The 72,089-nt window shown below is 42.7% G+C and overlaps 4 protein-coding genes across 4 annotated transcripts; all 4 read left to right on the top strand.

Moving 5' to 3' along the window:
* Positions 1-21,120: 21,120 nt before the first annotated feature.
* LOC120056052 (zinc finger protein 572-like) lies at positions 21,121-25,344 on the top strand. Its single transcript, XM_039004198.1, has 4 exons — positions 21,121-21,518; positions 21,618-21,736; positions 22,849-22,963; positions 23,171-25,344. The coding sequence occupies exons 1-4, from the start codon at positions 21,305-21,307 to the stop codon at positions 24,286-24,288; spliced, it is 1,566 nt and encodes a 521-aa protein (XP_038860126.1). The 5' UTR covers positions 21,121-21,304; the 3' UTR covers positions 24,289-25,344.
* A 19,409-nt stretch (positions 25,345-44,753) lies between these two features.
* On the top strand, positions 44,754-50,113 carry LOC120056055 (zinc finger protein 263-like). The gene is made up of 4 exons (XM_039004201.1): positions 44,754-45,040; positions 47,954-48,075; positions 48,219-48,333; positions 48,540-50,113. The coding sequence occupies exons 1-4, from the start codon at positions 44,836-44,838 to the stop codon at positions 49,646-49,648; spliced, it is 1,551 nt and encodes a 516-aa protein (XP_038860129.1). The 5' UTR covers positions 44,754-44,835; the 3' UTR covers positions 49,649-50,113.
* A 5,682-nt stretch (positions 50,114-55,795) lies between these two features.
* On the top strand, positions 55,796-58,838 carry LOC120056053 (zinc finger protein 333-like). Its single transcript, XM_039004199.1, has 4 exons — positions 55,796-56,196; positions 56,279-56,400; positions 56,561-56,675; positions 56,891-58,838. The coding sequence occupies exons 1-4, from the start codon at positions 55,983-55,985 to the stop codon at positions 57,991-57,993; spliced, it is 1,554 nt and encodes a 517-aa protein (XP_038860127.1). The 5' UTR covers positions 55,796-55,982; the 3' UTR covers positions 57,994-58,838.
* A 4,919-nt stretch (positions 58,839-63,757) lies between these two features.
* LOC120056056 (zinc finger protein 7-like) lies at positions 63,758-69,855 on the top strand. Its single transcript, XM_039004202.1, has 4 exons — positions 63,758-64,127; positions 66,831-66,952; positions 67,112-67,226; positions 67,428-69,855. The coding sequence occupies exons 1-4, from the start codon at positions 63,923-63,925 to the stop codon at positions 68,528-68,530; spliced, it is 1,545 nt and encodes a 514-aa protein (XP_038860130.1). The 5' UTR covers positions 63,758-63,922; the 3' UTR covers positions 68,531-69,855.
* Positions 69,856-72,089: the final 2,234 nt, after the last annotated feature.

The following is a 72,089-nucleotide window of genomic DNA, read 5'->3' as shown; positions in this document are numbered from 1 at the left end:
TTTGATGCCACCTGAGTCAGCTCTCCATACTCGTCCTGAGGTGCGTGCTAGCAGTCTGGTGAAGACTGTGCCTACACCACGCACCAAGCCTCCTGTACGTCTCCAGAGCCCTGTACGCACTGTTCCTTCTCCACGCACTCTCCCTGTGGTGCGTGTCTCCAGCCCAGTACCTCCAGTTCCGGCACCACGCACCAAGCCTCCTGTGCGTCTCCAGAGTCCTGTGCGCCCTGTTGCTGCTCCCCGCACTAGCCTTAAGGTGCGTGTCCTTAGCCCAGTACCTCCAGTTCCGGCACCACGCACCAGGCCTACTGTGCGCCTCAGCCGGCCAGAGTCTGCCGTCTGCCCAGTTCCGCCTGCACTGCCCGTCTGCCCAGTTCCGCCTGCACTGCCCGTCTGCCCAGAGCCGCCTGCACTGCCCGTCTGCCCAGAGCCGCCTGCACTGCCCGTCTGCCCAGAACCGCCTGCACTGCCCGTCTGCCCAGAGCTGCCTGCACTGCCCGTCTGCCCAGAACCGCCTGAACTGCCCGTCTGTCCTGAGCCTTCAAAGCCGCCCGTCTGTCCTGAGCCTTCAAAGCCGCCCGTCTGTCCTGAGCCGCTAGAGCCGTCCGTCAGACAGGAGCCGCTAGAGCCGTCCGCCAGACAGGAGCAGCCAGAGCCGCCCGCCAGACAGGAGCAGCCAGAGCCGCCCGCCAGACAGGAGCAGCCAGAGCCGCCCGCCAGACAGGAGCAGCCAGAGCCGCCCGCCAGACAGGAGCAGCCAGAGCCGCCCGCCAGACAGGAGCAGCCAGAGCCGTCAGCCAGCCATGACCAGTCAGAGCCGTCAGCCAGCCATGACCAGCCAGAGCCGTCAGCCAGCCATGACCAGCCAGAGCCGTCAGCCAGCCATGACCAGCCAGAGCCGTCAGCCAGCCATGACCAGCCAGAGCCGTCAGCCAGCCATGACCTGCCAGAGCCGTCAACCAGTCCGAGCTGCCCCTCAGTCCGGTGCTGCCCCTCAGTCCAGTGCTGCCCCTCAGTCCGGTGTTGCCCCTTAGTCCGGTGCCGCCCCTTAATCCAGTGGGTTAATATGGAGGGTGGCCGTTAGGAGGAGGCCACGGAAGCGGGGATTGACTATGGTGGGGTGGGGACAACGTCCAGAGCCAGAGCCGCCACCGTGGACAGATGCCCACCCAGACCCTCCCCTATAGGTTCAGGTTTTGCGGCCGGAGTCCGCACCTTGGGGGGGGGGTGGGGGTTCTGTCACGTTCCTGACCATATTTCCTTTATTTTGTCTTTGTTTAGTATGGTCAGGACGTGAGCTGGGTGGGCATTCTATGTTATGTGTTTCTATGTTGGGTTCTTTTCAATTAGCCTGATATGGTTCTCAATCAGGGGCAGGTGTTTTACGTTTCCTCTGATTGAGAACCATATTAAGGTAGGCTGTTCACACCGTTTGTTTGTGGGTGATTGTTCCTGTGTCAGTGTTTGTGCCACACGGGACTGTTTCGTTTGTTAGTTTGTTCCTGTTCGTGCGTTCTTCGTTGTCTAAGTTCTCATGTTCAGGTCTGTTTACGTCGTTTGTTATTTTTGTAATTTATCAAGTGTGCTTTGTGTTCGTCTTTCTTTAAATAAATCATTATGTCTTCAAACTACGCTGCATATTGGTCCGATCCATGCTCCTCCTCAGACGAGGAGGAGAACGAATGTTACAGGTAAGGGAAAATATCCTTCGATTTTATATTCCGGAAGTCCTCTCCACAGACAATGACACCCATTTCACAGGAGATGTGGTTGCACAGGTGGCTGCCTAATTGGGGATAGATCAGAAGTTTGTTTGTATCTACCACCCACAAAGTAATGGGATTAATGATAGGGCTAATCAAACCTTAAAAGGGGGGCTTGCCAAAGCATGATATTCCACAGGGAGTAGAGTGTCTAGAGTGTCTCCCCTTAGTCTTGATTAAAATGCGCAATAGCATAAACTGCGGAACAGGGCTTAGCCCACATGAGCTCTTAACTGGACATCCAATGAGCGTTCCTTGACACAGACCAATGACTCCAAAACTGACTGACCTGACTGCACTGGATGATGATTTGAGCAAATATATGAAGGAACTAACCCATGCTGTTAGGTCTTTGTATTCCCAATACAGGAAGTCCCAGGAAGTTCCAGAACAGGGTGACCCAGACAGCCTACCTGTTGACGTTGGAGAATGGATCAAGCTGAAGGTCCACAAAAGGAAGTGGAACCACCCCAGATGGATAGGTCCATACCAGGTCATCGCAGCAACACCCACAGCACTGAAGGTCCAGGAGCGTCAGGGGTGGCACCACCTATCGCACTGCCAGAAGATGTCACAACCATCATAACAGATAAGAGTACACACACACCCAGACCCTTATTTCTATCCTCAATCTCCTGAGGATTGCTTGCTTTCTTATAATCACTATGCTTGAGTTACTTTGCTTTTGTTGAGGCCTGGTGGCCTCAAAGGGGGGAATGAAGGGGTTAAACCAATGCCTCATACCTTTAAAGGGTTAATAAATTGTGTTATGATAAACTGTAAGGTCTCCTCTTTAGGAGACCTCTCTGTGTGTGTGTTAACACCTGTTTTGAGTGTTGTGCCCTTCAGACACCATCAGAAGGCGGAAACCGCCTACGTTCATACTCCTCCTGTCTGGGCCCCACCTGGCTACCTGACGTTCTGAGAATACGACTGGTTTTCTGAGAACACAAGGCTGCCGCAGGCCTGATGAAAACAGCCACCTGTCAGAAGATGCTTAGACTAATTCACCTTGTTATGACCCTATACTTGTGATGAAAGGTCAAGTTTCGGTCAAACCCACTTCTGAGCTTTTAATTGCTGACAAGATGGTTGCTGCTGTCCAGGGGGGTTAGATTTATTAAAATGTTGTTGCCAGGGAAACTCACGCAAGGAGGACTGGGAGAGGCTATATGAGTTACAGGATGTCTTAGACACCTTGCAGAACCTGGGGAGAGCTATCATATACTGTACTATGTACCAACTTCTACTGACAATTGTGTTACTATGTCACGATCGTCTATGGGTGAGAGAGAGGACCAAGGCGCAGCGTGTGCGAAATACATTCTCTTTTATTTAGAGAAGGGAAAAAACACGAAAACGAACACTGAATACAAACTAAACAAACGACCGTGAAGCTAATGACGTAAGTGCATAGACAAGCAACAAACGTTCAACATAGACAATTACCCACAAAACCCCAATGCCTATGACTGCTCGACGTCACCGGCCTTCTAGCCATCGCGGTCCACTTTTCATTTTCCATTTGTTTTGTCCTTGTCTTACACACCTGGTTTCATTCCCCCAATTATTTGTTCATTATTTAACCTTCTGTTACCCCATGTTTGTTTGTGTGTGATTGTTGGTTTGTAATACGGTCCGTTATTGTGGGCACGAATTATTGTGTTGTATTTGTGAATATTTGAGTAAATTACGTTTATTACTCAAATCTGCTGTCCTGCGCCTGACTCCTCTACACCAGCTACACACAGGCACTATTACAGCAATTAAGGTCACAGTTATGAAAACTTAGGACACTAAAGAGGCCTTTCTACTGACTCTGAAAAACACCAAAAGAAAGACGCCCAGGGTCCCTGCTCATCTGCGTGAACGTGGCCTTAGGCATGCTGCAAGGAGGCATGAGGACTGCACATGTTGCCAGGGAAATAAATTGCAATGTCCATAGTGTGAGACGCCTAAAACAGTGCAACAGGGAGACAGGACGGACAGCTGATCGTCCTTGCCGTGGCAGACCACGTGTAACAACATCCGCACAGGATCGGTTCATCCGAACATCACACCTGCGGGACAGGTACAGGATGGAAACAACAACTGCCCGAGTTACACCAGGAATGCACAATGCACAAAGACATCACCGGCAACAACGTCGCCTATAGGCATAAACCCACCGTCGCTGGAACAGACAGGACTGGCAAAAAGTGCTCTTCACTGACGAGTCGCGGTTTTGTCTCACAAGGGGTGATGGTCGTATTTGCGTTTATGGTCGAAGGAATGAGTGTTACACCAAGGCCTGTACTCTGGAGCGGGATCGATTTGGAGGTGGAGGGTCCGTCATGGTCTGGGGCGGTGTGTCACAGCATCATCAGACTGAGCTTGTTGTCATTGCAGGCAATCTCAATGCTGTGTGTTACAGGGAAGACATCCTCCTCCCTCATGTTGTACCCTTCCTGCAGGCTCATCCTGACATGACCCTCAAGCATGACAATGCCACCAGCCATACTGCTCTTTCTGTGCGTGATTTCCTGCAAGACAGGAATGCCAGTGTTCTGCCATGGCCAGCGAAGAGCCCGGATCTCAATCCCATTGAGCACGTCTGGGAACTGCTGGATCAGAGGGTGAGGGCCAGGGCCATTCCCCCCAGAAATGTCCGGGAACTTGCAGGTGCCTTGGTGGAAGAGTATGGTAACATCTGACAGCAAGGTCTGGCAAATCTGGTGCAATCCATGAGGAGGAGATGCACTGCAGTGCTTAATGCCGCTGGTGGCCACACCAGATACTGACTGTTACTTTAGATTTTGACCCCCCCTTTGTTCAGGGACACATTATTCAATTTCTGTTAGTCACATGTCTGTGTAACTTGTTCAGTTTATGTCTCAGTTGTTGAATCTTGTTATGTTCATACAAATATTTACACATGTTAAGTTTGCAGAAAATAAACGCAGTTGACAGTGAGGACGTTTCTTTTTTTGCTGAGTTTATGTTTGATAATTATATAGACCTGATCATCTGTTGAAGAAATTGACCAACATATTCAACGCATCATTTACATCCACCTTCCTATCCAGCACTCCAGAATGCTCCTCTCTCGTTCTCTCTCTCGCCTCAGTAGCTGCCCCCACTAAAGCTGCTCTCACCCAGTTATTCATACTATTCACTTCCCCTCTCAAATCCACCCGAGCCATCACCCACTCACTTAACTCCTGAAACTGTTCCCACTTTGCCCTTTCAAACACCCACCTGCCTACTCCATCCACTGACACCTCCTCCTCCCTTTGGGCTACTGTGCATATTATGGGGTAATGTTCACTCCCTACTGTTGACTCCTCCCATACCTCCCACTCACAGATTCCTGCCATCGCACTAGATACCAGAGTGAGGTCCAATGCAGACTCTTTCCCTGTAACTACATCAATCCTAGTCCCTCGGCCATCATTCAGGCACACCAGATCTTTAACTTCTATCAGATTGTCCATCACTTGGCCATTTCCATCCATCCGCATTAAAATCCCCACACCTTACTTCTATTCTGGCCCTTCACCCTCTCCAACTTTTCTAGGTCCAATACCTGGCACAGATTATAGTAGTTCACTACCACTATCATCCCTCCTCTCAACCATACCTCCACATATTCCTGTTCAATACCTTTGCCTAGCATCCTGTAGGGAAGTCCCCCCCACACACACACCTCTGTCCCTATGCACCACTACGTATCCCTGTATTATAAACTCCACATTCGGTTTGAGCCATGTTTCCTGCACAAAAATCACATCAGGTTTAGCTGGCATATCCACAATGAAGTTCTTGAACTCCTGCCCATTAGCCAATAGGCTTCGAGCATTCCATTGTAGTACTACCACCATAACTAAGATCCAGTAATACATGGCTCCACCCTCGGCTGATTGAGGTCATCTTGAACCTCTTCCCATGTCAACCCTGTCATACTCAGATGTCTCCCAGCAGCTTCCACTATTAGCTTAATCTTTTCAGTTTTAGACTTTACTTCAACAGTGCGATTGATAACTCCTGCTATGAATGTCACCAACTTTTTCTTATCTATGTATACCATATCGCCACCCACCTGCCCCGTAATCCCCGATCTAGATGCTCCTACCCCTCTCTTTCTTGAACCTGTATCTCTCTAGACCTGGACCACCCTCACTGCCTCAGCATAAGACACTCTTCTCTCCACTCTCACTTGTTGCACCTCCACTGCCAGCTTCATAGCCTCACACCCACTATATGCCACATTATGAGCACCCCCACAGCTGCAACACTTTGGTTTTACACCATCCCTACATTTCCCATACTCATGCTCCCCTCCACACCTGGCACATCTCTTTACATGCTGTTGCCACATGCCCAAACCTCTGGCATTTATAACATCTTAACACAGACCCCCCCTCCCGGATCCGGGATCATCCTCATCAGAAAAGCTGACTAGCATAGCCTAGCCTAGCGCCACAGGGATATCATATAATATAATTTCATGAAATCACAAGTCCAATACAGCAAATGAAAGATAAAAATCTTGTGAATCCAGCCAACATTTCCGATTTTTAAAATGTTTTACAGCGAAAACACAATATATATTTATGTTAGCTCACCACAATAGCCAAACACACAACGCCATTTTTTCACCGCAAAGATAGCTTTCACAAAACCCACAAATAGAGATAAAATGAATCACTAACCTTTGAACAACTTCATCAAATGACAGTCTTATGACATCATGTTATACAATACATTTATGTTTTGTTCGAAAATGTGCATATTTATAGGTATAAATCGTAGTTTTACATTGCAGCCATAGTCACAAATAGCACCAAAATTTCCGGAGAAATTTTGGAGAGTCACGTAATCTAACGTAATCTAAAAACTCTTCATAAACTTTGCTGAAAAATACATGTTGGACAAATAATTAAAGATACACTGGTTCTTAATGCAACCGCTGTGTTAGATTTAAAAAAATAACTTTAGTAAAAAGCACAGCATACAATAATCTGAGACAGCGCTCAGCCATTCTCCGCCATGTTGTCCACATATTCAACAAAAATACGAAATAACATCATAAATATTCTCTTACCTTTGATGAACTTTCATCAGAATGCAGTGCCAGGAGTCCTAGTTCCACAATAAATCGTTGTTTTGTTTTAGAATGTCCATTTCTTCTGTCGAATTAGCAACTTTGGCTAGCATAATGGTGCTTACGTGTCCATGAACGTTTGGCGCATGGAACGAAAAATTCCAAAAGTCATAATAAAAGTCAAATAAACTGGTCAAACTCAGTTGAAAATCCATCTTTATGATGTTTTTCTCATATGTATCCAATAACGTCCCAGACGGAGCATTTCTTCGTGTCTACCTAACGCATTGCAGAAAATGATATGGTGCTCCCAGGTGCGCAGCAAAATACTGCCAATATGGCTGACCTGTCACTCCAAAAGCTCTCATTCGGTCCCACATCAGGCCAGACACCTCATTCAACATTCTACTGCCTGTTGACATCTAGTGGAAGGCGTATGAAGTGCATACATATCCATAAATACAAGGCAATTGAATAGGCAAGGCCTGTCACAGAGACCCATTTCAGAATTTTCACTTCCTGTTTGGAACTTTGCCTGCCAAATGAGTTCTGTTTTACTCACAGATATAATTCAAACAGTTTTAGAAACTTCAGAGGGTTTTCTATCCAATAGTAATAATAATATGCATATCATATGATCTAGAACAGAGTACGAGGCCGTTTAATTTGGGCACTATTTTTTCCCAAAGTGGAAATGGCGCCCCCTATTAAGAAGAAGTTTTAAAGGCTTCGGTACATATGCCCTCACATAACTCATATACCCTATGGTTACTTTATTTGGCAGTACCTGGTCCTTGAAGTGTAACAGAATAGACGGGCTATCTGCCCTAACTCCAACCCTTGTTGCTTGCAATCTGTGAACATTCACTAGAACGCCTCCTCTCAAATTGTCCCTTACCTCCTGAATGCTAATACTCACAGGCACTCCTGTTATCACCCCTTTATTCCACTGCTTCCCTGCTTGATCATTCCATCTGCACGACACCACCTAACAGGCTGACCACACCGCTCGCGTCGCGTGCGCTGCAAAATACATTTTGAAATCTATGTTATTCAATTATTGCACCCACACTGCTCACGCGCGCCAACGAGCATCTGTGTTGCCAAGGGCTAAAATAGAAATCAATTATATTTCTGACGCAGATCGCGCTGCAAGTTCTGCCTCTCCCATCTCCACATTGGTTTATAGAAGCAGATACCCACGTGCCATCTCCTCATTGGTTATACCCACGTGCATGACTGAAAGATGATCGAGGTCAGTGGAGGTAATGCACCTAATTTATGAAAGTTGCCAGTTGCCAATCAAAGTCAAGAGAAGAAAAAGCCTGTAAGGAAGAGAGATGACTAGAAAAGATTCGGTTGACAGTTTTATGTGTGGATTAATTGGCAGAGTAGAGAACCTTGTGCATTTCAGGTAAAATAACAACTTAATGTTTATATCCCGGGACAAATTAGCAAGCAACAGCAAGCTAGCTAAATAGGACAAATTAGCTAGCAAGTGCAAGGTAACTAGCTAAAGTGCCATAAATGTTTAATGCTTTTCGACCTGTCCCCAAATTAATATAATTGGTTCAGAGTTTGTTTTGATATTTTAATCTGCGTGTTGTGATCGCGTTTGGTGTGGGGGGACAAAATAAATTAATGCACGATGGCGAACGCGGGCAGCCATCCGTGTTCACTTCCCTATTTGCTTTTTATTTATTTTTATTTATTAACAACAAATCAATACAGGAAGTACATGTGGGAACACAAGTATATATAAATTATATACAATGGACAATTGGGCTAGGGGGTACAATATCACACAGGACCTTAAGGGACATACATACACTCATTATTCTAACAGCTTTTTTGTTAGTAGCGTATTTGTCTTAAAATACTGTAATGAAACAGCAGGGAGCAGGGAGCAGGTCTCAAACCCTCGACCCCCTAGCCCGAGGTCCGGCGCGCTATCGACTGTGCTGCAAAAGCATGCTCGTGCGGCAGAGTCGATTTCCGCGCTTATAAACCCAGGGTCGTTACAATACTGTAACGTTCGTTCTCCTCCTCGTCTGAGTCGTTCTCCTCCTCGTCTGAGGAGGAGCAAGGATCGGACCAATATGCAGCGAGGTATGAAGACATAACGATTTATTTAAAGAAAAAACGAACACGAAGCACACTTGATAAATACAAAACAACAAAACGACGTTAACAGACCTGAACTTGAGAACATAAAACAATGAACGCACGAACAGGAAAGAACGAACGAAACGAAACAGTACCGTGTGGTGCAACAAACACAGACACAGCAACATACGTTTAGACATAGAGAATTACCCACAACCTGTCTAATGCCTATGGCTGCCTTAAATATGGCTCCCAATCAGAGACAACGATAGACAGCTGTCTCTGATTGAGAGCCACTCAGGCAACCATAGACATACCTAGACACCTACACAACCCCATAAACTCTACCAAAACCCCCTAGACATTACAAACACCCTCGACTAAACAAAGACACTACAAACATCCCCCATGTCACAGCCTGACCTAACTAAAATAATAAAGAAAACAAAGATAACTAAGGCCAGGGCGTGACAGTACCCCCCCCCCCCGGCCGCAAACCTGAGACAGAAGGGGAGGGTCCGGGTGGGCCTTCATATGGCGGTGGCTCGGGTGCGGGACGGGGCCCCCACTTCACCATAGTCACTACCCGCTTTGGTGGCGCCTCTGGAGCGGCGACCCTTTCAGCGAGTCCTGGACTGAATACCTTTCTAGAGGGCGCCACTGGACGGAGGGGCAGCTCCGGACTGAGGGGCAGCTCATGACTGGCGGACGGCTCTGGCAGATCCTGGCTGACTGACGGCTCTGGCAGATCCTGGCTGACTGACGGCTCTGGCAGATCCTGGCTGACTGACGGCTCTGGCAGATCCTGGCTGACTGACGGCTCTGGCAGATCCTGGCTGGCGGGCGGCTCTGGCAGATCCTGGCTGGCGGGCGGCTCTGGCAGATCCTGGCTGGCGGGCGGCTCTGGCTGCTCCTGACTGGCGGGCGGCTCTGGCGGCTCCTGACTGACGGGCGGCTCTGGCGGCTCCTGACTGACGGGAGGCTCTGAAGGCTCAGGACAGACGGGCGGCTCTGAAGGCTCAGGACAGACGGGCGGCTCTGAAGGCTCAGGACAGACGGGCGGCTCTGAAGGCTCAGGACAGACGGGCGGCTCTGAAGGCTCAGGGCAGACGGGCGGCTCTGACGGCTCAGGGCAGACGGGCGGCTCTGACGGCTCAGGGCAGACGGGCGGCTCTGACGGCTCAGGGCAGACGGGCGGCTCTGACGGCTCAGGGCAGACGGGCGGCTCAGACGGCGCTGGGCAGACGGGCGGCGCAGGCGGCGCTTGGCAGACGGACGGCTCATACGGCGTTGGGCAGACGGGCAGTGCAGGCGACGCTGGGCAGACGGACAGCGCAGACGGCTCTGGACAGGCAGGCAGCTCAGATAGCGCTGGGCAGACGGCAGACTCTGGCCGGCTGAGGCGCACAGTAGGCCTGGTGCGTGGTGCCGGAACTGGTGGTACCGGGCTGGAGACACGCACCATAGGGCGAGTGCGTGGAGGAGGAACAGGGCTCTGGAGACGCACTGGAAGCCTGGTGCGTGGTGTTGGCACTGGTGGTACTGGGCTGGGGCGGGGAGGTGGCGCCGGATATACCGGACCGTGCAGGCGTACTGGCTCCCTTGAGCACCGAGCCTGCCCAACCTTACCTGGTTGAATGCTCCCCGTAGCCCGACCAGTGCGGGGAGGTGGAATAACCCGCACTGGGCTGTGTTGGCGAACCGGGGACACCATGCGTAAGGCTGGTGCCATGTATGCCGGCCCGAGGAGACGCACTGGAGACCAGACGCGTTGAGCCGGCTTCATGGCACCTGGCTCAATGCCCAATCTAGCCCGGCCGATACGAGGAGCTGGAATGTACCGCACCTATGCACACGTACAGGAGACACCGTGCGCTCTACCGCATAACATGGTGTCTGCCCGTACTCTCGCTTCCCACGGTAAGTACGGGGAGTTGGCGCAGGTCTCCTACCTGACTTCGCCACACTCCCTTGTAGCCACCCCCCCAAGAAATGTTTGGGTTTGACTCTCAGGCTTCCAGCCTCGCTTCCGTGCTGCCTCCTCATATCGCCTCCTCTCGGCTTTAGCTGCCTCCAGCTCTTCACAAGGGAGGCGATATTCTCCCGGTTGTGCCCAAGGTCCCTTACCGTCCAGTATTTCCTCCCAAGTCCATGAATCCTGTGTATGTTGCTCCTGCTGCTGCTTAACACGCTGCTTGGTCCTTTTGTGGTGGGTAATTCTGTCACGATCGTCTTTATGTGGAAGAGAGGACCAAGGCGCAGCGTGATACGAATACATCTTCCTTTTTATTGACGAAGATGAACACGACACGAAACACTTTTACAAACTAACAAAAACAACAAACGACCGTGAAGCTACAAAACTTACGTGCACACATGCAACATACGTTTAGACATAGACAATTACCCACAACCTGTCTAATGCCTATGGCTGCCTTAAATATGGCTCCCAATCAGAGACAACGATAGACAGCTGTCTCTGATTGAGAACCACTCAGGCAACCATAGACATACCTAGACACCTACACTGAACACAACCCCATAAACTCTACCAAAACCCCCTAGACACTACAAACACCCTCGACTAGACAAAAACACACAAACATCCCCCATGTCACACCCTGACCTAACTAAAATAATAAAGAAAACAAAGATAACTAAGGCCAGGGCGTGACAAATACAGTTCAATTTATTTTTGTAAGGTAAGAAAATGTGGTCTTTTGTTTGTAAATTTACATTTCTGAATATGAAATTTGGCCAAAAGAATAATGAAATTAATTACATAAAAATGTTTCAGCTTACTTCTATCGTAGGTACAGAGTCCAAGCAGTACATCTCTCCACAATAGTGTAAGATCTTCATAAATGTGTTCAATTATAAATCTACTAATGTCTTGCCACAGTTTTCTTACATGAATACAATGCCAAAAAAGACGCAACACTGTTTTTGGGTGGTCATTACAAAAGGAGCAATTTGAGTTGGTGTTTTCCTTAAACTTCTTCATATAGTGGTTGGCAAGTTAATATTCATGAATAATTTTAAAGGAAACTTCCTTAATTTTGTTAACAAGTAGGTATGTGTGTGGCAACATCCAAACTTTTTTCCAACAGATATTATCAATAAATCCATTCTAATAAGGCATGAAACAAGGTTCGTATCGGTCTGTTGTTGAATGGACCAAAAGAGAAACAAATCTTTCCTACTGATGAGTCAACGGAAGGTAGGCTCTGAGGGTCAGGTCTTGACACGTTCCTGAATAGTAAAGCAACACCTGAGGGAATGGCATCTAAAACAATTGCAAAATCTTTAGGTGTTACGGGGACCTTGTAAAGTGATAAGAATTCCTTATAACTGAGTAAAAGACCCTCTGCATTTACCAGTTGGCTCACCAATAGGATATTATTTCGGAACCAATATTCTAAAAACAAAGAATTATTTTTATACAATATATCCCAATTATTTCATATACAATATCTGTGTGGAGAAAAATTATGCTTATAAATTAAGGACCATGACAAGAAAACCTGCCGAAGAAAAGCAGAAAGTTTCACTGGAACTTTTATAATTGCAAACCAACATGAAGTTAAGGTCACCAAAAGTAGAGAAGACATGATGAGGAATAAAATTCCACATAGAAGTGGGTCTTCTTATGAATTGTTTTATCCAATTGATCTTAAAAGTATTATTTAAGGTAGTAAAGTCCAGAAAATTCAGCCCACCATTCTCATAAGTGTTCATTACAACAGTTTTCCTAATGTAATAGGTACGGTTTCTCCACAGAAAGTTGAAAAGCATCTGGTCTATCTCCTTGCTTATTTTACTGTCAAGATATAAAGATAGAGCGCCATATGTTAGTCTAGAAATACCTTCAGCCTTGGTTATTAGGACTCTTCCTTTTAAAGATAAGTCCCTCTGTAGCCATTGATTTAGCTTCTTCTGGGTTTTTTTAATAAGAGGGTTCAACTTTAGTAAGCCTCTAGACTTCTGATCCTTTGTAATGGTTATGCCTAAATATGTAAGTTCTTCTTTTACTGGAATACTGTAATATGAAGGTGTCACACAAGTTGACAGCCATGAGTTCACATTTATTAATGTTAAGATATAGACCAGACGCTTTGGAAAAGGATTGTATCACATTGATCGATATGGGAATTTGGTTAGCATTTTTCAGAAAAAGTGTAGTATCGTCAGCCAGCTGGCTTATAATAATTTCTTTACCAGCTATGGAAATACCTTGTACAGGACTATTATTTAAAGAATTTAAAAGAAGTTGGGTGATTAATAAAAACAGGTATGGAGAGATAGGACAACCTTGCCTAATTCTTCTCTTTAACTCAAATCTAGGTGATGTGCCATTCAATTTGATAGAGCTGTTACCATTTGTATAGAGAGTCTTAACCTCTCTAGGGTATGTGAGACGGTAGCGTCCCACCTCTTCAACAGCCAGTGAAACTGCAGGGCGCCAAATTCAAAACAACAGAAATCCCCTTATTAAAATTCTTCAAAAATACATGTATTTTACACCATTTTAAAGATACACTTGTTGTAAATCCAGCCACAGTGTCCGATTTCAAAAAGGCTTTACGACGAAAGCAAACCAAACGATTATGTTAGGTGAGTGCCTATTCACAGAATAACACAGCCATTTTTCCAACCAAAGAGAGGATTCACAAAAAGCAGAAATATAGATAAAATGAATCACTAACCGTTGATGATCTTCATCAGATGACAATCATAGGACTTCATGGAGTTTTTCCTAGCCACCGTGCTTCTACACCTGCATTGCTTGCTGTTTGGGGTTTTAGGCTGGGTTTCTGTACAGCACTTTGAGATATCAGCTGATGTAAGAAGGGCTATATAAATACATTTGATTTGAAAATTTGATTTGATGTTACACAATACATGTATGTTTTATTCGGTAAAGTTCATATTTATATCCAAAAATCTGAGTTTATATTGGCGCCTTACGTTCAGAAGTTCCAAAACATCCTTTGATTTTGCAGAGAGCCACATCAATTTACAGGAATACTTATAATAAACATTGCTAAAAGATACAACTGTTATGCATGGAATTTTAGATGCACTTCTCCTTAATGCAACCGCTGTGTCAGATTTCAAAAAAAGCTTTACAGAAAAAGCAAACCATGCAATAATCTGAGGTCGGCGCTCAGAGCCCAAACAAGACACAAATATATCCGCCATATTATGCAGTCAACAAAAGTCATAAATAGCATTATAAATCTTCACTTACCTTTGCTGATCTTCGTCGGAATGCACTCCCAGGACTCCCACACGAAATGTTTGTTTTGTTCGGTAATTTCCATCATTTATGTCCAAATAGCTACTTTTGTTAGCGCGTTTGGTAAACAAATCCAAAGTCACGAAGCGCGTTCACTAAAAGCAGACAAAATGTCAAAAAGTTCCATAACAGTCAGTAGAAACATGTCAAACAATGTTTTGAATCAATCTTTAGGATGTTTTTAACATAAATCTTCAATAATGTTCCAACCGGAGAATTCCATTGTCTTCAGAAGTGCGATGGAACAGAGCTCGCTCTCACGTGAACGCGCATAACCAGCGCATGTTCAGGTCATGATAGACCTTACTCATTCCCCTCTCCTTCGGCCCCACTTCACAGTAGAAGCATCAGACAAGGTTCTAAAGACATTGACATCTAGTGGAAGCCTTAGGAAGTACAACATTACCAATATCCCACTGTATCTTCAATAGGAGCTGAGTTGAAAATCGACCAACCTCAGATTTCCCACTTCCTGGTTGGATTTTTTCTCAGGTTTTTGCCTGCCATATGAGTTCTGTTATACTCACAGACATCAGTCAAACCGTTTTAGAAACTTCAGAGTGTTTTCTATCCAAATCTACTAATAATATGCATATTCTAGCTTTTATGGATTTGTAGCAGGCCGTTTACTCTGAGCATGCTTTTCATCCGGACGTGAAAATACTGCCCCCTACCCCAAAGAAGTTAATAGCCTTACAGAAAAAATCCCCAAAGCCAAGTCTTTCAAGGGAGTGTAAGAGGAACTGATGCTCTACTGTGTCAAATGCTTTATAAAAATCTAAAAAATAATATGAAGCTATCCTCGGTTATTAGGTCTGAGTAGTCAAGCATGTCTAATACTAGTCTGACATTGTTAGAAATATGTCTGTTCCTCATAAAGCCAGACTGTGTTTCATCAATGATTGCATCCAGGACTTCTTTAACTATTTTTGCAAGTAGTAATTTATGGATAGTGTTATTTTAAGGCGGGCGGCTCTGGCGGCTCAAGTCTAAAGAAATAGGATGATTTCTGTTCTCCCTCCTCAATCCATTTTTTCCTTGATCTAATTAAGGCTCCTTCTGCTTTTAATCTATATATGTTATCCAGTTTATTTTGTAATTCAATTAGTTCCATCTTCTCCTCCCCCGAGAGGCTGGCTGGGGACCTCTGAGAAAGGGAAGTTATCTTAATGATCACCTTTTCCTCCTCAGCTCTTCTGGTCTTAGCAAGATTACTACCATATTTTCTAACGTATTTGGACACCTTATATTTAAAGAGCTCCCAGTTCTTGCAATAAGATTTTTCTTCACAAGCCCTTTCCCAAAAGTGTGAAAGCAGATCTTTAACCTCAAACTTAACTATATAATTATTTAATAATGAGCTATTTAGCTTCCAGTAGGATGCTCTACCACGGTTAGTATCAGGGGTAAATATTTAGATATCAATGTAAATGGCCCTATGGTCTGTGAGGGGAGTAGTACAAATATTTGTAGTAACACACTCACTATGAATACATTTGGATATAAGCCAAAAATCTATTCTGGATTGTCTGGAACCTGTTTTGTTACTCCAAGTGAATGATCTGTTGGCCGGAAACCTCTCTCTCCATATATCAGTAAGATCAAACTTTTCCATAAAAAGTATTAAACCCATATTCTGATTGGTTGGCCTACCTGGGGGCCAACTATCAGTTGAATTATCTATAGTAATGTTAAAGTCCCCTCCTATCAATAACTTCTTATGGCTGCATCCCGCTACCGGGATCGATATGACAACAGCCAGTGAAAGTGCAGGGCGCCAAATTCAAACAACAGAAATCTCATAATTAAAATTCCTCAAACATACATGTGTTTTATATAATTTTAAAGGTAATCTTGTTGTTAATCCCACCAAAGTGTCCGATTTCAAATATGCTTTTCAGCAAAAGCACTACAAACGATTATGTTAGGTCACCATCAAACCACAATAAGCACAGCCATTTTTCCAGCGAAAGATAGCAGTCAGAAAAAGCAGAAATAGAGATAAAATTCATCACTAACCTTTGATTATCTTCATCAGATGAGACTCATAGGACTTCATGTTACACAATACATGCATGTTTTGTTTGATAAAGTTCATATTTATAACAAAAAATCTGAGTTTACATTGGCACGTTACATTCACTAGTTCCAAAAACATCAAGTGATTTTGCATAGCCACATCGTTTCAACAGAAATACTCATCATAAATGTAGATGATAATACAAGTTATACACATGGAATTATAGATATACCTCTCCTTAATGCAACCGCTGTGTCAGATTTCAAAAAAACTTTACGGAAAAAGCAAATCATGCAATAATCTGAGACGGAGCTCAGAACAATAGCCAAATTAGCCGCCATGTTGGGGTCAACAGATTTTCTGGATTTTTTTTCTCATTATGTCTGTCATAGTTGAAGTGTACCTATGATGAAAATTACAGGCCTCTCTCATCTTTTTAAGTGGGAGAACTTGCACAATTGGTGGCTGACTAAATACTTTTTTCCCCCACTGTATTAGCAACTGGGACTGAGGAGCAGGCAGTTTACTATGGGCACCTCTGAGCACCTTTCATCCAAGCTACTCTATACTGCCCCTGCAGCCATAAGAAGATAATAACGAATTCGGAAATTTCGATAACCAATGAAGTTTGTTTCTCTATAGATTCAAGCAACTCATCATTCTCATGTTTGGTGTTGTACCCATAGAAGTTTACAGTAATGAGCATAATGTCAATTTAACTGATCACAAGACAAATAAAGTGACCAAAGGGGTCACATTGCAAGTGTAGAATATTACCACCAAAGGTATTTTTCATTGTAGTGACACCAGCGGAGTGTTCAGATCCATGGGAAAGCCAAATATCGTTCCCCCCCCGTGACGCCCTGACCATGGAGAACCATTGTTTATCTATGGTACAGTAGGTCAGGGCGTGACTAGGGGGTGATTTAGTATATGTATGTCTATGTTGTATTCTAGTTTATTATTTCTATGTGGGTATTCTAGTTTTCATATTTCTAGGTTGGTGTGCTTGATATGGTTCCCAATTAGAGGCAGCTGGTTATCGTTGTCTCTAATTGGGGATCATATTTAAGTAGCATTTTTTCCACCTGTGTTTTATGGGATATTGTTTTGAGTTAGTGCATGTAGCACCTCTGTAGTCACGGTTCGTTGTTTCTTTGTTTTGTTCTAAGTTTTCAACTTTAATAAATAATGTGGAACTCAACATCCGCTGCATCTTGGTCCGATATTTATTCCAGCGAACGTGACAGAATATCACATCAAACCAGGACCAAGCAGCGTGTTCACCAGGTGAAGGATTTCTGGACATCGGAAGGAGATAATGGAGGACAGCGACGACGACAGGGTTCGCGGCTACAGAAAGCCCAAGGACAACCCCAAGATTTTTTTTTGGGGGGGGGGGCACATGGAGCTGGCGACTGAGCAGAGGGAAGAGCCAGAGACTGTCAGGGAGGCAATGGTGAAGTTGGGAGAGAGTGAGATGAGAGAGATGTTGTGCAAGTGTGTTCTGCTCAACATCCGACCAGAGGATCCGGTTAGCAGTGTGGTGCAACCTGTGCCGGTTCCACGCTTCTGGCCTCAAGTGCGCCTCTCCAGTCTGGTACGTCATGTGTCTCCTCCTCGCACTCTCCCTGAAGTGCGTGTCCCCAGTCCAGTACGTCCTGTGCCTGCTCCTCGCACTCTCCCTGAAGTGCGTGTCCCCAGTCCGGTACGTCCTGTGCCTGCTCCTCGTACTCTGCCTGAAGTGCGTGTCCCCAGTCCGCTACGTCCTGTGCCTGCTCCTCCCACTCTCCCTGAGGTGCGTGTCCCCAGTCCAGGCACAGTGTTCAGCCCGGGTCCATGGCTGGATTCACGAGATGAGCAGGTTCTTCGGCCCGCACCAGAGCCGCCACCAAAGCTGGCGGATCCCCGAGCTGAGCAGGTTTTTCGTCCCGCACCAGAGCCGCCACCGACACTAATCATCCCCCCACCCTCCCCATTTGGTTTCAGGTTTTGCGGCCGGAGTCCGCACCTTTGGGGGGCGTACTGTCACGTCCTGACCATAGAGAACCATTGTTTCTCTATGATATAGTAGGTCAGGGCGTGACTAGGGGGTGATTTATATGTATATCTATGTTGTATTCTAGTTTATTATTTCTATGTGGGTATTCTAGTTTTCATATTTCTAGGTTGGTGTGCTTGATATGGTTCCCAATTAGAGGCAGCTGGTTATCGTTGTCTCTAATTGGGGATCATATTTAAGTAGCATTTTTTCCACCTATATTTTATGGGATATTGTTTTGAGTTAGTGCATGTAACACCTCTAGTCACGGTTCGTTGTTTGTTTCTTTATTTGTTTTGTTCTAAGTTTTCACTTTAATAAATAATGTGGAACTCAACATCCGCTGCGCCTTGGTCCGATATTTATTCCAGCGAACGTGACACCTCCAGAAGTTGGCATCAGCCGAAATTGAGTGAGACTCTTGAAAAAAGCAAAAATCTGTTCGAAATTGTTTAGCAAATAAAAATAAGGCCTTGCACTTCACATTGTTTCGTAACCTTCCCTATTTGCTTCACTCCGAGAGCTTTCTCCCTCTGCGTCATGTCCTTACTGAACACCAACATACTCCCATCTCTTAACACTTTAGCATTGACAACTTCCCCAATCAACTCTTATCACAGCCATCAACATTATCGGACTCATCGCCCCTACTCCCCCTTCCTCCCTAAACTTCTGAATCACTTTATGCTTCTCCTCACCTCCATGCTCCCCTCGCATCTTATTTTGCCCTTCCTCGGCACGCTCTACCTCAACTGCCGCTAGCGTTAGAAATTATGTTTCTCTCCTCAAACTTCCTTTTCTGCCTCTCTACCACCATAGACCTCTCGATCCCCTTCAAACCCCCACTCCCTTTCGCTCCCGCTTTCTTTCTGAAGGCACACCAATTTCCTGAAGAATTGCATTATGGGCCCCAGAGTACAGAAATAGTGTCCTCTGCGTGTATACTTCATATTTTGGCGAATTTAATATGACATCCGGGAACTTTTGGCATACTAACTATATCATACTATGACCAATAAGCATACTATATACTCAATTCACGTTACAAATAGTGCGGTTAGTATGAGTATTCGAACACAGCTTTGCTATACAGTCGTGGCCAAAAGTTGAGAATGACACAAATATAAATTTTCAAAGTTTGCTGCTTCTGTGTCTAGATATGTCAGATGTTACTATGGAATACTGAAGTATAATTACAAGGATTTCATAAGTGTCAAAGGCTTTTATTGACAATTACATGAAGTTGATGCAAAGAGTCAATATTTGCAGTGTTGACCCTTCTTTTTCAAGACCTCTGCAATCCGCCTTGGCATGCTGTCAATTAACATCCTGACTGATGGCAGCCCATTCTTGCATAATCAATGCTTGGAGTTTGTCAGAATTTGTGGGTTTTTGTTTGTCCACCCGCCTCTTGAGGATTGACCACAAGTTCTCAATGGGATTAAGGTCTGGGGAGTTTCCTGGCCATGGACCCAAAATATCGATGTTTTGTTCCCCGAGCCACTTAGTTATCACTTCTACCTTATGGCAAGGTGCTCCATCATGCTGGAAAAGGCATTGTTTGTCACCAAACTGTTCCTGGATGGTGGGGAGAAGTTGCTCTCAGAGGATGTGTTGGTACCATTCTTTATTCATGGCTGTGTTCTTGGGCAAAATTGTGAGTGAACCCACTCCCTTGGCTGAGAAGCAACCCCACACATGAATGGTCTCAGGATGCTTTACTGTTGGCATGACACAGGACTGATGGTAGTGCTCACCTTGTCTTCTCCGGACAAGCTTTTTTCCGGATGCCCCAAACAATCGGAAAGGGGCTTCATCAGAGAAAATGACTTTACCCCAGTCCTCAGCAGTCCAATCCCTGTACCTTTTGCAGAATATCAGTCTGTCCCTGATGTTTTTCCTGGAGAGAAGTGGCTTCTTTGCTGCCCTTCTTGACACCAGGCCATCCTCCAAAAGTCTTCGCCTCATTGTGCGTGCAGATGCACTCACACCTGCCTCCTGCAATTCCTGAGCAAGCTCTGTGCTGGTGGTGCCCCGATTCCGCAGCTGAATCAACTTTAGGAGACGTCCTGGCTCTTGCTGGACTTTCTTGGGCGCCCTGAAGCCTTCTTTACAACAATTGAACTGCTCTCCTTGAAGTTCTTGATGATCTGATAAATGGTTGATTTAGGTGCAATCTTACTGGCAGCAATATCCTTGCCTGTGAAGCCCTTTTTGTGCAAAGCAATGATGACGGCACGTGTTTCCTTGCAGGTAACCATGATTGACAGAGGAAGAACAATGATTCCAAGCACCACCCTCCTTTTGAAGCTTCCAGTCTGTTATTCGAACTCCATCAGCATGACAGAGTGATCTCCAGCCTTGTCCTCGTCAACACTCACACCTGTGTTAACGAGAGAATCACTGACATGATGTCAGCTGGTCCTTTTGTGGCAGGGCTGAAATGCAGTGGAAATGTTTTTTGGGGATTCAGTTAATTTGCATGGCAAAGAGGGACTTTGCAATTAATTGCAATTCATCTGATCACTCTTCATAACATTCTGGAGTATATGCAAATTGCCATCATACAAACTGAGGCAGCAGACTTTGTGAAAATTAACATTTGTGTCATTCTCAAAACTTTTGTCCACGACTGTAGTATTTCCCACCTCAGCCTCGTTTTCGTTTCAAAATGGCGCCTGTGTGACTAAAGCGTAAAAAAAGAAGAAATTGCCTTGCCAGCGCTAAACTCTACCAATTTCGAAGGGTTGTTGCAGTCTCATATTTACGGTAATACATATTTACGTCACGAGTTGAACGGAAGTGTGATTACGCACGCATCTCTTACTTGAAACATTGTTGGCCTTAATCGATCTCTTACACATGCAAAATTGGGCCAATATCAACATTTGCCATAGTGTAAGAATTTTTTATTAATTATTTATTTATTGCATATTGGCTAGCTACAAAATTGTAACATATTTACTTAACGGAGAATACTGGGCTGGACAAGATGGCCAGCTGCAATTTTCAGGCGCAGTTGGTATCTGTTATGGAGGTATTAGCTAAAGCAGCTATAGCAGAAATAAACAAACGTGTAGATGATAGCTGTGCTGTTATACGTTTGGAAATTACCCAAAGCCAGCGAGATATTGATGTACTAAAAAGGAAGTGGCAAATGATGGAGAGCGAGTTGAAGAAGACGCGAGGACGAGTCAGAAGAAAAGGTATATCGATGTGTTGTTATTCATGGTCATTTGATTGCATCATGGAGCAACTGAAGAAAAACACGAGTGAATATTTGACTGAATACAATTGTTTTCCAGTTTTTTACCCCATGGCATCAGAGAGATCTTCATATCCAGTCAAGATTGTTTTGAACAAGCAGAGTAGCTCACAGTGGAGAGACGAAGAGCTGGCTGTTGAAGAAGACTCTCAACCACAGGTGTGATACATCACCTTTTACAATTACAGAAATCCAGGGGCCTCGTAACTGTTGCATTCATTTCACACTATCTGCGTGTGCCATTACTGACAAGACTGCGCATATACAAACATATATAAATTCATAAACTTGGCGCACGCCATATTTCTAGGTATACATCAGACCCGTCGTGAAACAGTGCGTGCGTGATCGAACATTATAAACTGGGTGGTTTGAGCTTGAATGCTGATTGTTTGTAAGCCGTGGTATATTCAATAGGCCCAATTAAATGAGAGATACCATGGTCATTTGTTTTAGGATACTTCATGAATATGAACCCATCATGGGCAGAAAAGGTGAGGGATTTATTCTGGTAAGGTTATGAAAATATCTATTATGTTTACAAATTAAATATTGTCTACTGGAGAAATGTTGACAGTACAGAAGTAGCCTACAATCGTTTGTTCTATTGTTAAACTGTGCTCTGGATCAGATGGCATAGAGCAAAATACTTGAAATAGCTTATCTATTTACTACTGTGAAGTGGGCCAATTAAATGAGAGACAGGGAGAATGGTATCTAACTTGTTGTAGGCCTGTAGTCTACCTGATGAGTATGAAACCATCACAGAAGAGGTGATGCATTTAATCTGCAATTATCATGGAAATTAAGTATATAATAGCCTAGGCAATTGCCTATTTCTAATTATTTTATAATACAAAGATTAACTAAATTGATGTTCTCTTCTCACTAACGGCAAACGATTGTATCTTGTTATTGACCTGTTATTTGTTATGAACAAACATGGCCATCTTAACCCCCATTTGCCAGAAATACTAGGCTACTTGCCTGCTTGCAATGCAATGCTTCAAAGACATAGACACTGCATTGGCATGGTCTAAATTTTGCGGGAAGGTGAGCACATTCTCTGGCCAAGTTAGTTTTTTTTAAATGGCCACGCATGTTTTGGGGTATATTTTGTACGTACGCATGGTTTTAAATGAGGCCCCTGACCTCTAGGATCAATTCTGTTATTGGAATATCAGGAGAATTTACTGCTTTTGGGTGAATTATGAGTATGAAAAGCGTTCGAAATGGTGTGTCCAGAGTAATAACCTCAGTCCCTGTTACAGCCTTCAGATGTGGAGCAGAGAGTGGAGACTGAACCCATACTGATCAAAGATGAGGAGACAGCAGAGGACGTGTGGAAGACTGACCCTCAGGAAGAGCTCAGGATCACTGGAGAGGGTGGGTGTGACCATAAGGGGTACTGCTCTGTCTGTCTATGGAAGACTGTGTGGGTGTGGTGGTATGCACATTCCAAATTGGTGTTGGGTGTTTTATGTTCTGGCATATGTAGCTCACGGACACACAGTCAGTTCTAAAGCTGTCATGTTTTGCAACTGTTAAGGGTCTTTTGTAATGTTTATTTTATGTTGATCCCTAAATCTTTAGAGTCTGGTTCCAAGCCTGGGAAACCACCATCCTTTGAGCAACGGCACTCTGATGTGGACTTCATTACACAACCCAGCATGTCTCCCGAAGACTCAGTGGAACATTACCCCAATTCTGATCGTCCAGAGGAACCAAGAACACCCCGGCTCGCATCTACAGAGGTGTTCAGCGCAGAGCAGCACCGGCCGGACGAGGACTCACTAGAGCTAGTGATGGTGAAGAATGAGAAAGAGGAGGAGCTGGGTCAGACCACGGCCCTGGCAGGACCTGACCAGTTTGTCATGGATGAGACTGATGGGCAGCTGTGGACCTCTGTGGATCCAGGCGGAGACACTGACCCTGTCTGCCACCCAGATTTCTCCTTTCATTCCACAGAAGAGTACTCTCAGAATATCTCAATGGTCCCATCTCATAGTGGGCTGTCATCTGTTCCTACTATGACAGATGATGTAGGGCCATCGCTTCACTCTTCTATAGGAAAATCACATGCTAACATGTTCAGTGCAGCAGCACACAGGAAAAGACATGTCAGGACATTGGCTGATGAGACTAGACAACAGAGGCCAGAGGGACAGAGTAGCGAAAGGCTGAACTCAAATAATGATGGAAATAGTTTAGCTCTACAGTCAAGGCAGCATCAGTACGGGGCTTCAGAAGCAACAGTGAGATTGAGTGAGTGCATGACAGGGTCAAACATGGCCACCACCTCCACCTTCTCTGGATACAGCCTGAGTCACAGTAGTTTTAACATGGTGAAGAGAATGAGGACTCAGTGGAGATCAGGCGGCACCACCGAGAGGCGTTTCAGCTGCACCTTCTGTGGGAAGAGCTTCCAGCGTTTCTGCCAGCTCAAAGTCCACCTCCGGAGTCACACCGGAGAGAAACCGTACACCTGCGAACAGTGTGGCAGGAGTTTCACCCAGCAGTGCAACTTGATCAGACATGCTGTAGTCCACAGCGGGGAGAAGCCCTTCGAGTGCAAACAGTGTGGGAAATGCTTCACCCAGCGCTCTAGCATGAAGTCACATCAGAAAACTCACATAGGAGAGAGTCCAGTGTCTCAATACGTGGTACCCGCATACCCTCGGGATCCACACACAAGTTTAAAGCGCAACTGAAGGCAATAAACATCTTCTGATATAAAAAGGCTTATGTAGCCCCGATGAGTCAGAAACATTTATTCTATTGTCAAATTGTAAATAGGATAATTATGTTCATAATTTCAGTCTTATCCAAAACTGAGTTTTGTAAGTAAGTTCAACAGAACTTACTTTAGGGTTGGGTTTTGATTTGAACAATGCTCACTTGCCCACTAACACCGGATACACAGCTGTGGTGATTGCGCTCTATCCAATCCACCGTAGAACACAGCTGTTGAGACACACCTGCCCATCTCACTTTTTGCACTTTGTTTAACTTGAGAAATACAGCGCCAAACATCTTAACTATATGTAGTATTACGCAACTAAAACCTCCTCGGCAAAACCGTCCAAGTTAACTCAAGAAGTCTATCTTAGATTCATAATACTGGCATCGTTCCTATGGTGTCTCATGGGGGACAAACATTATTAACTGCCACATCGAACCACACCCCCAGTCTGAAATCATTTTTTTCTTAAAGAGCAACAGAGAAATGTGGAATTAGTGTGTTCAGTCGCTCTTTAATGTTGTCTCAAACCAGATGAAACAAATAGATAATAATTGCATAGTTTTCCTGTAACACTTTCTATGTAAAAATGTGTTACAGATGGTATTTTGAGACATTTTGACAAGCTTTTCCTCCAAAATGATTTGTAAAATGGTTTTCATGTTTGACTGTTGACGGCTCCTCACTTTAATTTCAACAACCTATTTTCAACTGGTAATGTGTAGTTGTACCATAAAATCATAAAAACCATGCTATATTCAATAACATATATTTAATGAAAGAGTCAATTTGCCAAAATAAAAAGTTTTAGCTTCACTGTCTAAATAAATAGCAGGGGAGTGTTTATGTATGTGCCTTAACCCTAAGTAAAGAACCTCAATGTAAATCAGCTATAATGCATCAATAGTTACTTGAAATATATCATGAAATTAAGTTTACATTAAACTAGTTTATGGTCTTTGTTTGCCAGCTGTGTTTCAAACAAGTTATATACTTTTTTCTATCCTTTAATAAATACCATACCACATTTTCAGAATGGTTTCATTAGGTTGTGTCGATGAGAATGGAGATTACAATATCAAAGCTGCACACACATACAGTTTTATCAATTGTGGCCACCTCCCTGTTTTCCATTTTGTCCCGCGGAGTCTTCACAAACTGAAGAGGAAGTGCCCCATTAAAAAAATGGAACCTCCCCTTCAAGACGCCGATCGCCCGCTTTATAACAAAATGCACATTCATATTTTCATAAAATTATTTTGGTTCATGAAATATGTCATAGCCTTTCAACATAGTTTTGTCTTTCGGAACCACGACAGCCAACGCTCCGTCCCTGTTCATCCTATAACATCCTGACTCTTCTCCACTCTGCTGTTCTCGGGTGCGTTCAGCAGGATGCAACGTTTTAAAACATTTGTTTTTAAACATTTGGTGTGGCTGCGTCCAGTCATTATGGTCCGGACCTTTGGAACCAACATGGTCTAAGAGCATTTCATATTATTCTGCAGGTAAATCTGAGACACTCCATTTGGTATGATATGTTACATGTTGTATGGTATGTATACTTTTGTGGATGTCCATCACCCATTTCATATGATATGTTTCGAATTACAATTCAAATAATATCTTACGAACTTGCAAAATGTACAATATGTTATGAATTTTCAAAACGTATGACATGTTACGAATTCTAGCTAGATGGCTAACGTTAGCTAGCTGGCCAACATTAGGCTACTAGGCTAGGGGTTAGGGTTAAGTTAAAGGGTTAGGGGAAGGGTTAGCTAACATGCAAAGTAGCTAAAAAGTAGTATGTCGTTAAAACATTACTAAAATTCTAAACTTGTCCTTGATGAGATTCAAACTCGCAACCTTAAACGTTATGCATCCACCCCGACAAACCACCCTACTTTCATTTTTGCCTGAAGTAACCATCTGTCTTGTGTAACCAAACGTAACATATCCTACTAATTTGAGAGTCCCGGAGTTATATTTACTATGTTATGTCTAGTCTATGAGACCAGGCTGTTGGAACAGCCTGCTGGAGGATCTGATGGCCTCAGAGAGACATTTTTAAGAGAGAGCTCAAGACATACCTTTCTATCTGTGCTTTTATTTAGGGTCATTTTATTGTGCTATTTTATCTACCTGATATAATTTTATTTGCTTTATTCATTTTTTCTCTCTCTGGTTTCACTGTTGTTTTATTTTCCTGTTATTATTTTAATATGATCCGTTTAATTTTAACATTTTCATTTGTCTAGATCATCTATTTTATCTTTGTCATTTTTATTTATTATTTTACTTTTTGTTTTAAAAACTTTGAAATGCATTCACTTGTAGAAATGTGCTCTATAAATAAAGTTTGATTTGACATAGAATTACGCCGTACCGTAGAACAAACATGTCTTTCTAACATGGAAATAAGGAATCCTTAGGAGTCGGAAACTGTTTCAGAAAAGGGTGTCAATACATTTGTCTGGCACTGTAAGTTCAGGATATCAGGATGGTCAGACTTGGCTAGTTTGTTGCAACATCAGGCAGACTCTAATCGTCACTTGGGCATGCGAGTCTGCATCAACTCCTTCCTTGTATTAATTGTTATCACTTCTTTTCACTTTTAATTGGAAAATAGATAAACCTATGTAAATATACACTTTGTTTTATTTTCTCCACAGAGAAGAAATCTTTCCATAATCCCTAATAAGGATATCAGAAGCATCAGAAATATATTTAAGCAAGGTAAATGATGACATATTGACTTTATTTTATGAAAGATCAAGAGTTGCTGTTTTGAATGACTGATATGAATTACAATTATGTCAGAGTGCATCCTTATGTATCCAAATGATAAAATCATGTTCTCAACATCCTGTCATTTTTCAGTTCTAGAGTCAGTGATGCTTTTTCAGATCAAATTGCTTAGAAGAAAAAGGCTGTCTTGTGATACCATGGTCAGCATAATGTTTATAACACATTTCTAATGTACACTATTTAGCCAAAAACCTGGTTAACTCTGCCAGTGTAGCGGACATGAGCCGAAGAATGGTTGCTCATGGTCACGTGAAGGTGAAGCCCCACCTGCGTCTTCAAAATCAATGTCTGTCCTCAGCCCAAGAGGGAATTTCCTCTTGGTTTAATGGTAAAAATGCGGTTTCTCCTGCAGTAGACTCAGGGTTTATATCCACTCTGTCACACCAGGAAGCTGAATTTCCAGCAAGGCAATAACCCCAAGCACACATCAAAATCACAATTTGCAATTGCTGGTCAAAAGTAATGCACTATATGGGCTCCCGAGTGGCGGTCTAAGGCACTGCATCTCAGTGCTAGAGGCGTCACTACAAAGACACCCTGGTTTTAATGGGGCTCCCGAGTGCTGCAGCGGTCTAAGGTACTGCATCTCAGTGCTAGAGGCGTCACTACAGACACCCTGGTTCGATTCCAGGCTGTATCACAACCGGCCATGATTGGGAGTCCCATAGGATGATGCAGTTTGGCCGGTGTAGGCTGTCATTGTAAATAAGAATTTGTTCTTAACTGACTTGCCTAGTTAAAAAAGGTTACATTTTAAATTAAAAAAAATAAGGAATAGGATGCCATCTGGAACGCACACCTAGCCTGTCATTTTTATTGAGAAATGTGATTAAAATTCAACCACTAAACTCACGCAGGCTGTCAGAAAGAAATGTACTATTGCCATAGTCAAAGCAGGGGTAAATTAAACATAGCTGCAGAATGGATGTGTGGAATATCACTGGGTGTGGAATAGATGAAAATTTACACTGAACAAAAATATAAACGCAACATGTAAAGTGTTGGTTTCATGAGCTGAAATAAAATATCATAAAAATGTTCCCTATGCACAGAAAGTTTATTTCTCTCAAATTTTGAGCACAAATTTGTTTACATCCCTGTTAGTGACAATTTCTCCTTTGTCAAGATAATCCATCAACCTGACAGGTGTGGCATATCAAGAAGCTGATTAAACAGCATGATCATTACACAGGTGCATCTTGTGCAGTTTTGTCACACAACACAATGCCACAGATGTCTCAAGTTTGGAGGGAGCGTGCAATTGGCATGCTGACTGCAGGAATGTCCACCAGAGCTGTTGCCAGATAATGTAATGTTAATTTCTCTACCATAAACCGCCTTCAACGTTGTTTTAGAGAATTTGTCAGTACGTCCAACTGGCGTCACAATCGCAGACCACATGTATGGCGTGTGGCCGAGCGGTTTGCTAATGTCAACGTTGTGAACAGAGTGCCCCATGGTGGCGGTGGGTTTATGTTATGGGCAGGCATAAACTACGGACAACGAACACAACTGCATTTTATTGATGTCAATTTGAATGGACAGAGATACTGTGACGAGATCCTGAGGCCCATTGTCGTGCCATCAACTCATGTTTCAGCATGATATTGCAAAGTCACATGTCGCAAGGATCTCCAACCATCCAAGCCAGACTATTCTCTCTACTTCCGCACGGCAAGTGGTACCGGTGCATCAAGTCTGGCACCAACAGGCTCTTGAACAGCTTCCATCCTAGAACAGCTTCCATCCAGTCTAGTCACCTTACCCCTATACATATCTACCTCCATCACTCCAGTATCCCTGCACATTGTAAATATGGTATTGGAACTGACCCTGTATATAGTATGCTTACTTACTTATTGTGTTCTTCATATTTTTTCTTATTTATCGTGTTTTTTTCTTCTAGTGTTACACTGTTATTGACTATTGCATTGTTGGGTTTTGAGTTTGTAAGAAAGGCATTTCACTGTACTTGTGCATGTGACATTAACATTTGAAACTTGATCTGCACACAATTCCTGAAAGCTGAAAATTTCCTAGTTCTTCCATGGCCTGCATACTCACCAGACATGTCACCCATTGAGCAAGTTTGGGATGCTCTGGATCGACGTGTACGACAGCTTGTTCCAGTTCCCGGCAATATCCACAGCTTTGAACAGCCATTGAAGAGGAGTGAAACGTTCCACAGGCCACAATCAAAAGCCTGATCAATTCAATGTGAAGGAGATGTGTCCCGCTGCATAAGGCAAATGATGGTCACATCAGATACTGACAGTTTTTGTCATCCACACCCCATCTTTTTTTTAAAGGTATCTGTGACCAACAGATTAATATCTGTATTCCCAGTCATGTGAAATCCATAGATTAGGACCTAATTAATTTATTTCAATTGACTGATTTCCTTATATGAACTGTAACTCAGTGAAGTCTTTAAAATTATTGCATGTTGCGTTTATATATTTTTTTATGTTGCGTTTATATAATTCTTCATATTTCTGCATAATGATAACAAAGCCTTTTCCCTGTAATTTTAATTTGATAGTATAGAGTATACTGTAGGCCTATCCTTCTCGTTCAGTCAATCAACCATTCACTGCTCCACCAGGTGTGTGGGAAACTTTGATCTTGTCCCTCCCTCTTCCACTGATAAATAAGGGCTGATGCTGAGAGTGGTGGTGGGGGTACCCATGATGTATTGAGCATTTGGTTAAGAAAAAGTGAAGAAAAAGAGCAGAGAGTATTGATTGATTTTATTTTAGGTAAAACACATTGTACAGTATAAAAAACATATTTTAAGAACAAGAAAATCCAGAGGATGACACGTGAAAGTGTAAAAACACTTATTTCCGGTGTGGTCCTCGGTTAATGATATACTACTTTTCATTGAGCTATAAAACATTTACTACTGCATCAGTGCAGCTTGTTATTATAGGTACAGTGTCAGTGATAATATTAGCATGTACAGTTGAAGTCGGAAGTTTACATACACTTATGTTGGAGTCATTGAAACTTGTTTTTCAATCACTCCACAAACTATAGTTTTGGCAAGTCGGTTAGGACATCTACTTTTGTAACGGCCGTCTAGCTCTTCCTCCTCCTCAGACGAGGAGAGGCGAGAAGGATCTGAGGACCAATGTGCAGCGTGGTAATTTTCCATGATGAATTTAATAGACAGGACGAAACACGAAGAACACTTTAATAATTTACAAAACAACAAACGACGTTAAACAGACCTGAACATGAGAACTACATAAAACGAAGAACGCATGAACAGGAAAAGAACGAACGAGACGAGACAGTACCGTGTGGTGCAACTAACACAGACACAGCGACAATCACCCACAAACAAACAGTGAGAACAGCCTACCTTAATATGGTTCTCAATCAGAGGAAACGTCAAACACCTGCCTCTAATTGAGAACCATATCAGGCAACACATTAACCCAACATAGAAACACATAACATAGACTACCCACCCCAACTCACGCCCTGACCAACTAAACACATACAAAAACAACAGAAAACAGGTCAGGAACGTGACAACTTTGTGCATGATACAAGTACTTTTTCCAACAATTGTTTACAGACAGATTATTTCACTTATATTTAATTTATAATTAACTGTATCACAATTACAGTGGGTCAGAAGTTTACATACACTAAGTTGACTGTGCCTTTAAACAGCTTGGAAAAGTCCAGAAAATTATGTCATGGCTTTAGAAGCTTCTGATAGGCTAATGGACATAATTTGAGTCAATTGGAGGTGTACCTGTGGATGTATTTCAAGGCCTACCTTCAAACTCAGTGCCTCTTTGCTTGACATCATGGGAAAATCAAAAGAAATCAGCCAAGACCTCAGAAAAAAAATTGTAGACCTCCACAAGTCTGGTTCATCCTTGGGAGCAATTTCCAAACGCCCGAAGGTACCACGTTCATCTGTACAAACAATAGTACGCAAGTATAAACACCATGTGACCACGCAGCCGTCATACCGCTCAGGAAGGAGACGCGTTCTGTCTCCTAGAGTTGAACGTACCTTGGTGCAAAAAGTGCAAATCAATCCCAGAACAACAGCCATGGACCTTGGCAAGATGTTGGAGGAAACAGGTACAAAAGTATCTATGTCCACAGTAAAACGAGTCCTATATCGACATAAGCTGAAAGGCCACTCAGCAAGGAAGAAGCCACTGCTCCATAAAAAAGCCAGACTACGGTTTGCAACTGCCCATGGGGACAAAGATCGTACTTTTTGGAGAAATGTCCTCTGGTCTGATGAAACAAAAATAGAACTGTTTGGCCATAATGACCATCGTTATGTTCTTGGGGGGAGTGGAAGAAGAGGAGGATGTCATCAATGAAGACAAACTAGTTCAACATGTCATGGAGAACATAATTTACCAGAGTCTGGAACACAGCAGGCGCGTTGGTAAGGCCAAATGACATGACCAAATACTCGTAGTGGCCGCTGGCCATGTGGAAAGCGGTCTTCCACTCATCCCCCTGCCGTGTCCGCACCAGGTGGTAGGCGTTCCATAGATCCAGCTTGGAAACCACGGTGGCCCCCTGGAGTGGCTCGAAGGCTGAGGAGATGAGTGGTAGCGGGTAGCGGTTCTTCCCCGTTATGTCATTGAGTCCCCGGTAGTTGATGCACGGGCTCAGGGTCTTGTCCTTCTTCTCCACAAAGAAGGACCCTGCGCCAGCAGGAGAGGAAGAAGGACGGATAAATCCTGCAGCTAGGGAGTCCCCAATGTAGGTCTCCATAGCCTTGGTCTCCGGTCCCAACAGCGAGTACAGTCGTCCCTGGAGTGGAGTGGTGCTAGGTAGAAGGTCAATCCAGCAGTCATATGGTTGATGTAGCAGAAGCGAAGTGGCCCGGGCCTTGTTGAACACCTCCCGAAGATCCTGGTACTCAGCGGGAATGGCGGAGAGGTCCGGGGAACTTCCGAGCCGCCAGGAAGATGTTACATATGCTCGGGAAATGGTGACTCGGCCGTCTTCGGCGACTCTCGGAGAATCTTGGGTAGCCTCGGCTTCTCTTGGCAACGGGGCCGTCAGGGACTTCCGGGATGCCTCGGAGGTGAGGTGGAATCCTTGGACGGGTGAGCAAAATTGAATCTCCTCTCCCTCTGTCGTTCCCGTAGTCGCCCAACGATCCTGATGGTCAAGGCGATGAGGGAATCGAGATCTATATGTAATTCCTGGGCTGCAAGCTCGTCCTTGAACTCCTCCGAGACTCCTTGTAGGAACATGTCAAACAGCGCTTCCTGGTTCCTGGCACTCTCAGCTGCCAACGTGCGGAAATCCTACCGAAGCTGGAGTAGCTTCTGGGTAGCCTCTCTTCCGGAGAATGGGGCATCAAACACCTTCTTTACTTCTCCCATGAACTCCTCCAGACTGACGCATATGGACAGCTGTTGCTCCCATACAGCTGTAGCCCAGGCGAGCGCCCTCCCGGACATCAGCTTACTAAGGGGCTGTGAGGTTACCGTCATAGTAGACTGCCTCCCAACCAACCCACAGAATTTCTCCAGCAAGATGTCCAACGCCTGGGCATGGCATTCGGCCAAGGTGTGGACCCCCTCCATAAGGCCACGAAGCAATTCCTCGTGCCTACCAATGGTGGCTCCTTGGGAGGAGATGGAGTTGCGCAGCTCGTCCGAGTCTGCTGGGTCAGTCATGGTCAGTTCGTACTATCACATTTCAGGTAAGACCCAGATGCAGACAACGTCGAAGTAACAACAGTTTATTAATCGAACAGGTGCAGGCAAAAGACGGGTCAAGTGCAGGCAGAGGTCAGTAATCCAGATAGGTGGGGCAAAGGTACAGGACGGCAAGCTCAGGGTCAGGGCAGGCAGAATGGTCAACACCGGGGAAACTAGGAAACAGGAACAATCAAGGACAGGAGCAGAGGGGAAAACTCTGATAGGCTTGACGAAACAAAACGAACTGGCAACAGACAAACAGAGACCACAGGTATAAATATACAGGGGATAATGGGGAAGATGGGCGACACCTGGAGGGGGATGAAGGTGAAAAGACAGGTGAAACAGATCAGGGTGTGACAGTTAGGGTCCAGATGAAGCTGTCCCAACAGCAGAGCTTTCTTTTCAGCACCATGGAGTGAATCATTACCACTGCTACACCTGGCTATCAGCGGAACATTATCTGGCAGCGAAACAGTTCATTCAGCTTCATTTACTGCGTTTAAAAAAAACATAGCTGATATGGCAGACTTGCTTAAATAAATGTGGTTTCTACTGACAATTGAGATGTACAAACTATGGCATAACGGGAGGACAAGCAGATAAGAGGCAATCTGTAATTTTGATTAAGACATAAATGAGCGAGCTAAGACGGACATAGTCTATATAACTATTTGTTCAACACTTTTAAAATGTACAGCAACAGAATTGAGAACATGGGCCGTTCTTACAGTATTCTCCCTGTACACCAAGTCAGAACCGTAGAATAAATGAAGGGGGCATATAAGCAGACAAAAAAAGCTCTTACAATAGTCGATGAATGCTATAGGCTACATGTCAGAACAGTAAGTTATGAGGGGGAAAGAGACCAAATTATTAGGGTGAGGCACATGGGCTACTAACAGCTTACTACACAACATACACTTAGTATTACTTTCTTAGCTACAGTATGCATATCTCCCTGGCACATTAAATAATTTATGGAGCAGCATACAATACATTTTTGGACTCACTTGAACAGGAAGGTGGCACGGCGATCTTTCTTGTGGGCAAATTTTGTCATCCAACTTTGTCATCAAAGTCTGGCATTCTCTGGATTTATGATGCTTTCAAGACAACTGGGAACTCCGAAAAAAACAAGGTCGAACCATGACATCAGTGGTCTTAAGGTCGGAACTCTAGAAAGAGGCCCGTGCTCTCGACTTGGAATTCCGAGTTGGATGACCGTTCAAAACGTATTTTCCCAGTTGGAGCTCATTTTTTCAGAGTTCCCAGTTGTCTTGAACTCACTGAAGTCTGAGATTTCCCAGTTCCACGGTTCCAGTTGTTTTGAATGTGGCAGAAGTCATGCTGGTTTGACAGCATGGCCAATATATTTCACCTTTTTTGGCCCATGGTGTTGTCGTGTCTTTGGCTATACCGTATTAAGTGATATGACATGCTATTCTATAAAATCCTTTCTCTGTAATTAATATTACCTGACTGAGCTAATCATGTAAATTTAATTAACTAGAAAGTCGGGGCACCACGAAAGAGTGTTTATATAGCTTTTATCTTCCAAAACAACTCTTAAAGACCTAGTAATATTTTACATCAATAGCAGTCAATATTAATCGTCACCTTATTTCAGTCTCATCTGAAAGTTGTAAATTCTTGGTTATCTTCAATCTTACAGAATTGGGTTTAATTATTTATTTACTAAATACCTGTCACGTTCTGACCCTAGTTCTTGTGTTATTTCTTTGTTTTAGTTGGTCAGGACGTGAGTTGGGTGGGTTATCTATGTTTTGTGTTTCTATGTTGGGTTTCTCGTTTGGCCTGATATGGTTCTCAATCAGAGGCAGGTGTTAGTCATTGTCTCTGATTGGGAACCATATTTAGGTAGCCTGTTTTCTGTTGTATTTTGTGGGTGGTTATTTCCTGTTTAGTGTTTTTGTGTTTCACCTTTTGGGACTGTTCGTTTGTTGGTTTATTGTTTTGTTTCAGTGTTCAGTTTTATTATTAAAACATTATGGACACATAACACGCTGCATCTTGGTCCTCTTCTTCTCCCCCAGACGACGAACGTTACAATACCTAACTAATTACATAGAATTACATATACACAGAATGAATCATACATTGATTACAAATTATGTCATTAAAGGAAAACGTCCCTAGCGGATGGAACAGAAATTACAGCTGGTTACACAAAGGAAAGGGTGTTGGGTTTGAGTGAAAGAGCGGGAAGACTGAAGAACAAAGGGAGAAGCTCTGCTATCGTAAATACAGTATTTAATGCATTCTAAATTACCGCCCATTTGGAAAAGGAAAATGCAATAAATATTTACTCTGAGCTGCGCTTTGGTAGGTTGGTCGTAGATGCTGACCGTGTTGCCCAACAGAAATCTTCCTAGTCCTTTGAAGGGTGTCCCTGGTGGTAAACTGGACACTTTGTAGTAACGTTGTTGTGTGTTAGACGGGATAGGTCGTCCGTCCTTTCCTAGCCCACATTTACAGCTGCTGTTGCTAACTCAATGGCTAGGATGTCTCACTTCTTTAGTGAGTAAGAGTTCAACGTTTATACCATTCACAACCAAAGCTCACGATGAGGTTGGCTTAGTTCTGTAGTTGACATGTTAGTCCTTTTCAACGTATTGACCGTCGTCCTATCGTCCTCGGAACAGAAGGTTACATTTTCGTCAAGGGCTTATAAAGTGGAGGGAGAGAAGGGTGTGTTTCATAGTTTATAACCCATGTCTCTTCACAGGGGCGGGCCACTGATTGAGCAGAGCTCTAACCTTATGAAAACCCAATTCTCTCATTTGGAAGCTAAAATTACATTTAATCTTTTCACAAATAGTTTTATATTTAAACATTTAAATTGCACAACAATTCCATGTGAATCTGATAACTAGAATGTGTAGACTTTCCCAGATACAGTTTATGTCGTCCTGTCATCAGTCATAATGTCTCAGATGACAACCGAACTGACATCATATTCATTAATACTTAATCACCCTCCCGGATCCGGGATCCTCCTCATCAGAAACGCTGACTAGCATAGCCTAGCCTAGCGCCACAGGGAATATCATATAATATAATTTCATGAAATCACAAGTCCAATAGAGCAAATGAAAGATAAACATCTTGTGAATCCAGCCAACATGTCCGATTTTTAAAATGTTTTACAGCAAAAACACAACATATATTTATGTTAGCTCACCACAATAGCGCAACACACAACGCCATTTTTTCACCGCAAAGATAGCTTTCACAAAACCCACAAATAGAGATAAAATGAATCACTAACCTTTGAACAACTTCATCAGATGACAGTCTTATAACATCATGTTATACAATACATTTATGTTTTGTTCGAAAATGTGCATATTTATAGCTACAAATCCTGGTTTTACATTGGTGCCATGATCATAAATGGCACCAAAACAGCCAGAATAATTACAGAGAGCAACGTGAAATACATAAATACTCATCATAAAACATTTATGAAAAATACATGTTGTACAGCAAATGAAAGATAAACATCTTGTGAATCCAGCCAATATTTCCGATTTTTTAAGCGTTTTACAGCGAAAACACAACATATATTTATGTTAGCTCACCACAATAGCCCAAAACACAACGATATTTTTTCACCGTAAAGATAGCTTTCACAAAACCCACAAATAGAGATAAAATGACCTTTGAACAACTTCATCAGATGACAGTCTTATGACATCATGTTATACAATACATTTATGTTTTGTTCGGAAATGTGCATATTTATAGCTACAAATCTGGGTTTTACAACGCAGCCATCGTCACAAATAGCACCAAATTGTCCGGAGAGATTTTACACAGCCACGTAATCTAACCAAAAAACTCATCATAAACTTTGCTGAAAAATACATGTTGTACAGCAAATGAAAGATACACTGGTTCTTAATGCAACTGCTGTGTTAGATTTAAAAAAATAACTTTAGTACAAAGCACAGCATGCAATAATCTGAGACAGCGCTCAGCCATTCTCCGCCATGTTGGAGTCAACATATTCCACAAAAATACGAAATAACATCATAAATATTCTCTTACCTTTGATGATCTTTCATCAGAATGCAGTGCAAGGAGTACTAGTTCCACAATAAATCGTTGTTTTGTTTTAGAATGTCCATTTCTTCTGTCGAATTAGCAACTTTGGCTAGCATGGTGGAGCTCAAGTGTCCATCAACGTTTGGCGCATGAAACGAAAAATTCAAAAACTGATAATAAAAGTCGAATAAACTGGTCAAACTCAGTTGAGAATCCATCTTTAGTATGTTTTTCTCGTATGTATCCAATAACGTCCCAGACGGAGCATTTATTCGTGTCTACCTAACGCATTGCAGACAAAGATATGGCGTTCCAACTGCGTAGCAAAATACTGCCAATATGGCTGACCTGTCACTCCAAAAGCTCTCATTCGGTCCCACATCAGGCTAGACACCTCATTCAACGTTCTACAGCCTGTTGACATCTAGTGGAAGGCGTATGAAGTGCATACAGATCCAAAAATACAAGGCAATTGAATAGGCAAAGCCTGTCACAGAGACCCATTTCAGAATTTTCACTTCCTGTTTGGAACTTTGCCTGCCAAATGAGTTCTGTTTTACTCACAGATATAATTCAAACAGTTTTAGAAACTTCAGAGGGTTTTCTATCCAATAGTAATAATAATATGCATATCATATGATCTAGAACAGAGTACGAGGCCGTTTAATTTGGGCACTATTTTTTCCCAAAGTGAAAACAGCGCCCCCTATTAAGAAGAGGTTTTAAGTACCAACGCATATTTTCCACTGGTTGGATTACCGAAATATGGTTCCTTTCCCCCCACCGTTTGATGTTCCAAGACTCTCTATGTTTAACAAAGGCTATTCAAGAGTCCTTCAGTAGAATCAAGAGAGAGAGGGGAGAAAGGTATTTATGGGGGGGTCATAAACCTTACCCACAGGCCAACGTCATGACAGTGTTGAATGTTTATCCTTTTAAGCTTGGAAAAGAGACCCTTAAGCTGATGTATAACACTTGTATGTTTTAGGAATTTTTATTATGAGTATTTCTGTTTTTGAATTTGGCGCTCTGCAATTTCACTGGCTGTTGTCGAGGTGGGACGCTACCGTCCCACCTATCCCAAAGAAGTTTAAACCCAGACTTGGACCACACATCAACTCCACTGAATAGCAGGCTAGTGATTGCTTTGCAATGCTTGCAGTTAGCCACTGATTCCTTCCAAACCACTCATTGTTGAATTTGTGATTTCCAACTTGTTGTGTAATGTCCAATGGCCGATCAGCACTGATACGTTTTATCTATAACTATTTCTTCATATGACAAGGATTGAGAAGGATTTGCCTGTAGATTGTCGACGTGATTCATGATGATGACTGCTTTTCTAGCTTGCTAGCTAAGATTGTGAAAGTATGATGTTGACAGGATCAGTCCAATCAAAGCTACGGTAGATATAACATGATTTGACGTCATTTTATCTGTGGCCAATGACCTTGAATTTATGAGGTCTCCCTGTATATTTTGCAGTGACGTAGTGTCCCCGTGAGTGACAGAACACTGAGCCAATCACGGCGCAACAAGAGAACATTACCAACCTATACGCTACGTATTTTCCACAGAAAGCACTGAGCTAGGCTGAAACACCTGCATTTTGGACCTGCCTTACTCAAGAAAGCAAAAAAGAGACCATGTTTGTATGCGGCTTTATTAACTCAATTTTTTTGGGGTGACATTGTTTTCAAACTGGTATGTGACATGTATTAATACCAAAATAACATGCAAAACAGGCAACAAACCGGTGGGGCTCAAAACCTGTGGGGCTCTGAGCCACCTGCCCTGAATGACGGGTTGCCACTGTACAGTATATACTGTAGGTCTATGGAGCAGGCAGCTACACTGTAAAAATATAAAGTCTCAAAACACCATGATTGTGTAATGAAACCATGAAAGTTAGTGCACCTAAGCTGAGATCTGGTATTTGGAGGGTGTTTGAATGTAAACCCAATATAAATGTTTTAATGCACAGAATGTGTTTAAAAACAGAAATTAAGAGCTCTGAAACACCCAAAGTGGTTCTTCAACCTTAATATTGGTGTTTTTAAGAGAGTGTTGTGAAAACAATTTGAGGGTTTCAGTGCATGTAAAGGGCAGCATTAAAACAAAAAAATTGTGTTTCTCATACAATCAATGGTTTAGAAATTAAAATGGTTTATATCCCAAATATTCATTGATATAAGGGCCTATGGAGAATATTTTTTTGTGGAACTCCACCTTAATTTTTTCAATGCTTTATTTAGATGGACTAGAAATAGGAGGGGAAGTAAGATGGTACATTTCGCTGGAATTTTACCCACTCAACCACACTGTAAGAAATTATTCTCGGGTGATTTTTATTTTTATTTTTAAACAACCAATATATACTTCCAAAAATGAATGCAAGTGTCATGGTAATTTCCTGTATTACTCAATGATGAGAGAGCCAACCACACACAAGTCAGAGTTATATTATAAAGTCCATCTTTAATATATATGAGCTTCACCATAGCCCTTTTTGACTCTCAGATCAATTCAGTGTCTATAAATGAATTCTCTGAGAGTCTCTACAAAACAATTCTTAGTATCATTTATAGCCAAGATACACCCCTCTCAACTTACAAAGAACCTTTTACTTGAAAGAGGAGTATCCCATAGCTAGATAACATTAGCTATAAATTATCGTTCAGTTTGGTCTCCTAAGACGAGGTTTCAATCTCATGCTTGGTACCAAAACATTACCTCATCCAATGACATATATCAATTGTCAATTCTAGATACTCCCATCTCAAATACACCCCCTCCTGGATAAGCTCAGAAAAGACAGTGAGCCTCTTAGGTCATATACTAGGTCAAGATAAGGGAAACCTCAGAGGGGACATACAATGGTTCCAGACACTGCCATACTCCTTCCCCCAATGAGAAAAGTAGGGAGTGACTGGCGTACAGACATTGTATGAGATAACTAACTGGTTCCCCATTAATAACGCCATCCCTTCACATGGTTTAGGAATAGTTACAGACACATTCCCATAAGAAGACAATGTTCCATTCTGTCCTCCTCCCCTTCTGATATTCTACATAGCACCACATGGTTTAACAGATACATTGACATATGAAGACAAGCCTGACCTCTCCCCTCTCTGGGCCCCAAGTGACTAAGCCCTAGCTGAGAAGGGAAAATGCACTGCCAACCCTATAGTCCAAAGGCAACCATTTTAATGACAAGTATCTCACAAGCATATGATGAAAATAACATCTTATCTATCTATGTTACCTAACTAATTCTGATTCAGCCACGACACAAGTCAAACAGAGCCCGTGTTCTAGTGATAACACACCCGGCTTAGACACCGGGGTTAAATTCCCTGGTCCAAGCCTTCAGTCTGTTTCTCCCACCTATAGTCCTTTCAGAAAGTATTCATACCCCTTGACATTTTCCACATTTTGTTAAGTTACAGCCAGAATTGAAATCGTTAAATCAATTAAATTGAGAGCTTGTGTCACTGGCATACACACAATACCTCATAATGTAAAAAAAATGGCAAGCCCTTTGTTATGGCAAGCCTAAATAAGTTTTGGAGTAAAGATTAGCTTAATAAGTCACATAATAGAGCCCCGCAGTGGAGGTTTCATATTACCCATAAAACCTAGCGGTCAAACAGGGAAATGGTTCCAATCGTTGTTCCAATCGTTGTTTTAGAAACACTTCAAATAAAGGCTGTGTTTTGTGTAGGCTTACTCTGGCGTGGCGTTGTGATAACCAAATCTCGCTCTGACAAGGTGACTTTTAGTGATGGCGTGATGACTATGTCTTATCGGCCCTCAACCAATCATGCTATTTTGTTTGTTTTTTCGTGTTGTTCGTAACTTGTTTTGTACATAATGTTGCTGCTACTGTCTCCTATGACCGAAAAGAGCTTCTAAACATCAGAACTGGGATTACTCACCTCAAAATGGACAAAGAGTTTTTTTGAATGAGTCGGACGCGAGGGATATACTGTTGACACCCAACCAGGCCCCGATCCCCGTGATTCGCTGGAGAAGGAAACAGAGATTTCGAGGCAAAAGATCAGGGTTCCTTGTGAGGACCAGGCGACGAGTAGCTAATCTGCCCTTGGCCCCCATTCTACCAGTTAAGTTCAATCGCTAGAAAATAAATGGGACGAACTGAAAGCACGTATATCCTACCAACGTAACATTGAAAACTGCTTCACCGAGTCGTGGATGAACGACGACATTAAGAACATAGAGCTGGCAGGTTATACACTCTATCGGCAAGACAGAACAGCACCCTCTGGTAAGACACGGAGTGGGGGCCTATGCATATTTGTAAACAACAGCTGTTGCACAAAAGTTTTGCTCGCCTGACTTTGAGTATCTTATGATAAGCTGTAGACCACACTATTTACCCAGAGAGTTATCTGTATTTTTCATAGCTGTCTACATACCACCACAGAGCGAGGTTGGAACTAAATCCACAGTAAATGAGCTGTATTCCGCCATAAGCAAACAGGAAAACGCTCATCCAGAGGCGGCGTTCCTAGTGGCCGGTGACTTTAATGCAGGGAAACTTAAATCAGTTTTACCGAATTTCTATCAACATGTCCAATGTGCAACCAGAGGGAAAAAAATTTGACACCACCTCTACTCCGTACAAAGCTCTCCCTCGCCCTCCATTTGGCAAATCTGACCATAACTCTATCCTCCTGATTCCTGCTTACAAGCAAAAATTAAAGCAGGAAGCACCAGTGACTCGGTCTATAAAAAAGTGGTCAGATGAAGCAGATGCTAAACTACAGGACTGTTTTGTTAGCACAGACTGGAATATGTTCCGGGATTCTTCCGATGGCATTGAGGAGTACACCACATCAGTCACTGGCTTTATCAATAAGTGCATCGAGGATGTCGTCTCCACAGTGACTGTACGTACATACCCCAACCAGAAGCCATGAATTACAGGCAACATTCGCACTGAGCTAAAGGGTAGAGCTGTCGCTTTCAAGGAGCGGGACTCTAACCCGGAAGCTTATAAGAAATCCCGCTATGCCCTCCGACGAACCATCAACCAGCATCAATACAGGACTAAGATCGAATCGTACTACACTGGCTCCGACGCTCGTTGGACGTCGTAGGGCTTGCAAACTATTACAGACTACAAAACAAGCACAGGTGGTAGGTGGATGAATCCCAGGAAAATATTCCAGTCTGTGCTAGCAAACAGTCCTGTAGCGTAGTATCCGAGGCATCTGATAAATAACTCTTTATGTTGTTGTTTGTTTAAAGTATTCCAATTTTCCCAGAAGTGGTTCGATTCTATGGAATCTTCAATTACATTGAGTTGATTTCTGACGCACTGTTCCTTCTTTATTAATAGTTGTATTTCTGTATTGTTTTAGTGATTCACCATAGCGAAGGCGTAGACTCAGGTTTTCTAGGTCACTATGTTTTTGGTTGGATAGGTTTCTCAATTTCTTTCTTAGGTTTATGCATTTTTCATCAAACCATTTGTCATTGTTGTTCTTAGGTTGTCTGCATGAAATATTTTGATTTGATAGGGAAGCTGAAAGGTCAAATATACTGTTTAGGCTTTCTACTGCCAATTGTACAGCTTCACTATTACAGTGAAATGTTTTATCCAGGAAGTTGTCTAAAAGGGATTGGATTTGTTGTTACCTAATAGTTTTTAGGTAGGTTTCTACACTACTTTCCTTCCATCTATAGCATTTTGTAATATTGTGCAGTTCCTTTGGCTTTGATGCCTCATGATTGAGTATTGCTCTGTTCAGGTAGACTGTGATCTTGCTGTCATCTGATAGGGGTGTTAGTGGGCTGACTGTGAACACTGAGAAACTCTTGGTTGAGGTCAGTGATAAAGTAATCCACAGTACTTCTGCCAAGGGATTAGCTGTAGGTGTACCTACTGTACCATAGGAGTCTCCTCGAAGCCTACCATTGACTATGTACAGACCCAGCGTGCAACAGAGCTGCAGGAGTTGTGACCCATTTATGTTGGTTGTTTTGTCATAGTTGTGTCTAGGGGGGCACATTTGGGAGGGAATATTGTCATCTCCAGGTAGGTGTTTGTCCCCCGATGTGCTGAAAGTGCCAGGTTCTTGTCCAGTTCTGGCATTTAGGTCGCCACAGACTAGTACATGTCCCTGGGACTGGAAATGGTTGACATCCCCCTCTAGGATGGAGAAGCTGTCTTCATTAAAGTATAGGGATTCTATTGGGGGATATAGGTAGCACACATTAGGACATTTTTCTCTGTTGAGATAATTTCCTTATTCATTTCTAGCCAGATGTCAAATGTTCCTGTTCTGACTAATTTAATAGAGTGGGTTATGTCTGCTCTGTATCGAATTAGCATACCCCCTGAGTCTCTTTCCTGTTTCACACCTGGTAGTTTGGTGCATGGGACCACCAGCTCTCTGTAACCTAGTGGGAAACCAGTGGGTCCGTCTCCTCTATACCATGTTTCTTGTAGGATGACAATGTATGTATTTCCAAGTCATTTGATGAAGTCTGGGTTACTGCTCTTTACACCAAAGGCAGATGACCTCAGTCCTTGTATATTCCAGGATGAAATAGTAAAATCTTTGTGTTCCATAGTGTCTAGTGTTGTTTTCGTGTGTTTAGGCTCGGACCATTACAGTAGGTGTGAGCAGAGCATGTTGAGCATCTGATACATACCTCTTAGATCACAGGAGGGAGCTTGTGTAACCGATGTGAAATGGCTAGCTAGTTAGCGGGGTGCGTGCTAATAGCGTTTCAATCGGTGACGTCACTTGCTCTGAGACCTTGAAGTAGTTGTTCCCCTTGCTCCGCAAGGGCCATGGCTTTTGTGGAGCGATGGGTAACAATGCTTTGGAGGGTGGCTGTTGTCGATGTGTGCATAGGGTCCCTGGTTCGAGCCCAGGTATGGGCGAAGAGATGGACGGAAGCTATACTGTTACATTGGTGCCGTGACCCGGATCACTGGTTGCTGCGGAAAAGGGGGGTGAGTGTAACTGATGTGAAAGGGTTAGCGGGGTGCGCGCTAATAGCATTTCAATTGGTGACATCACTCGCTCTGAGACCTTGAAGGAGTTGTTCCCCTTGCTCTGCAAGGGATGTGGCTTTTGTGGAACGATGGGTAACGATGCTTCGTAGGGTGGCTTTTGTCGATGTGTGCAGAGGGTCCCTGGTTCGAGCCCAGGTAGGGGCGAGGAGAGGGACGGAAGCTATACTGTTGTTATTGGGCAAAAAAAAAGCTATAGAAAAGCTATTGCTCCTCTGTGGCTAAATTGTTGGCCTTTTCATGGTGTAGTAGGCTATTCTGAATTATTTCATTTATTTCTGAACAGGCAGAAATTCTATAATATTCTATAACTTTGGTAAATTATTTTAAATTTAAGTTCAATGAACTTTGATCACTTTTATTTATACAATGGACAATTATTTTTCGTGCCACAAGAGGTACCGGATCCGGCCAAATAGGTTCCGGAACGAAACAGTCCAAAACAGAGAGGCACTGGACCCGGCTCAAATTAAGCACTGAATAGTATTTTATGCATTAATAACCATGTTTGCCACTGCATTGCACTGCACTCTCCCCTACATGTAGCCATATCTATTAACTTAAAAACAGATTACGTTTTTACGATCCGAATTCTTTATTTAGATCGTAAAACGTATTTTTTGTCAATAGATATTTGTCAATAGATATATTACATGCAGTCTAAAATATACCTTGGTATTTACTGGCCAGTGTTAATACTACCAATTTTGTAGGGCTGTTGTAGTCTTATATTTACGGTAATAAATACTTACGTAACGAATTGACCGGAAAAGCGATTGCTCACACGTTACCCACTCACTACATTGTTGCCATTAACTTGGACATTTTATACTATCTACTTCACATAGAGAATACACATCTGTAATTTGGGCAGGACAAGATGGCGAGCTGCAATTTTCAGGCGCAGTTGGTATCCGTTATGGAAGTATTAGCTAAAGCAGCTGTAGCAGAAATAAACAAACGCGTAGATGATAGCTGTGCTGTTATACGTTTGGAAATGACCCAAAGCCAGCGAGATATTGATGTACTGAAACGGAAGTGGCAAATGATGGAGAGCGAGCTGGAGAAGACGCGCAGACGAAAAGGTAGTTGTGTTATTATTCATGGTAAATTAATGTTGGAGAGTGGAGAATGAGCATAAATGAGCGTTTGGATCAGGGAAGTTTCCTCTCACGATCTATAACGTTACCTTACAAGCCATAATTTTGAATAAAGTTATATTTGAACTTAATTTACCGGTTGTCCGTGCAGTTACTCTATTTGCAGGTAGGAATGTGAGAAATATATCCACAGGAAAGTATCATTAAATTAACTTTTCATAGTGCTGGTTGTGTGTTCAGATTTATATCACCTGAAGTATGCGTTTAACTTCTCGATCACACTGACAGGGTTTTTGCGTTTTGGTCCACCAGAAGTACATTAATTTCCAATAGAATGCTACGTTTGCCTTGCAGTATTGCATTGCATTGCATTGTGTTCTATGTGGTGCATACCGTGGATTTTTCAAAAGTATACATCAAATTGTATGCGTAGAAGACTTGACATAAATGGTAGCAGAAAGTGAATGTTGAACTTTTGTTGCACACATATCCAGATGATGAATGCGTACCCTTTTGCGCAAAACACTGTAGGTGTGATCATGGTGTAATGGATGGTGAAATCCCTGAGAGGTTTCCTTCCTCTCCTCAGCAACTGAGTTAGGAAGGACACCTGTATCTTTGTAGTGACTGGGTCTATTGATACACCATCCAAAGTGTAATTTAATAACTTCACCATGCTCAAATGGATAGTCAATGTCTTATTTTTTATTTTTTACCCATCTACCAATAGGTGCCCTTCTTTGCGAGGCATTGGAAAACCTCCCTGTTTTTTGTGGTTCAATCTGTGTTTGAAATTTACTGCTCGACTGAGGGACCTTACAGATATTTGTATGTGTGGGGCACAGAGATGATGTAGTTATTCAAAAAATCATTTTAAACACTATTATTGCACACAGAATGAGCCATACTGCTCGTTCTGTGCGTGATTTCCTGCAAGACAGGAATGTCAGTGTTCTGCCATGGCCAATGAAGAGCCCGGATCTCAATCCCATTGAGTACGTCTGGGACCTGTTGGATCGGAGAGTGAGGGCTAGGGCCATTCCCACCAGAAAAATCCGTGAACTTGCAGGTGTCTTGGTGGAAGAGTGGGGTAACATGTCACAGCAAGAACTGGCAAATCTGGTGCAGTCCATGAGGAGATGCACTGCAGTACTTAATGCAGCTGTTGTCCACACCAGATACTGACTGTTACTTTTGATTTTGACCCCCCCCCCCCCCTTGGTCAGGGACACATTCCATTTCTGTTAGTCACATGTCTGTGGAACTTGTTCAGTTTATGTCTCAGTTGTTGAATCTTATGTTCATACAAATATTTACCCATGTTAAGTTTGCTGAAAATAAACGCAGTTGACAGTGAGAGGACGTTTTATTTTTTGCTGAGTTCATGTCCATCTCCTCGTTCAGCCACGACTCTGAGAAACATAGGATATTACAGTTTTTCAGGTCCCGTTGATTGGATTTGAAAAGTGTAATTATACTTTCCTGTGGGATATATTGTCTCACATTCCTCTAATATATATACAACAGTACGTGGACACCCCTTCAAATTAGTGGATTCGGCTATTTCAGCCACACCCGTTGCTGACAGGTGTATAAAATCGAGCACATAGCCATGCAATCTCCATAGACAAACATTGGCAAGTAGAATGGCCTTAATGAAAAGCTTGGTGACTTGACCCTCATAGGATGCCACCTTTCCAACAAGTCAATTTGTCAAATTTCTGCCTTGCTAGAGCTGCGCCGATCAACTGTAAGTGCTGTTATTGTGAAGTGGAAACATCTAGGAGCAACAGCGGCTCAGCCGCCAAGCGGTAGACCACACAAGCTCACAGATCGGGACTGCGGAGTGCTGAAGCGAGCATCGCGTAAAAATTGTCAGTCCTCAGTTGCAACACTCACTACTGAGTTCGAAACTGCCTCTGGAAGCAACGTTAGCACAAGAACTGTTCGTCGGGAGCTTCATGAAATTAGTTTCCATGGCCGAGCAGCCACACACAAGCCTAAGATCACCATGCGCAATGCCAAGCGTCGGCTGAAGTGGCGTGAAGCTCGCCACCGTTGGACTCTGGATTAATGGAAACGTGTTCTCTGGAGTGATGAATCACGCTTCACCATCTAGCAGTTCGACGGATGCCAGGAGAACGCTACCTGCCCGAATGCATAGTGCCAACTGTAAAGCTTGGTGGAGGAGGAATAATGGTCTGGGGCTGTTTTTCATGGTTCGGCTAGGCCCCTTAGTTCCAGTGAAGGGAAATTTTAACGCTACAGCATACAATGACATTCTAGATGATTCTGTGTTCCCAACAGTTTGGGGAAGGCCCTATCCTGTTTCAGAATGACAATGCCCCCGTGCATACAGAAATGGTATGAGATCGGTGTGGAATATCTTGTCTTGCCTGCACAGAGCCCTGACCTCAACCCCATCGAACAACTTTGGGATGAATTAGAACGCCGTCTGCGAGACAGGCCTTATCGCCCAACATGAGTGTCCAAATATCACAAATGTTCTTGTGGCTGAATGGAAGCAAGTCCTTGCAGCAATGTTCCAACATCTGGGGGACAGCCTTCCCAGAAGAGTGGAGGCTGTTGTTGCAGCCAACGGGGACCAACTCCATATTAATACCCATGATTTGGGAATGAGATGTTCGACGAGCAAGTGTCCACATACTTTTGATCATGTAATGTACCTGCAAAAGGAACAAATACAGCGAAAACCAGTAAAGTAAGTTAAACTATTGTTTTATTTGAAATTCTGGCTTGTAGAGGTTGTGAGAGAACTTTCATGCTCTATATCTATGAAATTCAACATCGGGTCTCCAGACTAGTAAATTGATTGCATATGGGAAACCCAAATGTGTGAATAGCTCTGATATTTGACTGAATACAATTATTTTGTAGGTTTTTACTCTATGGCATCAGAGAGATCTTCATATCCAGTCAAGATTATTTTGAATAAGCAGAGGAGTAGCTCACAGTGCAGAGACGAAGAGCTGGCAGTTGAAGAGGATTCTCAACCCCAGGTGTGATACATCACCTTTAACAACTAAGATAAATTCTGATATTGGATTATCAGGAGATTTTATCGCTTTTGTGTGATTCATGAGTATGAAAATGGTTAGATATGGTGTGTGTCCAGAGTAATAACCTCAGTCCCCTGTTACAGCCTTCAGATGTGGAGCAGAGAGTGGAGACTGAACCCATACTGATCAAAGATGAGGAGACAGCAGAGGACGTGTGGAAGACTGACCCTCAGGAAGAGCTCAGGATCACTGGAGAGGGTGGGTGCAACCATAAGGGGTACTGCTCTGTCTGTCTATGGAAGACTGTGTGGGTGTGGTGGTATGCACTTTCCAAAATGCTACATTGTTGTTTTATGTTCTGGCATATGTAGCTCACGTACACACAGTCAGTCCTAAAGCAGTCATGTTTTGCTGTTAAGGGTCTTTTTGTCATGTTTATTTTATGTTTATCCCCATATCTTTAGAATCTGGTTCCAAGCCTGGGAAATCACCATCCTTTGAGCAACGGCACTGTGATGAGGACTTCATCACACAACCCAATATATCTCACAAAGACTCAGTGGAACATTACCCCAGTTCTGATCGTCCAGAGGAACCAGGAACACCCCGGCTCGCATCTACAGAGGTGTTCAGCGCAGAGCAACACCGGCCAGACGAGGACTCACTAGATCTAGTGATGGTGAAAGATGAGAAAGAGGAGTTAGATCAGACCACGGCCCTGGCAGGACCTGACCAGTTTGTCATGGATGAGTCTGATGGGCAGCTATGGGCCTCTGTGGGTCCAGGCAGAGACACTGACCCTGATGGCCACCCAGATTTCTCCTTTCATTCCGCAGAAGAGTACTCTCAGAATATCTCAATGTTCCCATCTCATAGTGGTCTTCCATCTGTTCCTACTATGACAGATGAAGTAGGGCCATCGCTTCACTCTTCTATATGGAAACCACATGCTAACATGTTCAGTGCAGCAAAACACATGACAAGACATGTCAGGACATTGGCTGATGAGACTAGTCAACAGATGCCAGAGGGACAGAGTAGCGAGACGCTGAACTCAAATAATGAAGGAAATAGTTTAGCTCTACAGCCAAGGCAGCATCAATACAGGGCTTCAGAAGCAACAGTGAGATTGAGTGAGTGCATGACAGGGTCAAACATGGCCACCACTTCCACCTTCTCTGGATACAGCCTGAGTCGCAGTAGTTTTAACATGGTGAAGAGAATGAGGACTCAGTGGAAGTCGGGCGGCACCACCGAGAGGCGTTTCAGCTGCACCTTCTGTGGGAAGAGCTTCCAGCGTCTCTGCCAGCTCAAAGTACACCTCCGGAGTCACACCGGAGAGAAACCGTACACCTGCGAACAGTGTGGCAGGAGTTTTACCAAGCAGTGCAACTTGATCAGACATGCTGTGGTCCACAGCGGGGAGAAGCCCTTCGAGTGCACACAGTGTGGGAAATGCTTCACCCAGCGTTCCAATATGACATCACATCAGAGAACTCACATAGGAGAGAGTGCAGTGTCTCCATACGTGGCACCTGCATACCCTGGGGATCCACACACAAGTTTAATGTAGTCTCAGAACAGATGGAACATAATTGCATTATGCTTCGGAAACACTTTCTATGTAAATTTAGGTCCAGAAGGTATTTTGAGAAAGGTTGACAACCTTTTCCTCCTCATTGATTTGTGAAATCGTTTTCATGTTTGACTGTTCACGGATCCTCACTTTTTTTAATAACCTATTTATTTACATCTAGTAACATTTTATATTTCTACCACAAAATCATAAAAACATATTATATTCAATAAAATGTATTTAAGGAAAGAGTCAATCTGTGTGATTTAGATGAATAATATGTAGGATCCATTTAGTCTGTATTGTCTAGGTAGTGTCTGACTATCTGGGATGTCACGTCTTGCCACAAGGGACAGTCTCACATCAGGTCAGGTTAATAACTCAATTCCACTTGATTTTCAGAGTTCGATTTCCAAGTTATTCTGCTGCCCCAAAATGTTAAGTTACTGTATGTCTTCTCAAAACAAGGCAATAAAATATCTGTTTGTGTAATAGGCAATACATGTTTATACAACTTTACATTTTACATCTGGAAACTACACTTTTACTGTGTACATTGTCTAAACTGACACCACTGGTACTGTATAAAACTGGTCATCTGAATCAAGGTTCATTAGATGCTGTAGATTGCTAAATAGATGAGAGAAATTGATTGATATGATTAGTAGTTTCAAAGATGTACCTCTTCATTGATTTGCCAATCAAAAGGGGCAGAGATAATGGAGTGAGAGCAGGAAGTCAACAAATGTCGTCATTTCTTACTTCATCGCTTGCTTGTACCTGTGTAGAGTCAAGGTAGGAACAGTCTTACATTTCCTTCTTACTCTTTCTTATTTATTTTTCTTACATCAGTCATCCCGAAACTCGAAAGGAGTAACAGTGACCGTGTGTTAAGGGTGGAATGGTAGGGGTCAGGGGGATGGAGAGGTGGGGTCAGGCTCAGAGGCGTCATGTTCTACGACAGGCCTGCAGGCACAACGATGTGCAATTCAATTGACGTCCACTGTAGTGAGATGGCTGCAAGAGGCAGGGAGGAGAGGGCCTCAGAACAGCCAGAGCCATGGTTTGGAGTGTCAGGGTGACCATCAGCATACTCATACACATTTTGATACATATTGTGAACCATCTGTAAACAAGTTGTTATATGAATAATTTATTAACTGCAATGTAATTCTGTGTCCTGTCTCCAGAGTTGGTGGTGTGTGGAGATTCCAAGGGAAACGTGTTTCAAGCAGCCACCAAACATCAACTCCTGGAGCAGCAGGAAACCTGTAAGATCTCTCCCTTTTCCTCTGATGAAACTGATGTCTTTTTTCGATGATGATGAATATTATTTTGGATGGATTTTTCCCTAGGCACACAGTGACAGGATCAGTGTACTGTGACTCGCCAACAGCACGATCGTGATCTCAAAGTCCCATGACAGAACTGTCAAAATGTGGGACAGAAACACCAAGAAACAGGTGTATGTTATTCTAACTCGTAAATGTTCACGCACTCAAATAATTTCTCAAAGGATGGATGAATAGTCACAGTAATGTACTGTTTGTGTATGTATGCTTACACTATCTATCTGCATCTCTGTACAGGCAGTGGTGGAAAAAGTACTCAATTGTCATACTTGAGTAAAAGTAAAGATACCTTTAATATAAAATGACTCTAGTCAAAGTGAAAGTCACCCAGTGAAATACTACTTGAGAAGTCTAAAAGTATTTGGTTTTAAATATACTTAAGTATCAAAAGTAAATGGAATTGCTCAAATGTACTTAAGTATCAAAGTATAAACCATTTCAAATTTCTTATATTAAGCAAACCAGACGGCAACATTCTATTTGATTTATTTATTGGTGGATAGCCAGGAGAACACTCCAACATTCAGACATAATTTACAAACAAAGCATTTGTATTTAGTGAGTCCGCCAGATCAGAGGCAGTAGGGACGACCAGGGATGTTCTCTTGATAAGTTGTGAAATGGACCATTTTCCTGTCAAAATGTAACGAGTACTTTTGGGTGTCTGGGAAAATGTATTGAGTAAAAAGTACATTATTTTCTTTAGGAATGTAGTGAAGTAATAGTTGGCAAAAAATATAAATAGTAAAGTACAGACACCCCAAAAACCTGCTTAAGTAAAAATACTTTAAAGTACTACTTAAGTACTTTGTGTGTGTGTGTGTGCTTACACTATTTCTCTGTGTTTTTGTACGGGTGGGTTGGTTTGTGTGTGTGGGTCCTGTTCTGGTCTTGGAGGTAAACCCGCACTGCTCCAGTGAACTGGTGTGTGGCGATGTACTTCTTCTCCTGGAGAGAATAACCACCCAGTGTACACACATACATTGTATACACACACTGCTCTAAAAACACGCACAGAGTAATAATTAACTTACTCTCACACAGATATATCAGTACTGCTGTACTGTTATGCATATTCTCTCATGTAGCTCAATCAACACCACCTGCTATCTTCCACACACTATCTAATATGCATACTCTTTATCTAATACCTCTACTTACACTAGCGTTCAAAAGTTTGGGGTCACTTAGAAATGTTCTTGCCTAGAAGGCCAGCATCCCGGAGTCGCCTCTTCACTGTTGACGTTGAGACTGGTGTTTTGCGGGTACTATTTCATGAAGCTGCCAGTTGAGGACTTGTGAGGCGTCTGTTTCTCAAACTAGACACTCTAATGTACTTGTCCTCTTGCTCAGTTGTGCACCGGGGCCTCCCACTCCTCTTTCTATTCTGGTTAGAGCCAGTTTGCGCTGTTCTGTGAAGGGAGTAGTACACAGCGTTGTACGAGATCTTCCAATTCTTGGCAATTTCTCACATGGAATAGCCTTCATTTCTCAGAAGAAGAATAGACTGATGAGTTTGAGAAAAAAGTTATTCGTTTCTGGCCGTTTTGAGCCTGTAATCAAACCCACAAATGCTGATGCTCCAGATACTCAACTAGTCTAAAAAAGGCTGTTTTTATTGCTTCTTTAATTAGCACAACAGTTTTCAGCTGTGCTAACATAATTGCAAAAGAGTTTTCTAATGATCAGTTAGCCTTTTAAAATGAAAAACTTGGATTAGCTAACACAACGTGCCATTGGAACACAGGAGTGATGGTTGCTGATAATGGGCCTCTGTACGCCTATATAGATATTCCACTAACAATCAGCCGTTTCCAGCTACAATAGTCATTTACAACATTAACAATGTCTGCACTGTATTTCTGATAAATGTTATGTTATTTTAATGGACAAAAAATGTGCTTTTCTTTAGCTTTCCCAAACTTTTGAACGGTCGTGTACATAGAGTTGAAGTCGGAAGTTTACATACACCATAGCCAAATACATTTAAACTCAGTTTTTCACAATTCCTGACATTTAATCCTAGTAAAAATTCCCTGTTTTAGGTCAGTTAGGATCACCACTTTATTTTAAGAATGTGAAATGTCAGAATAATAGTAGAGAGAATGATTTATTTCAGCTTTAATTTCTTTCATCACATTCCCAGTGGGACAGAAGTTTACATACACTCAATTAGTATTTGGTAGCATTGCCTTAAACAATTTATACTTGGGTCAAATGTTTCGGGTAGCCTTCTACAAGCTTCCCACAATAAGTTGGGTGAATTTTGGCCCATTCCTCCTGACAGAGCTGGTGTAACTGAGTCAGGTTTGCAGGCCTCCTTGCTCGTACACGCTTTTTCAGTTCTGCCCACACATTTTCGATAGGATTGAGGTCAGGGCTTTGTGATGGGCACTCCAATGCCTTGACTTTGTTGTCCTTAAGCCATTTTGCCACAACTTTGGAAGTATGCTTGGGGTCATTGTCCATTTAGAAGACCCATTTGCGACCAAGCTTTAACTTCCTTACTGATGTCTTGAGATGTTGCTTCAATATATCCACATCATTTTCCTGCCTCATGATGCCATCTATTTTGTGAAGTGCACCAGTCCCTCCTGCAGCAAAGCACCCCCACAACATGATGCTGCCACCCCCTTGCTTCACGGTTGGGATGGTGTTCTTCGGCTTGCAAGCCTCCCCCTTTTTCCTCCAAATATAACGATGGTCATAATGGCCAAACAGTTCCATTTTTGTTTCATCAGACCAGAGGACATTTCTCCAAAAAGTATGATCTTTGTGCCCATGTCCAGTTGCAAACCGTAGTCTGGCTTTTTTATGGCGGTTTTGTAGCAGTGGCTTCTTCCTTGCTGAGCGGCCTTTCAGGTTATGTCGATATAGGACTCGTTTTACTGTGGATATAGATACTTTAGTACCTGTTTCCTCCAGCATCTTCACATGGTCCTTTGCGGTTGTTCTGGGGTTGATTTGCACGTTTCGCACCAAAGTCCGTTCATCTCTAGGAGACAGAACGCGTCTCCTTCCTGAGCGGTATGACGGCTGCATGGTCCCATGGTGTTTATACTTGCGTACTATTGTTTGTACAGATGAACGTGGTACCTTCAGGCATTTGGAAATTGCTCCCAAGGATGAACCAGGCTTGTGGAGGTCTACAATTTTTTTCTGAGGTCTTGGCTGATTTCTTTTGATTTTCCCATGATGTCAAGCAAAGAGGCACTGAGTTTGAAGGTAGGCCTTGACTCAAATGATGTCAATTAGCCTAACAGAAGCTTCTAAAGCCATGACATCATTTTCTGGACTTTTCCAAGCTGTTTAAAGGCACAGTCAACTTAGTGTATGTAAACTTCTGTCCCACTGGAATTGTGAAACAATTGTTGGAAAAATGACTTGTGTCATGTGTAACAGTATAACTTTAAACTGTCCCCTCGCCCCGACCCGGGCGCGAACCAGGGACCCTCTGCACACATCAACAACTGACACCCACGAAGCATCGTTACCCATCGCTCCACAAAGGCCACGGCCCTTGCAGAGCAAGGGGCAACACTACTAATAGCTAATAGGTTTCAGAGCAAGTGACGTAACTGATTGAAACGCTACTAGCGCGTACCCGCTAACTAGCTAGCCATTTCACATCCGTTACACTCACCCCCCTTTCAACCTCCTCCTTTTCCGCAGCAACCAGTGATCCGGGTCAACAGCATCAATGTAACAGTATAACTTTAAACCGTCCCCTCGCCCCGACACGGGCGCGAACCTGGGACCCTCTGCACACATCAACAACGGTCGCCCACGAAGCATCGTTACCCATCGCTCCACTAAAGCCGCGGCCCTTGCAGAGCAAGGGGCAACACTACTAATAGGTTTCAGAGTAAGTGACGTAACTGATTGAAACGCTACTAGCGCGTAGCCGCTAACTAGCTAGCCATTTCACATCCGTTACACATGCACAAAGTAGATGTCCTAACCGACTTGCCAAAACTATAGTTTGTTAACAAGAAATTTGTGGAGTGGTTGAAAAACGAGTTTTATTGACTCCAACCTAAGTGTATGTAAACTTCCGACCTCAACTGTATGTACATGCCTTTAAAAACCTAAGAGAAGGACCTCAATGTAAATCAGCTATAATGCATGTAGTATGCAATGGTTACTTGAAATATATAAATTAAGTTTAATTTTAAGTTCACATGAAACTCGTTTATCGTCATTTGTTCCCCAGCTGTGTGTCAAACAAGTTATTTCCCTTTTCTATCCTTTAATAAATACCATACCACATTTTCAGAATGGTTTCATTAGGTTGTGTGGATGAGAATGGAGGTTGACAATATTTGATAATATATAAACAATTAATTTGTATGAATGGTTGAAAAGTGTTTTTGTATTTTACCACAATGCGTTGTGCATTATCAATGCAAATAGCCTTGGTTGCATTTATAATCATGTCTGCCACTGCACTCTCCCCAACATGTAGCCATATCTATTTAACTAAAAACAGAAGTTTTACTATCTGAATTCTTTGTCGTATTTTTTTGTAGATGGATATGGCTGCCCTACGTGCAGACAAGAATACACCTAGCCCAAACCGCCGCATGATGGCGGTTATTTTCCTTTTACGTCGTTTGTAACATGACAAACGACGTAAAATAAATAATACCGCCATCCTGCGGCCGGTTGGGCTTGAATAACCCCTGGTGCTTTGCCAGTGTCAAACTATACCACATTCGAAGGGCTGTTGCAGTCTCATATTTACGGTAATACCTTATGAGTTGAACGGAAGTGCGATTACATACGAATATCCCACTTCCACCATTGCTGCCATTTATCAACAACATTGTTTGCGTTACTCGATCTCTTTTTACACATGCCAAATTGGGCCATTTGCCATAGTGTTAGAACTTTAAATAAACTGATTGTTTCTTACACATTGGCTAGTTAGAGAATTGTATTCTATTTACTTAATCACAGAGAATCCTGGGTTGGACAAGATGGCCAGCTGCAATTTTCAGGCGCAGTTGGTATCCATTCTGGAGGTATTAGCTAAAGCAGCTGTAGCAGAAATAAACAATCGTGTAGATGATAGCTGTGCCGTTATACGTTTGGAAATGACCCAAAGCCAGCGAGATATTGATGTACTGAAAAGGAAGTGTCAAATGATGGAGAGCGAGTTGAAGAAGACACGAGGACGAGTCAGGAGAAAAGGTAGTACTTCACTGTAATTTGATTGCATCATGAACAAATGAATAAAAACACAAATGTGTGACTGAACACAATTATTTTCCAGGTTTTTACCCCATGTTATCAGAGAGATCTTCATATCCAGTCAAGATTGTTTTGAACAAGCAGAGGAGTAACTCACAGTGGGGAGAAGACAATATGGCTGTTGAAGAGGACTCTCATCTCCATGTGTGATACATCACCTTTTACAATTATAGAGACCTGGCCTGTTGGATCAATTCTGTTATTGGAATATCAGGAGAATTTACCGCTTTTGTGTGATTCATGAGTATAAAAAGTGTTAGATATGGTGTGTGCCCAGAGGAATAATTGCAGTCCCCTGTTACAGCCTACAGATGTGGAGCAGAGAGTGGAGACTGAACCCTTACTGATCAAAGATGAGGAGACAGCAGAGGATGTGTGGAAGACTGACCCTCAGGAAGAGCTCAGAATCACTGGAAAGGGTGGGTGTGACCATAAGCGGTACTGCTCAGTCTGTCTGGAAGACTGTGTGGGTGTGGTGGTATGCACATTCCAAATTGCTACATTGCTGTCGGGTGTTTTATGTTCTGGCATATGGCGTGCACGTACGCACACAGTCAGTTCTAAAGTAGTCGTATTTTGCAACTGTTAAGGGTCTTTTATAATGTTTAATTTATGTTTATCCCCAAATCTTTAGAGTCTGGTTCCAAGCCTGGGAAATCACCATCCTTTGAGCAACGGCGCTGTGATGAGGACTTCATCACACAACCCAATATATCTCACAAAGACTCAGTGGAACATTACCCCAATTCTGATCGTCCAGAGGAACCAGGAACACCCCGGCTCGCATCTACAGAGGTGTTCAGCGCAGAGCAGCACCGGCTAGACGAGGACTCACTAGACCTAGTGATGGTGAAAGATGAGGAGCTGGATCAGACCACGGTCCTGGCAGGACCTGACCAATTTGTCATGGATGACAATGATGGGCAGCTGTGGACCTCTGTGGGTCCAGGCAGAGACACTGATCCTGATGGCCACCCAGATTTCTCCTTTCATTCCACAGAAGAGTACTCTCAGAATATCTCAATTTTCCCATCTCATAGTGGGCTGCCATCCATTCCTACGATGACCAATGAAGTGGGGCCATCGCTTCACTCTTCTATATGGAAACCACATGCTAACGTGTTCAGTGCAGCAAAACACATGAAAAGACATGTCAGGACATCGGCTGATGAGACTAGACAACAGATGCCAGAGGGACAGAGTAGCGAGACGCTGAACTCAAATAATGAAGGAAATAGTTTAGCTCTACAGCCAAGGCAGCATCAATACAGGGCTTCAGAAGCAACAGTGAGATTGAGTGAGTGCATGACAGGGTCAAACATGGCCACCACCTCCACCTTCTCTGGATACAGCCTGAGTCACAGTAGTTTTAACATGGTGAAGAGAATGAGGACTCAGTGGAGGTCGGGCGGCACCACCGAGAGGCGTTTCAGCTGCACCTTTTGTGGGAAGAGCTTCCAGCGTCTCTGCCAGCTCAAAGTACACCTCCGGAGTCACACCGGAGAGAAACCTTACACCTGCGAACAGTGTGGCAGGAGTTTTACCCAGCAGTGCAACCTGATCAGACATGCTATGGTCCACAGCGGGGAGAAGCCATACGAGTGCACACAGTGTGGGAAGTGCTTCACCCGGCGCTCCAAAATGACATCACATCAGAGAACTCACATAGGAGAGAGCCCAGGTTCTCAATACGTGGTACCAGCATACCCTGGGGATCCACACACAAGTTTAATGTAGTCTCGTAACAAATAGGAACATCATTTCAGTTTTTCTGTAACACTTTCTACATGGAAATGTGGTACAGAAGGTATTTTGACAAGCTTTTCCTCCCAATTGATTTGTGCTTTTCTTGTTTGACTGTTGAAAGCTTGATTTTGAGTCAATCTGTTTTTTAGATCAATAATACTAATACATGAGACCTATATGTAGCGCTTTTCAATGACCCAAAACCGCTTTACAATTTTAGATTTTTTAAAATTGTTTTTAAATGATCACAAGACAACACCAGACTAACAGCAGGAGAAACAAAGAGAAGGGGGAGGGGCTTAAAGTAAGGAAAAGAGTGTGATGTGTAGGTAATTTTTTAAAATTAGATTTGCTCAACTCCTGCATCTTTTCTCCCTGGTCCTCTCTCGCCTCCTTTGGAAAAAAGGTCAAAGATAATGGAGGAGAGGGGGTGAGGAGAGTGATGTGGACGAAAATGTGCTTTTATGGAATGAGATGGTCCTTATCCATCAGGCAAAGGACGTTTACCGGGGTGGATCCCAAAATAATTGTGTAAAGTGATTAAAAAATTAAGTTAGTTTTGCAATACATTTTATAGATAAAAGGTTAAGTAGCATATTGTTTTTAAATGTGGTCATGCTTTTCTCCGACGACAATACAGCAGCTGATTCAAAGGGTGTGTGGCAGATATGTCAAAACTCTTCTGTGCTAGGATACACTTGTGCTTCCTCGCCAAAAGGGGGGCTATCAAGAAGGGGAAGACGTCTTAGTTTGCCTACTAATGAATAGAGTACCACAGTATGAGTCATAATACCCATAAAACCTAGCGGTCAAACTAAAATGGTTTCTATTGTTTTTCCACCATAAATGTTTCCCATTGGGGATTTTAGAAACACTTAAAATAAGGGCTGTGTTTCATGTAGGCTTACCCTGGCTCAACATTTTGATAACCGTGTAAATATCTCAAGGACAAGGTGACTTTTATCAATATATTCGCCTGTATTTACCCCCCCCCCCAAAATGTAATGGTAATTAGCTGCTAATGTGGCTATCATAAGAACTACAAATGCCATGGTGATCTAGACGAGACTGTTGAGGCAAAGATAAGAATCTCTGGATTAACTATCTGTTAGTTAAATGTAGTAATGAATAAACTGGCAAAATGTTTTTCAATTGACAGTTCTGTGAACTGTCTTGTGCAAGTTGTAAATTGACATAATACCTGTTAGCAAAGGCGTCAGTTAGAGATGACATGGCCACCCCAGAAGAGGACTGGCCACCCCTCATAGCCTGGTTCCTCTCTAGGTTTTGGCCTTTCTAGGGAGTTTTTCCTAGCCACCGTGCTTCTACACCTGCATTGCTTGCTGTTTGGGGTTTTAGGCTGGGTTTCTGTACAGCACTTTGATATATCAGCTGATGTAAGAAGGGCTATATAAATAAATTTGATTTGATTTGACATGCAGGAGCTTGCAGGGATTTGTAGTTTTGCATGATGTCTACATTGACGCTAATTAGCATTTTTGAATTTGAGAGTAAATAGAGCCGAATATATTGATAAAAGTCACCTTGTCCGAGAGAGATTTACATGGTTATCAAAACGTTAAGATAATCCATCCACCTGACAGGGTTTGGGTTAGGTAGCATATCAAGAAGCTGATTTAAACAGCATGATCATTACAGAGGTGCACTTTGTGCTGGGGACAATAAGAGGCCACTCTGAAATGTGCAGTTTTGTCATACAACACAATGCCACAGATGTCTCAAGTTTTGAGGGAGCGTGCAATTGGCATGCTGACTGCAGAAATGTCTACCAGAGCTGTTTCTAGATAATTTAATATGAATTTCTCTACCATAAGCAGCCTCCAATGTCTCAATATATGGTACCCGCATACCCTGGGGATCCACACAGAAGTTTAATGTCGTCTCAGACCAGATGGAACAAAGTTAATAATTGCATCATTTTTTGGACAACATTTTCTATGGGAAAATTTGGTACATAAGGTATTTTGAGACATTTTGACAAGCTTTTTCCTCCTACTTCATTTGTGAAAGGTTTTTCATGTTTGACTGTTAAGGACTCCTCATTTTTATTTTATTTTAATAACCTATTTTTTTATTTAAAAAAATCTCATTTACAATGTGACTCCAAAATGACATAATACATTATTTACTATTCATTTCTATTGGGCACAACATAACCCGAAACACAACCAAAACAAACTGCAAATGCATCCAACAAGTTTGTAGAGCCACAAGCTTGATTTAGTCATTGTGTGCTAGGAATATGGGACCAAATACTAAACATTTGAATAAATATAATACACATACAGTTGAAGTCAGACGTGTACATACACCTTAGCCAAATACATTTAAACTCAGTTTTTCACAATTCCTGACATTTAATCCAAGTAAAAATTCCCTGTCTTAGGTCAGTTAGGATCACCACTTTATTTTAAGAATGTGAAATGTCAGAATAATAGTAGAGATAATGATTTATTTCAGCTTTAATTTCTTTCATCACATTCCCAGTGGGTCAGAAGTTTACATACACTCAATTAGTATTTGGTAGCATTGCCTTTAAATTGTTTAACTTGGGTCAAATGTTTCGGGTAGCCTTCCACAAGCTTCCCACAATAAGTTGGGTGAATTTTGGCCCATTCCTCCTGACAGAGCTGGTGTAACTGAGTCAGGTTTGTAGGCCTCCTTGCTCGCACACGCTTTTTCAGTTCTGCACACACATTTTCGATAGGATTGAGGTCAGGGCTTTGTGATGGGCACTCCAATACCTTGACTTTGTTGTCCTTAAGCCATTTTGCCACAACTTTGGAAGTATGCTTGGGGTCATTGTCCATCTGGAAGACCCATTTGCGACCAAGCTTTAACTTCCTGACTGATGTCTTGAGATGTTGCTTCAATATATCCAATCTTTTCCTGCCTCATGATGCCATCTATTTTGTGACGTGCACCAGTCCCTCCTGCAGCAAAGCACCCCAACAACATGATGCTGCCACCCCTGTGCGTCACGGTTGGGATGGTGTTCTTCGGCTTGCAAGCCTCCCCCTTTTTCCTCCAATCATAACGATGGTCATTATGGCCAAACAGTTCTATTTTTGTTTCATCAGACCAGAGGACATTTCTCCAAAGCCTTTCAGGTTATGTCGATATAGGACTCGTTTTACTGTGGATATAGTAAATGATGACAAGCATACCCATAACATGATGCAGCCAACACCATGCTTGAAAATATGAAGAGTGGTACTCAGTGATGTGGTGTTGGATTTGCCACAAACGCTTTGTATTCAGGACATAAAGTTAATTTCTTGGCCACATTTTTTGCAGTTTTACTATAGTGCCTTATTGCAAACAAGATGCGTGTTTTGGGATATTTTTATTCTGTACAAGCATCCTTCATTTCTAGCAGCAGCATACCACCCTGAGACAGCAGCATACCACCGTGCATCGGAGACTAGATGCTGCTGGAAGTGGTGTTGGAGGGCCAGTAGGAGGCACCCTTTCCTCTGGTCTGAAAAAATATCCCAATGGACCAGGGCAGTGATTGGGGACATTGCCCTGTGTAGGGTGCCATCTTTCAGATGGGATGTTAAATGGGTGTCCTGACTCTGGTCACTAAAGATCCCATTGCACTTATCGTAAGAGTAGGGGTGTTAACCCCGGTGTCCTGGCTAAATTCCCAATCTTGCCCTCATACCGTCACCTAATCATCCCCAGCTTACAATTGACTCATTCATCCTCTCCCCTGTAACTATTCGCCAGGTTGTTGCTGTAAATGAGAATGTGTTCTCACTCAACTTACCTAGTAAAATAAGGGTTAAATAGAAAATTCACTCTGTCATTTAGGTTAGTATTGTGGAGTAACTACAATCAGTGGGGTAAAGTACTTGTGCAAAAATACTTTAGAGTACTACTTAAGTTGTTTTTTGGGGAATCTTTACTATTTATATTTTTGACAACTTTTTACTTTTACTTCACTACATTCCTAAAGAAAATAATGTACTTTTTACTCCATACATTTTCTCTGACACCCGAAAGTACTTGTTACATTTTGAATGCTTAGCAGGACAGGAAAATGGTCCAATTCACACACTTATCAAGAGAACATCCCTGGTCATCCCTACTGCGTCTGATCTGACTCCCTAAACACAAACGCTTCATTTATAAGTTGTCTGATTGTTGGAGTGTGACCCTGGCTAAAAAAACAAGAACATTGTGCCATCTGGTTTGCTTAATGTAAAGAATTTGAAATGATTTATACTTTTACTTTTGATACTTAAGTATATTTATTACCAAATACTTTTAGTATTTTACTGGTTGTCTTTTACTTGAGTCATTTTCTATTAAGGTATGTTTACTTTGACTCAAGGTTGACAATTGGGTACTTTTTCCACCACTGACTACAATGTTACCATTAAACGATGTAACTGTTTTTAAGTCAACATTGGCCTCATGGTGAAATCCCTGTGATGTTTCCTTCCTCTTGCAACTGAGTTAGGAAGGCCACCTGTATCTTTGTAGTGACTGGGTGTATTGATACACCATCCAAAGTGTAAGTATTAACTTCACCATGCTCAAAGGGATATTCAATGTTTTTATTTATTTCACCTTTATTTAACCAAGTAGGCTAGTTGAGAACAAATTCTCATTTACAACTGCGACCTGGCCAAGATAAAGCAAAGCAGTGCGACACAAACAACAACACAGAGTTACACATGGAATAAACAAACATACAGTCAATAATACAATAGAAAAAGTCTATATACAATGTGTGCAAATGAGGTAGGATAAGGGAGATAAGGCAATAAATAGGCCATAGTGGTGAAATAATTACAATATAGCAATTAAACACTGGAGTGATAGATGTGCAGAAGATAAGTGTGCAATTAGAGATACTGGGGTGCAAAGGAGCAAAATAAATAACAGTATGGGGATGAGGTAGTTGGATGGGCTATGTACAGGTGCAGTCTGCTTTTAGAATGTTTTTATTTTATTTTACCCATCTACCAATAGGGGCCTTTCTTTGTGAGGCATTGGAAAACTTCCCTGGTCTTGTGATTGAATTTGTTTGAAATTCACTGCTCGACTGAGGCACCTTACAGATAATTGTAAGTGTGGGGTACAGAGATGAGGTAGTCATTCAAAAATCATGTTAAAACACTATTTTGCACATAGAGTGAGTCGACTTTGACAATATGGGGTATTGTGTGTATGCCAGTGTTACAAAATCTAAATGTAATCAATTTTAAATGCAGGCTGTCACATAACATCATGTGGAAAATGCCATGGGCTGTGAATACTTTCTGAAGGCCTATTATGGATTAACAACCAAGTGAGCCACCTGCATTTTTTTTTGTCTATAGATATGGCTACTTTACACTGTATATGCAAATTAGAATATACCCTGTTATTTGCTGGCCAGTACTAATTTGTAACATTTTTGAAGGGCTGTTGCACTCTCATATTTACGGTAATAGATGAACTGAAGAGCAATTGCAGGGACTTCACAGCAGAAACACTACAAGGACTATTGTCGCTAGGAAATGTCCCGCCCTCACAGGAGTCGTTTGAGCCTGTGTAGGGACCTGATTAGAACTTATATATATATATTTTTTTTACAGAAAAGCAGGTTGATTTTGTTTAGTTAATTTTTTTTGTTGATAGTTTCAATTTTTTTATTCATATTTTACCAACATATTTCATTTTTTGAGATCCTTATTATTCACCCGCACAGTAGGTGGCGGAATGCACATCACATTGTTGCGAACGCCATTGAACCATAGAAGAAGAACAATTCCGCGTATCTCCCGCTTCACTACATTGTTGTCATTTATCAACATATACGACTTGTTTTTTGCACGTTATCTTGGAAATTGAATACTATTTACTTCACACAGGAAATACGCATCTGTAATTTGGGCTGGACAAGATGGCGAGCTGCAATTTTCAGGCGCAATTGGTATCCATTCTGGAGGTATTAGCTAAAGCAGCTGTAGCAGAAATAAACAAACGTGTAGATGATAGCTGTGCTGTTATACGTTTGGAAATGACCCAAAGCCAGCGAGATATTGATGTACTGAAAAGGAAGTGTCAAATTATGGAGAGCGAGCTGGAGAAGACGCGCAGACGAAAAGGTACTGTTAGTTCATGTGTTACTTTTTATAGTAAATGTATAGCCTGGAACGTCGACGTTATATTATATTGGAATCAACGTCCGGCATAAATGAGCATTTGGATCAGGAAAGTTGACTCTCACGATCTCTACCAATCAGAATGTAAACAATAGTTTAATTTACATGGCATTGGCAGGTAGGAATGTGTGAGAGCCACAGGAAAGTATAATAAAATCAACTTTTCAAAGTGCTTGTAGTTTATTCATATTTCTATCACCTGAAACATGCACACAATTTGAAAATACATGCACGCCACCATGCATACTTGCAAGGCTCCGGCATGGTTTTGTGCATGCTTCAGGTTATAGAAATCTGAATGCACTATTTATTTAACTAGGCAAGTCAGTTAAGAACTCATTCTTATTTTACAATGACGGACAAACCCTCCCCTAAACCCGGATGATGCTGGGCCAATTGTGCGTTGCCCTATGTGACAATGACGTTTGTGATACAGCCCGGGATTGAACCAGGGTCTGTAGCGATGCTGCGACACTCGGGAGCGCTTTGAAAGGTTGATTTAATTATACTTTCCTGTGGATATTGTCTCACAATCAAATTTTATTTGTCACATGCGCTGAATACAACAGGTGTAGACTTTACCGTGAAATGCTTACTTACGAGCCCTTTGCCAACAATGCAGAGTTAAAAAGTAAGAACAATTTGCTCAAATGTTTTGATAAAAATAACACAATAAATGACAATAATGAGACTAGATACAATGAGTACCTGTATAGAGTTAATGTGCAGAGGTGCAAGGTAGTTGAGGTAATACAGTTGAAGTCGGAAGTTTACATACACTTAGGTTGGAGTCATTAAATCTCGTTTTTCAACCACTTCACAAATTTCTTGTTAACAAACTATAGTTTTGGCAAGTCGGTTAGGACATCTACTTTGTGCATGACACAAGTCATTTTTCCAACAATTGTTTACAGACAGATTATTTCACTTATAATTCACTGTTTCACAATTCCAGTGGGTCAGAAGTTTACATACACTAAGTTGATTGTGCCTTTAAACAGCTTGGAAAATTCCAGAGAATTAAGTCATGGCTTTAGAAGCTTCTGATAGGCTAATTCACATAATTTGAGTGAATTGGAGGTGTGCCTGTGGATGTATTTCAAGGCCTACCTTCAAACTCAGTGCCTCTTTGCTTGACATCATGGGAAAATCAAGAGAAATCAGCCAAGACCTCAGAAAGACAATTGTAGACCTCCACAAGTCTGGTTCATCCACGCCTGAAGGTACCACGTTCATCTGTACAAATTATAGTATGCAAGTATAAACACCATGGGACCACGCAGCCGTCATACCGCTCAGGAAGGAGACGCGTTCTGTCTCCTAGAGTTAAACGTACTTTGGTGCGAAAAGTGCAAATCAATCCCAGAACAACCGCAAAGGACCTTGTGAAGATGCTGGAGGAAACAGGTACAAAAGTATCTATATCCACAGTAAAACGAGTCCGATATCGACATAACCTGAAAGGCTGCTCAGCATGGAGAAGCCACTGCTCCAAAACCGCCATTAAAAAAGCCAGACTACGGTTTGCCAGACTACTGTGCATGGGGACAAAGATCGTACTTTTTGGAGAAATGTCCTCTGGTCTGATGAAACAAAAATAGAACTGTTTGGCCAAAACTGTTTGGCAAGCTGAAGAACACCATCCCAACCGTGAAGCACGGGGGTGGCAGCATCATGTTGTGGGGGTGCTTTGCTGCAGGAGGGACTGGTGCACTTCACAAAATAGATGGCATCATGAGGCAGGAAAATTATGTGGATATATTGAAGCAACATCTCAAGACAGTAAATAACTTAAGGCTTGGTCTCAAATGGGTCTTCCAAATGGACAATGACCCCAAGCATACTTCCAAAGATGTGGCAAAATGGCTTAAGGACAGCAAAGTCAAGGTATTGGAGTGGCCATCACAAATCCCTGACCTCAATCCCATAGAAAATTTGTGGGCAGAACTGAAAAAGCGTGTGCGAGCAAGGAGGCCTACAAACCTGACTCAGTTACACCAGCTCTGTCAGGTGGAATAGGCCATAATTCACCCAACTTATTGTGGAAGCTTGTGGAAGGGTACTCGAAACATTTGACCCAAGTTAAACAATTTAAAGGCAATGCTACCAAATACTAATTGAGTGTATGTAAACTTCTGACCCACTGGGAATGTGATGAAAGAAATTAAAGCTGAAATAAATCATTCTCCCTACTATTATTCTGACATTTCACATTCTTAAAATAAAGTGGTGATCCTAACTGACCTAAAACTGGGAATTTTTACTCGGATTAAATGTCAGCAATTGTGAAAAACTGAAGCCATTTGATTAACTATTCAGCAGTCTTATGGCTTGGTGGGTAGAAGCAGTTCAGAAGCCTTTTGGTCCCAGACTTGGCACTCCGGTACCGCTTGCCGTACCGCTTTTCCTACCAGCAAAAGGATCAACGACAACTGGTAAAGTAAGTTAAAATATAATTTTATTCAACATTCTGGCTTGTGAGGTCGTGAGAGAACTTTCCTGATCCAGACGCTCATTTATGCCCGATGTAGAATTCAAGGACATTTTACGTTGTGTCTCCAGGCTAGTAAATTGATTGTATATGCAAAACCCAAATGTGTGAATAGCCCACTATTTAATATTTGACTGAAAACAATAACTTTCCAGGTTTTTACCCCGTGGCTTCAGAGAGATCTTCATATCCAGTCAAGATTGTTTTGAATAAGCAGAGGAGTAGCTCACAGTGCAGAGACAAAGAGCTGGCTGTTGAAGAGGACTCTCAACCCCAGGTGTGATACATCACCTTTAACAATTACAGAGACCTGACCTCTTGGATCAATTCTGATATTGGATTATGAGGAGATTTTATCGCTTTTGTGCGATTCATGAGTATGAAAATGGTTAGATATGGTGTGTGTCCTGAGTAATAACATCTGTCCCTGTTACAGCCTTCAGATGTGGAGCAGAGAGTGGAGACTGAAACCATACTGATCAAAGATGAGGAGACAGCAGAGGATGTGTGGAAGACTGACCCTCAGGAAGAGATCAGGATCACTGGAGAGGGTGGGTACGACCATAAGGGGTACTGCTCAGTCTGTCTATGGAAGACTGTGTGTGGTGGTATGCACGTTCCAAATTGCTACATTGTTGTTTTATGTTCTGGCATATGTAGCGCACGTACACACAGTCAGTTCTAAAGCAGTCATGTTTTGCTGTTAAGGGTCTTTTGTAATGTTTATTTTATGTTTATCCCCAAATCTTTAGAGTCTGGTTCCAAGCCTGGGAAATCACCATCCTTTGAGCAACGGCACTGTGATGAGGACTTAATCACACAACCCAATATATCTCACAAAGACTCAGTGGAACATTACCCCAATTCTGATCGTCCAGAGGAACCAGGAACACCCCGGCTCGCATCTACAGAGGTGTTCAGCGCAGAGCAACACCGGCCAGACGAGGACTCACTAGATCTAGTGATGGTGAAAGAGGAGGAGTTAGATCAGACCACAGCCTTGGCAGGACCTGACCAGTTTGTCATGGATGAGACTGATGGGCAGCTGTGGACCTCTGTGGATCCAGGCAGAGACACTGACCCTGATGGCCACCCAGATTTCTCCTTTCATTCCACAGAAGAGTACTCTCAGAATATCTCAATGGTCCCATCTCATAGTGGGCTGTCATCTGTTCCTACTATGACAGATGATGTAGGGCCATCGCTTCACTCTTCTATATGGAAACCACATGCTAACATGTTCAGTGCAGCAGCACACATGAGAAGACATGTCAGTACATTGACTGATGAGGCTAGACAACAGATGCCAGAGGGACAGAGCAGTGAGATGCTGAACTCAAATAATGAAGGAAATCGTTTAGCTCTACAGCCAAGGCAGCATCAATACAGGGCTTCAGAAGCAACAGTGAGATTGAGTGAGTGCATGACAGGGTCAAACATGGCCACCACCTCCACCTTCTCTGGATACAGCCTGAGTCGCAGTAGTTTTAACATGGTGAAGAGAATGAGGACTCAGTGGAGGTCGGGCAGCACCACCGAGAGGCGTTTCAGCTGCACCTTCTGTGGGAAGAGCTTCCAGCGTCTCTGCCAGCTCAAAGAACACCTCCGGAGTCACACCGGAGAGAAACCTTACACCTGCGAACAGTGTGGCAGGAGTTTTACCAAGCAGTGCAACCTGATCAGACATGCTATGGTCCACAGTGGGGAGAAGCCCTACGAGTGCACACAGTGTGGGAAATGCTTTACCCGGCGCTCCAAAATGATGTCACATCAGAGAACTCACATAGGAGAGTGTGCAGTGTCTCCATACGTGGCACCTGCATACCCTGGGGATCCACACACAAGTTTAATGTAGTCTCAGAACAAATAGGAACTTAATTGCATAGTTTTTTGCTAACACTTTCTATTTGAAAATGTGGTACAGAAGGTATTTCGAGAAATTTTTTCAAGTTTTTCCTCCGAATTGATTTGTGAAATTGTTTTCATGTTTGACTGATGGCTCCTCACTTTCATTATAACAACTTATTTACAACTGGTAACAATGTGTGTTTGTACCACAAAATCATAAAAACAATGTTATATAATAAATAATCATATTGATTTCATGAGAGTCAATCTGCACTTTTAGATGAATGATAATACATGGGACAATTATATAGCGCTTTTCAATGACCCAAAGTCGATTTAGAATTGTAGAAACAAAAAAAAAACTGATCACTACAAGACAACACCAGCAGGGAGAAACGAAAAAAATGTAATAAAGGGGGAGGGGCTTAAAGTAGGGAAAATAGTGTGATGTGTCCTCAGTCCTCGTCTCTTTTTGAAAAAGGTCAAAGGTAATGGAGGTGAAGCGGCGAGGAGAGTGATGGACATAAATGTGCTTGTATTTAATGAGACAGTCCTTGTCCACTTGAGCATCATCAGGGAAGGACATTTACAGGGATAGATCCCAAAATATATGAGTAAAGTGATCATTTGTTTAAGTTAGTTGTGCAAGACATTTTATAGATAAAAGGATAAATAGCATATCGTTTTTAAAAGTGAACTGCACTCACTGATTCCGCTTGTGATACTTCCGGTGCTCATTAAGAAATGCAGCAGCCATTCCTGAACGCCAAAATAGTTGTCTTTGTGGTTTAATGTGGATGTTTCTTTGCCCTTCAATCACAACAAACAAACAGGGGCAATGGTGAGTAACAGTGAATTAAGCTAGGTTTGATAGGGGACACCTAGTCAGTTGTACAACTGAATGCATTCAACTGAAATGTGTATTTTTTAGGGGTAATCAGAGAGGAGCGGGGGGCAGCCTTAATCGACATCCACGTCATCGGCGCCTGTGGAACAGTCTTGCTCAGGGATGACAGATTTTTAACACGTCAGCCCAAGGATTCGGTCCAGCAACCTTTTAGTGACTAGCCCAACGCTCCTATCCACCAGGCTACCTGCCTGACTTAGAAGTTTTGATGTTGACTTCTCCTGATCTCAAGATGATCTGCTAATTCAGTTCTATGTGTAGGCTAAAGCCTGTGTTGATCTTGTGTTTAGCCAACCTGACAGCAGCTAGCTAGCTAGCACAGTTTCGGGATAGGCTAGCTGGCTGATATTTCTCTGTCAAATCAGTTACAGTGCATTCAGAAAGTATTCATATCCCTTGACTTATTCCACACTTTGTGTTACAGCCTGAATTCAAAATGTATTTTTTTTTTTAAATTACACACTACCCCATAATGACAAAGTGAAAACATGTTTTTTGCAAATGCATTGAAAATGAAATACAGAATACAGTATTCACACCCCTGAGTCAATACATGTTAGAATCACCTTTGGCAGCGATTACAGCTGTGAGTCTTTCTGGGTAAGTCTTTAAGTGCTTTGCACACCTAGATTGTACAATATTCAAATCAATTCAAATGTTATTTGTCACATACACATGGTTAGCAGATGTTAATGCGAGTGTAGCGAAATGCTTGTGCTTCTAGTTCCGACAATGCAGTAATAACCAACGAGTAATCTAACCTAACCATATTTGCACATTATTATTTTTTAAATTCTTCAAGCTCTGTCAAGTTGGTTGTTGAGCATTGCCAGACAGTAATTTTCAAGTCTTGCCGTAGATTTTCAAGCAGATTTAAGTCAACTGTAACTAGGCCACACATTAACATTTTAATGTTGTCTTGTAAGCAACTACAGTGTATATTTGGCGTTGTGTTTTAGGTTATTGTTATTATAGCCAGGACATAAAGTTTATTTCTTTGCCACATGTTTTGCAGTTTTACTTTAGTTCCTTATTGCAAACAGGATGCATGTTTTGGAATATTTTTATTCTGTACAGGCTTCCTTCTTTTCACACTGTCATTTAGGTTAGTATTGTGGAGTAACTACAATGTTAAGCTGTCCTCCATTTGATCCTATCAGTCATTCAACTCTAACTGTTTTAAAGTCACCATTGGCCTCGTCGTGAAATACCTGAGCAGTTTTCTTCCTCTCTGGCAACTGAGTTAGGATGTCTGGCTACTGAGGACGCCTTTATCTTTGTAGTGACTGTGTGTATTGATACACCATCCAAAGTGTAATTAATGCTCAAAGGGATATTCAATGTCTGCTTTTTTTTTTTACCCATCTAAACTCAGCAAAAAAATAAATGTCCCTTTTTCAGGACCCTGTCTTTCAAAGATAATTCTTAAAAATCCAAATAACTTCACAGAGCTTCATTGTAAAGGGTTTAAACACTTTCCCATGTTTGTTCAATGAACCATAAACAATTAATGAACATGCACCTGTGGAACGGTCGTTAAGACACTAACAGCTTACAGACGGTAGGCAATTAAGGTCACAGTTATGAAAACTTAGGACACTAAAGAGGCCTTTCTACTGACTCTGAAAAACACCAAAAGAAAGATGCCCGGGGTCCCTGCTCATCTGCGTGAACGTGCCTTAGGCATGCTGCAAGGAGGCATGAGGACTGCAGATGTGGCTAGGGCAATAAATTGCAATGGCTGTACTGTGAGACGCCTAAGACAGCGCTACAGGGAGATAGGATGGACAGTTGATTGTCCTCGCAGTGGAAGACCATGTGTAACAACACCTACACAGGATCAGTACATCTGAACATCACCTCTGCAGGACAGGTACAGAATGGCAACAGCATCTGCCTGAGTTACACCAGGAACGCACAATCCCTCCATCGGTGCTCAGACTGTCCACAATAGGCTGAGAGAGGCTGGACTGAGGGCTTGTAGGCCTGTTGTAAGGCTGGTCCTCACCAGACATCACCGGCAACAACGTCGCCTATGGGCACAAACCCACTGTCCCTGGACCAGACTCTTCACTGACGAGTCACGGTTTTGTCTCACCAGTGGTGATGGTCGGATTCGCGTTTATGGTCGAAGGAATGAGCGTTACACCGAGGCCTGTACTCTGGAGCGGGATCGAGGTGGAGGGTCCGTCATGGTCTGGGGCGGTGTGTCACAGCATCATCGGACTGAGCTTGTTGTCATTGCAGGCAATCTCAACGCTGTGCGTTACAGGGAAGACATCCTCCCTCATGTGGTACCCTTCCTGCAGGCTCATCCTGACATGACCCTCCAGCATGACAATGCTATGAGCCATACTGCTCATTCTGTGTGTGATTCCCTGCAAGACAGGAATGTCAGTGTTCTGCCATGGCCAATGAAGAGCCCGGATCTCAATCCCAGGGTGAGGGCTAGGGCCATTCCCCCCAGAAATGTCCGGGAACTTGCAGGTGTCTTGGTGGAAGAGTGGGGTAACATCTCACAGCAAGAACTGGCAAATCTGGTGCAGTCCATGAGGAGGAGATGCACTGCAGTACTTAATGCAGCTGGTGGCCACACCAGATACTGACTGTTACTTTTGATTTTGACCCCTCCCCCCTTTGTTCAGGGACACATTATTCA

The sequence above is a fragment of the Salvelinus namaycush genome, chromosome 11 (assembly GCF_016432855.1).
Source record: "Salvelinus namaycush isolate Seneca chromosome 11, SaNama_1.0, whole genome shotgun sequence".
NCBI lineage: Eukaryota > Metazoa > Chordata > Actinopteri > Salmoniformes > Salmonidae > Salvelinus > Salvelinus namaycush.
This window is presented reverse-complemented; position numbering and strand designations above follow the sequence as displayed.

Coding starts and splice junctions, on each gene's coding strand:
- LOC120056052 (XM_039004198.1), top strand. CDS start 21,305: ATGGCCAGCTGCAATTTTCAGGCGCAGTTGGTATCTGTTATGGAGGTA. Junction 21,737..22,848: donor AAGAAGACTCTCAACCACAG/GTGTGATACATC, acceptor TCCCTGTTACAG/CCTTCAGATGTGGAGCAGAG. Junction 22,964..23,170: donor GCTCAGGATCACTGGAGAGG/GTGGGTGTGACC, acceptor CTAAATCTTTAG/AGTCTGGTTCCAAGCCTGGG.
- LOC120056055 (XM_039004201.1), top strand. CDS start 44,836: ATGGCGAGCTGCAATTTTCAGGCGCAGTTGGTATCCGTTATGGAAGTA. Junction 48,076..48,218: donor AAGAGGATTCTCAACCCCAG/GTGTGATACATC, acceptor CCCCTGTTACAG/CCTTCAGATGTGGAGCAGAG. Junction 48,334..48,539: donor GCTCAGGATCACTGGAGAGG/GTGGGTGCAACC, acceptor CCATATCTTTAG/AATCTGGTTCCAAGCCTGGG.
- LOC120056053 (XM_039004199.1), top strand. CDS start 55,983: ATGGCCAGCTGCAATTTTCAGGCGCAGTTGGTATCCATTCTGGAGGTA. Junction 56,197..56,278: donor AGGACGAGTCAGGAGAAAAG/GTAGTACTTCAC, acceptor ATTATTTTCCAG/GTTTTTACCCCATGTTATCA. Junction 56,401..56,560: donor AAGAGGACTCTCATCTCCAT/GTGTGATACATC, acceptor CCCCTGTTACAG/CCTACAGATGTGGAGCAGAG.
- LOC120056056 (XM_039004202.1), top strand. CDS start 63,923: ATGGCGAGCTGCAATTTTCAGGCGCAATTGGTATCCATTCTGGAGGTA. Junction 66,953..67,111: donor AAGAGGACTCTCAACCCCAG/GTGTGATACATC, acceptor TCCCTGTTACAG/CCTTCAGATGTGGAGCAGAG. Junction 67,227..67,427: donor GATCAGGATCACTGGAGAGG/GTGGGTACGACC, acceptor CCAAATCTTTAG/AGTCTGGTTCCAAGCCTGGG.